This window comes from Gymnoscopelus microlampas (genome assembly GCF_963454915.1).
Source record: "Gymnoscopelus microlampas genome assembly, chromosome: 8".
In the NCBI taxonomy this organism is placed as follows: domain Eukaryota; kingdom Metazoa; phylum Chordata; class Actinopteri; order Myctophiformes; family Myctophidae; genus Gymnoscopelus; species Gymnoscopelus microlampas.
The window spans coordinates 46,445,321-46,517,409 of NC_139945.1; the positions used below are offsets into that span (position 1 = coordinate 46,445,321).

The window sequence follows — 72,089 nt, forward strand, 5'->3', positions numbered from 1 at the left end:
GTCACCTGTCAAAAGCAACATGCCTTTTGGTGCATATGATTTCGCATGTATTTTCTGTACCGGCAAGCATCCCTTACCTGAATGTCAGAAAATGAATGCACAGGCACATGAAGACAAAGTTCAGTTTCTCAGGGAAAAAGGACTATGCTTTGGATGTTCGAAAGTGGGACATTTGAGTAGAAATTGTAAACGGAGACTGACCTGCCAGAACTGCCAGGGCAGACATAGTTGGGGGCTGGTATACAACACTTACCACTTGCTGGAATAAAGTTGCACTTGGGGGAGAAAGGGGGGAAATAGTTGTGAATTTGATGACATTTAACTAATACTCTACTTAACGTTTAAAACAAATTAAGGCAAATACCTCTCCACTGTATATGATGCAGCCTAAGAAAAGAAAAGTGCAGATATTAGGATTTTGTTCATTTCTAAAACACCATGGAAAAGCAAAATAACCAATACAAATAAAATGTAAATGTAACGGCAATGTTTACGTCATGTAGATAGAAGATCTCACCTGGTGGAACGTGATGAGCTAAAGTTAGCTTCATGTATGCGATGGATGATGCTACACTCTGAGGAAGAGTAGGCATGGCCTGGTCCAGTCTGGTGAAACTGAGACCCAACAAGTCAGGGGTTAACATCAGCCAATAATAACGAATGAAATCACATCTACCTGTCTTCAAAAAACATAATACTATATATTGATGGATCTACTTACATTATTTGGTACGATGAGCAGGAAATGTTTCCCTGAAAAGTGGTAAAAATATGTTGTCATTTCAAACCTTAATGTGCATGGTTACATTTTCTATTATCGTTACTTTATGTGTTTTACCGTTCCAGAGAACATAACAAGGTGGGACACAAACTCAGCCAATCCAGTTGGAGATGCAGTCAGGGAGTCAAACACTGCGTTGATGACAACGTCTTTCTCAGCAGGAAGAGGCAACACCACAAGTTCTGCACTCTGCTTTGGAGACAGGAGCCTTACAGCCTCCAGCTGGACAGAAAGACAGTCAAGAAAAGATTATCACCACCACTGGATTTTATTTGATAATAATAAGGTAACTATTTGGTCTAATCATTCTTTAGAGTTTTTTTATGTGGCAGCGATGAAGTCTTACAGGGGAGAAGCCTGGGTTGAGATTCAGGAATTCTCTGACAGACACAAGGGCTGAGAATGGCCCAAAGTTGTTCTGCAGCCAGTAAGCACTGCTGTTGTATGGGACAGATCAGAACAAAGTATTAAGGCATTCAAACAGAAAATGCCTGCAAATACCAGTCAAAACATTTTCCAGTAAAGATATCCCATTCTAATTGAGAATAGAATGGGAATATATTTATTCAGCAAATACATTTGAAAATGAGAGCCAAACTGTTATTGAGATATTGCAGTTAGTCAGTACCTGGCTGTGGTCGGGAGAGGAAAGGGAGGATTAGTTCCTTCAGGCCCAAATGCTGCTGCTGTGAGGTCATGTTGTCAAACTGATGGCTAAACTCCTTCAAACTGGTGAATCAAACACAGAATGAGAAATACTTATTTCTTAGCTTATTGGTGAAGCTAGAGAAAAGGCAACGGAGTCATCAAAATCATCCCCCAGGAAGAATGAAGGTGCACAGAAATGTCTATGGAAATCCAGCAGTCAGAATTGCCACTCTCATCTCTCCAATCACATCCAGAACCACAGACGCTGATGGACCAGTCATGGTCATGGACTAGGGGAAGGATTACATGGATCAATATTTAATATTATTACATTTGCATTAATATTACGTGATGATATTTAGTGTATGGAATAGTAGATAAAGATTCTGGCTCTATAATAGAGATATTCTTTCAAATCTTGATAGACTGTTTGCCTGACAGTGAATAGGGAATTTTTATTAGCATTTTTTTTCATTAGCAAATCTTTTTAAGATTATTAAAAACATGAGCTTTAAATTTAAATAATTTCAGAATTCAGATGTGTTACTTTTAATTAGTTTTTAGAGATTGTTCATTCTGTCTTCACCATAAAAGTTGTTTTCAGTGTCTGGTTAGAGCTACTTTTTGTACCGTGTTGGCAAGAAGATCCAGAGCTGCGACCCCAGAGGTCTTAGAGAGGAACAGCTTCCAGACTGGTCTGGAACCAGTGGAGCTGGGGGGCTGGTTACACTTCATCACTGCTGCCAGATCCTGTGCTGTCAACATGGACACCTGGGTGGAGATAATGGACAAAGCAGAACAGAAAAAACAGGAAACCTTTAATGAAGTCAAAATTGAAAAATAATAACTGTTGCGTTCAATGTGAGAGACTAAGTGGCTTACTGAAGCACACGTGTATTCTTCAATGCCAAAGTCACAAAAACGTCCATTCATCTGTCCGTTGTTGAGGAGGAGCTGTAGTGCAGTGCTTTGGTAGCCGAAAAGGAAAACATTTGAGTTGCAAAACGAAAAGTTTGTTCATTAAATATATTTGAGATATTGTAGGCATTGCCTCAGAACACTCACCTGTTAATTCCAACACAAATGTCTGTTTCTGTGAAAACATTAATGAATTAATTCATTATGAAAATAAATCACAATAAAATTCATAACAATGAATCAAAACTACTATACACTTACCATTTGCTGAAGTAACATTGCACTTGGGAAAGAAAGAAAGAGTGAAATGTTTTTAATTTGGTGACATTTAGTCAATTAGACTTTAAAATGTGAATATCATTTCAGGTACCTACCTCTCCACTGTAGATGATGCAGCCTAAGTATAGACAGAAAAAGTTTTGTTGATTTTAGAAATGCAATGGGAAAAACATAACCACTGCCAATAACATGTGAACATAACAGCATAGTGATACATCACTTTTAACTCAGTCGAAGATCTCACCTGGTGGAATTTGATGAAGCAAAGTCAGCTTGTTGTATGTGATGGATGATGCTACACTCGGTGGAAGAGTAAACATGGCCAGGTCCAGTCTGGTGAAACTGAGACCCAACAAGTTGGGGTTAACATAGGCCAAAAATAATGATTTGAATTATTTCTACTTGGTCTTCAAAAAACTAAATATACTGATAGATAACTTACATTATTTTGTACGACAAGCAGGAAATTTCACCCTGAAAAATGACAAAAAGAGTTTGTGATTTCAAACCAAATGTGCATAGTTACAGTCTATATTACCATCATTACTTCACAGTTTTTACCTTTCCAGAGAACATAACAAGGTGGGACACAAACTCAGCCAATCCTCTCTCCTTTGGAGATTCGGTCAGATAGTCAAACACTGCGTGGATGACAACGTCTTTCTCAGGAAGAAGAGGCAACACCACAAGTTCTGCACTCTGCTTTGGAGACAGGAGCCTTACAGCCTCCAGCTAGATGGAAAGAAAGTCAAGAAAAACTTGATCACCACCACTGGACTTTATTTTATATTTAAAAAGTAATTATCTCTTGGAGTTAATAATTCATCATTGTTATGTAATGTAACAACTTTAAAGTCTTACAGGGGAGAAGCCTGGGTTTAGATTCAGGAATTCACTGACAGACACAAGACCTGAGAATGCACCAAAGTTGTTCTCCAACCATACCAGTAAACACTGCTGTTGGACACACGGCCTCGGTCTGAAGGGGACAGATCAGAATGAAACATTAAGGCATTGAAAGGTGTCTGGAAATACAGTCAATATATTTTCCTGTAAAAAATATATAACATTTTAATAGATTGTAAAAATAGATAGATAGATTGCAGTTAGTCAGTACCTGACTGTGGTCGGGACAGGAAAGGGATTATTAGTTCCGTCAGGACCACTTGCTGCTGATGTGAGGTCATGTTGTCGAACTGATGGCTAAACTCCTGCAATCAGTGGATCAAATCAAAATACAATGAAAAATACTTGTTTTCACTTCTTCGTTTTTCGGCCAATTCCCATCAGGGTGCGCCACATCATCCGTTTCCATCTGCTTCTGTTTTCGGCATCTTCCTTGGTCACTCTAGCCACCTGCATGTCGTCTCCCTCCGCATTCATAAACTTCATCTTTGGTCTACCTCTTCTCCTCTTGCCTGGCAGCTCCATCTTCAGCATCCTTCTCCCAATATACCTCTCATCCCTCCTCCGTATATATCCAAACAAACATCCAAACCTCGCCTCTCTTGCATTATCCCAAAACCTTCTAACCTGGGCTAATCCTCCAATGTAATCATTGGCATCCTCAATTTTGCCACCTCTAGTTCCGCCTCCTGTCTTTTCATCAGTGCCACCATTTCCAAGCCGTACACATCTTCCCTCTCACTCTAGCTGGAACCCTTCTCTCACAAATCACCCCTGACTCCATCAGTTCCACCCTACCTATCGCTTCTTCAGCTCTCTTCCACACTACCCATTACTTTGGACTCAATTCAACTTCACTATTATATGACTTTTTACTCACGAGAAAAAAGAAAAGAAATTCAAAACATTGTGACTTAGCTATGCTTTTCACCCAAACACCCCATTATGGGAGATGAAATGTGAAATACATCCACATAAAGATGATAGCCCCAGGTGGGAAAATTCAGTCAAAGGGTATACAGATGGAAGAAGTCTCCAGCTCAATACTTACACTTGCTGGTATGTGTTACAGCTGAGGTTCCTGCTGCTGAGGCAGTATAGAAACTCTCCTGATGCAGACGACAGGAACACCTCTCAAACGTCCAGAGAACCACTTCCCAATGACATCACTGTCCCTCAACTGTTCATCCGTCAGAATCGACACTCTCAGCTCTCCAATCACATCCAGAACCGCAGACGCCGATGGACCAGTCATCGTCATGGACTAGGGGAAGGATTACATGGGTCAATATTTCATTTAAATGTGCATTACGTGTGAGCTCATTTGGTGTAAAGAATAGTGGACAGGGCTTTTCGCTCTACAATAGAGAACTTTCATTCCAAACCTGGGTGGACTTTAAGTGGACAAATAACAGCTTCTGGCCAGAAATAATTGATTTTTTATTTTTATTTTGCATTGGTGCATTTTATAATTACTAATTATAAACATAGACTGTAATTATGTGTAGGTCTGAGATGTACTAACTCAGTCATCATTGTTCATTTTAATTAGTTTCAGTGATTGGTCATTCTATCTTTGCCATTACACTTAGCAGTTTAGTTTCAGTTTATTTCAGTGTCTGGTTAGATCTAGTTTTTGTACCGTGTTGGCAAGAAGATCCAGAGCTGCATCCAACACCCCAGAGGCCTTGGAGAGGAACAGCTTCCAGACTGGTCTGGAACCAGTGGAGCTGGGGCACCAGTAGTTCGGTAGGCTTGCGTGCCGCACGTCTGGGGGCCAACATCCTCCGAGACGAGGCAGTGGTACTATTTAACCCATGGTTGGGGGCTGGTTCGTGGGCACCAGTAGTTCGGTAAGCTTGCGTGCCGCACGTCTGGGGGCCAACCTCCTCCGAGACGAGGCAGTGGTACTATTTAACCCATAGTTGGGGGCTGGTTCGTGGGCACCAGTAGTTCGGTAAGCTTGCGTGCCGCACGTCTGGGGGCCAACCTCCTCCGAGACGAGGCAGTGGTACTATTTAACCCATAGTTGGGGGCTGGTTCGTGGGCACCAGTAGTTCGGTAGGCTTGCGTGCCGCACGTCTGGGGGCCAACCTCCTCCGAGACGAGGCAGTGGTACTATTTAACCCATAGTTGGGGGCTGGTTCGTGGGCACCAGTAGTTCGGTAAGCTTGCGTGCCGCACGTCTGGGGGCCAACCTCCTCCGAGACGAGGCAGTGGTACTATTTAACCCATAGTTGGGGGCTGGTTCGTGGGCACCAGTAGTTCGGTAGGCTTGCGTGCCGCACGTCTGGGGGCCAACCTCCTCCGAGACGAGGCAGTGGTACTATTTAACCCATAGTTGGGGGCTGGTTCGTGGGCACCAGTAGTTTGGTAAGCTTGCGTGCCGCACGTCTGGGGGCCAACCTCCTCCGAGACGAGGCAGTGGTACTATTTAACCCATAGTTGGGGGCTGGTTCGTGGGCACCAGTAGTTCGGTAGGCTTGCGTGCCGCACGTCTGGGGGCCAACCTCCTCCGAGACGAGGCAGTGGTACTATTTAACCCATAGTTGGGGGCTGGTTCGTGGGCACCAGTAGTTCGGTAAGCTTGCGTGCCGCACGTCTGGGGGCCAACCTCCTCCGAGACGAGGCAGTGGTACTATTTAACCCATAGTTGGGGGCTGGTTCGTGGGCACCAGTAGTTCGGTAGGCTTGCGTGCCGCACGTCTGGGGGCCAACCTCCTCCGAGACGAGGCAGTGGTACTATTTAACCCATAGTTGGGGGCTGGTTCGTGGGCACCAGTAGTTCGGTAGGCTTGCGTGCCGCACGTCTGGGGGCCAACCTCCTCCGAGACTAGGCAGTGGTACTATTTAACCCATAGTTGGGGGCTGGTTCGTGGGCACCAGTAGTTCGGTAGGCTTGCGTGCCGCACGTCTGGGGGCCAACCTCCTCCGAGACGAGGCAGTGGTACTATTTAACCCATAGTTGGGGGCTGGTTCGTGGGCACCAGTAGTTCGGTAGGCTTGCGTGCCGCACGTCTGGGGGCCAACCTCCTCCGAGACGAGGCAGTGGTACTATTTAACCCATAGTTGGGGGCTGGTTCGTGGGCACCAGTAGTTCGGTAAGCTTGCGTGCCGCACGTCTGGGGGCCAACCTCCTCCGAGACGAGGCAGTGGTACTATTTAACCCATAGTTGGGGGCTGGTTCGTGGGCACCAGTAGTTCGGTAGGCTTGCGTGCCGCACGTCTGGGGGCCAACCTCCTCCGAGACGAGGCAGTGGTACTATTTAACCCATAGTTGGGGGCTGGTTCGTGGGCACCAGTAGTTCGGTAGGCTTGCGTGCCGCACGTCTGGGGGCCAACCTCCTCCGAGACTAGGCAGTGGTACTATTTAACCCATAGTTGGGGGCTGGTTCGTGGGCACCAGTAGTTCGGTAGGCTTGCGTGCCGCACGTCTGGGGGCCAACCTCCTCCGAGCATTATAATTGCACAAATTTAATGACCAGAAGTCTAGCTTCACATTTGCGCTTTTTATAGAATTGTCACATCAGAAGACAGACCCTTGCAGCGTAGAGAATAGAGATAGTTATACCCTTCCAGACAAGAGCCATATCCCTGCAGACACGGCCGTCTTCAAGGCAAGAGTACAGTCAGAGTGCAACATATGCAACATTAAATAAATGCACTCATAAACCTTATAGACGCCGGTAGGGAGGGGCTTTATTATATTATTCGCTTATAGATTCCAACGAGTTGGAATCAACACTCGATTAATGTTAGGACGTATCAACAGATAAATCCTATTGACACACTTCCCTAAAGGCAAGGCTCCTTTCAGTCAGAGGAGGCATTTATCTGAGCTTCAGAGCTTGCTCTATCGGCCACGGCGATCGGATCCCTTCAAGACAGACTTCAAGACTGGAAGGGTAGAACTATTCTTTACACTGCGAGGCTCGGTCTTCTGATATGACATTCTATAAAAAGGTATTGAATTCATTGTTATATGGGTATTGAATTCATTGTTATATGGGTATTGAATTCATTGTTATATGGGTATTGAATTCCCATTATATGGGAGCGCCAATGGAGGGGGAAGGCTGCTTCTGTACACGCTCCTCAGCGTCGCAACGTTTTTCCTTCTTTTTAGTATTTTTAAGCCTTTATTATTTTACATGTACTTAAAAGACGTATGACAAAATTGCCTTTCCCTGTTCTCAAGTAAAATATTGATATGCGATTAAAATGTGATTAATTGTGATTAATTCATTACAAAGCCTCTAATTAATTTGATAAATGTTTTTAATCGAGTCCCAACCCTAGTTCTTATATATATTTATAATGTTCTTACCCTTCATCACAGACACCTGTAGCAGAGTCTCCAAACTTTGTAATCCAGTGTACACAAACTGACCGTTGGAGATTTCCCCAGCAGAGCCACATGACTTCCCTGTGGAAGAGAAAGAAATGTCCTTCAATACACTGGTATGAAATATCCAGTGGTGTAAAGTAACTAAGTACATTTACTAAAGTACTGTACTTAAGTACAATTAGAAGGTACATTTACTTTACTGGAGTATTTCCAATTGTCTATACTTTTACTTACATCTCAGAGGCAAATATTGTACTGTTACTCCACTACAATTATTTGAAAACTTTAGTTACTAGTTATTGTAGATATACATTATTATATTATAAAAACATACATTAACCACTTGCCTTTCACAACCACAAGGACGCACGTACGCACGCACACGCCACTAACCTGTACACACTCGGGTCCAGATTGACAAAGGTATCCAGGTCCATGTTGACATTGGAGCCAGCGGCACTTCTCACATAGGAAAGGGATGCACCACCTACAGGTCATAAAGAAAATACTGAATTTATCCATCTCTGAAGTGTGCGTGTGTGCGTGTGTGCGTGCGTGCGCAATAAAGGACAAGGATAGGATAGAACGCAATGGTATGAGCCAAAAGCGTCGTGTTTATTGAATTCCTAAAGGAAGCGGAAATATGGAAAAATGAACAAAACCAGTTGACTGTGCAGCCCCAGGACAGTATCTCCAATATTTCAAAACACTCAAAAGCGAAATCAACCAAATCAACCACTTCATCAGTTACCGCAGCCCGACTCTACTCTACAAGCTCACTTGGTGCTGTGCTATGAGCTTGTATATCTGCTATTTTTTTTAACACTGGCCCTGGAATGACCCAAAGACACTTAGGCACACAGAAGTGAGCATGTTTGTATGCCAGGTACTTATTAAAGCATACTTTCAAACGGAAACAAATATACTAAATAATACATTGCATCCACGACGTGAAAACACAGCAACTATACCAGTTAACTACACAACTGTACCAGTATGCAAACACATACTAGTACAGTTAAGTAAGGGTGCGACTGCTAGTATACTGCTTCTGGGTGAATACAGTAACTGCCTTTAAAACGAAATTGTGATTTTGAGAGACCAATTTCATCCAATCGGGAGAGAGAACTCATACAGGACACATCCTATACAATCAAGTTGTTGATTATGGTTGGATGAAATTGCCAACACACCCTTAATTTTCTGTTTAAAAAGGACCTGCAGAGACAGGCTGTTCCCTGTTACTAAACAAACACAAAGCAATGATGGCTATAAGCATATAGCTTTCTATAAACTGGACAATAGCAAAGAAACAGTGCCAAGATCGATCTTGAAAACTGTCATATTGTGCTGAAACATTGGCCACATATGGGTAAGACAGACACAGAGGATACACAATCAGAGCCTGTTAATGGGCATCAACAATGGATCATTTATTCAACCCCTAGCCACACCTCTAATCACCCCCCTATTATCACCTTTCAGTCAGCTGACAACTCTATAGAAAATTGAAGCAACACATACTTGTCACCTGAATACCAGTGGTTCTCAAACTATTGAATTGTCAAAGAGCTCTTTGACATTACAAAAGAGATTTGCATTAGACCACAAACCCCCATAACCTACTAGTATTTGACCTCCAGACAATGTCAATAAGCCAACATTAGATAGTTACACACCTTGCAGTAGGTCTGGGATGGTGTGTCTGTCACCTGGGTCCGCAGCCTGAGCTGTAAACAAATAAATACAATATTTTAGACACAAAGCTATGAAAGTACATGCATATCAATAGACAATAGCAGATCTACAAGCTCACAAGTGACCTACAAGCTGACAAGTGAGCTTGTAAGCCTACAAGCTCACAACATGTTGCATTGTGAGCTTGTAGATCTGCCATTTTCAAATAGCCAAAGTTTAAATGGGGCTGAAGTGGTTAATGTACCCTATGTTTTTTTAAACAATAACCCAAATCAAAAGTAACTAAAGTTTTCTAACAATTGTAGTGGATTAAAGGTACAATATTTGCCTCTGAGCTGTAGTGGATAGAAGTACAAGTACAGTATTTTTCTATGCAAACTGATACAGTAAAAATCACTGTTTTTGCTGGCAGCAGTGGCACACTATTACACTGTTGATATGGCAGTCAAAGAGTTAAGCTACAGAGTATATATATTGGCAATGCCTCCTTAAAAACGGACAATGGACTGACCCCAAGAAAATGTCCATATGCTAACATTAGATAGTTAGATCTAAACGGTTTTGATTTGCACATGTGTCATGTTATGTTAAACAAACCTTGCAGTAGTGCAGTCTGGGACGGTCCCCTCAGTCCACATCTGTGTTGGCCAAGATATCAGGTCCGATGTACAGCCACGCCACAGCTGAAAATGTCAAGCAAAAATACTGTATTTTAGACACAAATATATATTTGTCACCATATAAATATAGTGACAATAGCAGATCTACAAGCTCACAAGTTATCTACAAGCTAACAAGTGAGCGTGTCGATCGGCTATTTAAAATAAGGCAACAAGTTTACAGTGAGCTTGTAGATCTGCTATTTTCCAAACATTAAACTCACAGTGAGCTTGTAGATATGTCAGTGATGTTGCTAGGTTTTCAATGTAATGTGCCCCAGAAAAATGTTATGGGTCCAAAATAAAATCGTTTTTTTTTCTCTCGTTCTCTTTTATCTCCAAGTGTTATACTTATAGCTACATTCAAATTATCTGAACATTAAACAAAATGTGGCAAATTTTAAACTATTTGTTAAAAGAAAGTGTGTGTGAGTACATTATATCCTGATACACTGGTTCTCAACCTTTTCAGGCTGTGACCCCCCAAAATAATCATATTTTTACTGGGGGGCCGCCAAAATAATCATATTTGAACTGGGGATCCCCCAAAATAATCATATTTGAACTCCCCCCACCCCACCTGACAAGCACTTCAGGGGTTGTGGCATTACGTTTAGTTTGACTTGGTTCCACAGATAAATATTGTGAGGCGTTGTGAGCTTGTGGATCTGCTATTTTCTTAGATGATTTTAGATAAGAGCCTATCTAATGAATCATGCAGTGGCTATATTTTCAACATAAATGCATGCTGCTTCGATGCGAGAGTGTGTAGCGTGTAACCAGTGATGGAAAGTAACTAAGTACATCTACTTAAGTACTGTACTTAAGTACAATTTTGAGGTATTTGTACTTTACTTGAGTATTTCCAATTTCCAATACCTTTACTTCTACTCCACTACATCTCAGAGGCAAATATTGTATTTTTACTCCACTACATTTATTTGAAAACTTTAGTTACTAGTTACTTTTCAGATATAAATTATGATATTATGAAACATACATTAACCACTTTAGCCCTATTTTATACACAGGCTATTTGAAAATAGCCAATCTACAAGCTCACTTAACGTTGTGAGCTTGTAGATCTGCTATTTTAAAAAATGGTAGTACTTTTACTTTTGGTACTTTAAGTACATTTTGATGCCAATACTTTTGTACTTTTACTCAAGTACATTTTGAAATCCAGACTTCTACTTGTAACAGAGTACTTCTACATTGCAGTATTGGTACTTTTACTTAAGTAAAACATTTGAGTATTTTTTCCATCACTGCGTGTAACCACAGCACAGATTTGCATCGCATTGTAAACAGCTGTGCCTCTTTTACACACTTTGAGTTTCTAACTTGCGGTCACAGTCAGTGTGTGGTACTTTTAGGTGGATCTTACTGTAACAGATAGCCCCAGATGCGCAATTCAACATTTGACAGACCAGTAGGGCAATCAGTAATGTTATCTCTATGGGCGCAACTCTTGCGCAATGTCTTAAAACATGTAACCGGCGGAGGAGAGAGGCGAATAAAGTGTTTTTTTCAACTCGTTGGATAGATTTTATGGTGAGTTAAAATTTCAAACATCTGTGAGCATTTCAGAAAATATACAGCGGAGGGTGAGGTTCCGATTGGAGCTATGTAACAGACAGATCTATCCACCGTTCCAGCCAGGACTGTCGATAGCAGCCACAGAGCATGGATCACAGACTATATATTATAACTATGATCACAGAAACACGACGGAGCCGGCAGCTAGCCGCTAAACATTAGCGTAAGTCGGTGTTGCCAGATCTAGTGAAAGAAAGAAGCAGCAAGTCTATACAAATTTAGACTTGCTGCAAAATTTAGTACAAATTTAGACGCCCAAAATAAGCAAATAGGGGGCAGTCAGTCAAACTTTATTGTCTAATGTTGAGAGCAGTGATTTTAAAACATTTTCATGCCATGGACCCCCAATATTTACAAGCTACTTGTACTTTACAGGGGAAAAAATGAAGCCCAAAGTCGCTTATAATTACAGATTTGGCAACACTGGACCAGCCGCAAACACAATACACACACCACACACGTAACAGTAACAGTGACCTGAAACAAACGTAGCCTGGCGATTGTACTTAATTCATTTAAGGTCCGTACATGTACATAAACGTTCACATTTCAAATATAAAGTTCTTACCCCATGGCCACAGATGTGATAATTCTGTTCGAGCCCTCAGAAGTAACCGTATCTTCAGTATTGTTCAATAAAAAGCATTTTAATCCGATCGGTGGCCATTTTCTCAGCATGTCCGCCGTATGCTTTCAACTGCACGACCCATCGGTTGGTAGGTGTACTGCCCTCTGATACAGTGTGCCAACTATGAGAAAATGGCCACCGATCGGATTAAGATGCGTTTTTATTGAACAATACGGAAGATACGGCTACTTCTGAGGGCCCGTACATAATTACAACATCCGTGGCCATGGGATAAAAACTGGGTTTGAAATCTGAACGTTCATGTAGATGTAGGGTCCAAAAAAGGCGGGAAAAAAGGTAGATATAAAGTAATAAAGGCGGGAAAAAAGTAAATATAAAGTAATATTATTCACCTCAGACAAAAGACGACGAAATGAAAGTAGATCAGTGATATATGAACCGAAATCAAGTAGAACAGTTTCCAATAGTAATCTCTCATCGGACGGAGAGACCTAGCATCCGCAGGAAAATTTGAGTAATGAGGCGAGCTTGCCAGGAGCCGTGGATTTAAGGGGAGGGACAACATCAGCAATGGCTGTGATTGGTCTGACAAGCAGACATGCGTACATGCGTGTCTGTCTCTCTCCCGGCCGTTATATTATACCTCTATGCTCCCGGCCCGCTGCAGCCAGTGTTGCCAGACTGTGGGAGAGAATCGAGCGACCCGGTCTGGGAAAACAAAGCCCAAAAGAAGCGACTGTGTGGACTATATGGGCCACGCGAGCCCCAACGGATGGTCTCTTTGTGCTGGTTGGGACCCAATAACGTTTAGATTTGATGTTTTATGTGCTTTTGATGACACAAGCCGTGGATTTTTTACATCTCCGCCGCAGCCTTCCGTTACGACCAGCGTTGCCAGGTTTGGGAGTGAAACGAGCGGCTGGCCTTTTAAACAACCTAGGCAACAGTTATCTAAGGAGGGAACTGCATTTTTGACGAGACAAAATGTAGGCAATAGGCATACTTGGCAAGTTAACAGTGGTGGAAAAAGTACACAAATTACTTAGGTAAAAGTAATACTGCAATGCAGTAATACTGTTTCAAGTAAAAGTCCGGTAAGCACAATTTATTTGAGTAAAAGTAAAAATGTATTGGCATCAAATCAATCAGATCAATATACTTTATGTACCAAAAGTAAAACGTATGCAGAATGTCTAAAATGTGTAAAAATATTTTGAAAATGGCAGATCTAGCTTGTAGATCAGCTATTTTTGGCTGAAGTGGTTAATGTATGTCTTTTAATAATCAAAATCTATACAAATTAACTAGTATTCAAATAATTGTAGTGGAGTAGAAGTAAAGTGGAAATACTCAAGTATAAATACCTCAACATTTAGAGTAAAAATGTCCAATGATAAGTGGGGGGGAATCAGTTTGAGTTATGTAATAACGTAATAATAAGCGTAATTAACAAACTTTGTGATAGGTTGAGTCTAGAGCCCAGATAAACAATCGCGCTGTGATTGGCTAGGTTGTTGTCTGGCAACCGCTGATTTTAGCTGATCTAATGAGTTTGAGATAAATTAGTGTCAACGAAGAGTGAATACACAGTCTTTGTGTGTTTGTAAACTCAGACATCCAATTAGTTTTAGAGTTGTGGTGGTGGGTGTTAAAACCCTCCATCTGCTAGCCTAGACTAAGTTGTAAATAAATACGATGTTTATACATAACATAACAGAATCTCTACCGTGGACTGTTGCCCTGATGCTAACCAATCAGAGCACTGCTTTGACCCTGTCCTTACTAGTGTTGCCATGTCGGCTTATTATAAGCCACTTTGGGCTTCTTTTTCTGTAAAGTTGCTTGTAAATATTGGTTGTTATATATATATATATTTATATAAATATATATTATTTAAACCAGTGGTTCTCAAATATTTTCATGTCATGGTCATGGACCCCCAAATTAATTATGTTTTTAATTTGTGCTAGGGAGAGCCCCATACCATTTGTGGTGTTAGAATGTTTAAAACATATTCCAAATATTCCACATTGTATTTCAATAGCAGATCTACCGTTGTGAGCCAGTGTTAATTTTGACAGCACATTTTGATTTAGTCTTAGTCTTAGTCTTTTGCACCATTTAGTTTTAGTCCTATTTTAGTCTTCTGAAAATTGTTTAGTCTTAGTCTAGTCGACTAAATATCAAAACCTTAAGTCTTTTAGTATTTTAGTTAACACTGTTGTGTAGCCTCGCGTAGCCAGACAATATCACACGACACGCCGAGGGCTAAAGTGCATGCAATTTTGCAAAGGCAGATTCGTCTGGAACCAGGCTAACTGTTGTGAGCTTGTAAAAGTAATCATGTGTCTTGTTTTTCTAGACCTCTAGAGATGGTTGCTTATTTCTCTCGCAGAATCTGGCAAAAATGGTCCTTACCCACCCTTTTCTGGCAAGTGGCTCCACGCAGAGCCAATCACACGGCATCTGGGATGACGCTGTACCGAAGCGGCCACGTGATTGGTTCGATGCCCTCCTCCATGTAATCCCATGGTCAGTGTTGCCATGTCCATTTATTATAAGCGACCCTGGGCTTGTTTTTTCCTGCAAAGTTGCTTGTAAATATTGGTAGTTGCGGTTTGCGGTTTTCTGGCTCGTTTCTAAAGTGTAGTTGCTTATTTGGGCTTGCTTCCAAAGGTTTCTAATTATTATTTTAACCAGTGGTTCACAATTTTTTTCATGTCATGGTTTGCACCCCCAAATTAATATGATTTGTCCCCTAAACGCCCATCTGAAAACCGTATTTGTGTTGTTAGAATGTTTCAAGAATATTCCAAATATTCCACATTTTATTTCAAGATTTATTTTTTATTTTTGCAGATCTACAAGCTCACAACACAACACATCACATCGCTTCTTTTGGGCTTGCTTTCATAGACCTGGTCACTTATTCCTCTCGCAGGATCTGGCAACGCTGAGGAGTAGCTGCTGGGGTTTTGTTCACCATGTTGGATCAACCGCTTCAATCAGTTGCATTATTTGCGACCTGTAGTTTTTTATGGTCACCTCAACGGCGACATGTTCCTAAACGTCTAGGGGCCTAAACCCGAAATCAGACCCCTGGCCGCTGCCAGGTCGGAGCTGTCGCGGTCCTCGGGAGCATTAATACAAAGAGGATTCGGTCGGAGATAACAGGCTTCCATCACGAGTTGTGTACAGATTGGGTACCCTGCTGCTGGCTTCTTCCGCGGTCCTGCATGGCACCACCATCCCGGCAAGAGAGAGTACAGAAATAAACCAATCACATTAATCATTGTGTACATTATCAGATCATTCCGTTCGTGTGGATGTATGTCTTCTTGGCAGCGCAAAGTGGACGGGGTCTAACCGACGTTGGACATGCGGGACGAACAGATGAAAATGAGTTGACTGTCTCTGCCTGGAAGGAAGGAGGATTTGTTTTCGCGTTGGATTAAAAGCCAAAAGGCTTCGTCGTTTTGTCCAAAAATGATGTGGATTTGTTGTGTCCGCTCTGTGGCCGGCTGCAGCCTGGCTCTCTGACGAGGCCTGGAGTGGAAGCCACGCTGTGGTGGTTGAGCCTAGGCCAGGCTTCACCTCTGATTTATCTGGTCAGGAGCCACGGTCTTCTTGGGACATTGGCCACTGTTGAGGATATAACATAACAGGCCTATGTATAACATCTGTAATCTCCCTTTTTCAGCACAACACAAAGCTGACCGACAGTGGTGGGCACAGCGTCGGTGCTGGACAACAAGACCCCATGGCAAACTTATTGGCCGGATCTGAAAGATGAAGGCACTGTTTCCTCCCATTTGACATTGTTTAAGATAAAAGAAGGGAAAGTGAATATTTGTTTTTGTTTTGGTCGTAGGGGGGAGAGAGGGAGATGCCACTTTGAACATGAGGGAAATCTAGGGTGGCGTTGAGGGGGGTGAGGGTTGTTTTACTATATGCATATTTTGCTTTAAATCATATTTGACAGGTGCAGTCACTGTAAGGCCTATGTAGTCCAAGTCAGACTTGCATAGTGTTCCCCCTAAATGATCACGACATGCCTTCCGTTAGCAGTCAGGGCTGCAGAAGTCTAATGGTGTGCAAGCTGGGAAATTAATTTCCAGGAAGTGGGTCAAACCCTTGGAGGCTTAATGATAAGGTGGTGGATGAGAGAGGTTTTGTGTCTGGCAAAGATTTGAAATAACTGATAAGTTTGATCTTTTTTTTTTTTTTTGGCAAATCCATTTTACATCTCTTTTCAAATTTTGATGAATCGAGATACTGTAATCCATCTTGGGCAACGGTTTCCCTCTGGCCATTCATCTTCACTTTTGGAAGTGGTCTCTTTAAAGGCACACTTCCCCATCCTCTCCCTGCCTCGTCCTTATCCTGTCTGTTCATCCCCGTTGAGTGAATGGCTCTTTGTGGAACGACTGCCACAAACACAGCAAAGATGATGGCTGCTTACAACGGTGGCTCCTCGGCGGTCGCTGCCCACCATCCTCATCACCACCACCACCAGCTGCCACATCTCCCACCCCCACACATGCACCACCACCTCCACACGGGCCAGCACCACCTGCAGCAGCACCCTGGCTCTGCCGCTGCCGTCCATCCGGTTCAGCAGCACAATTCCACTGCCGCCGCTGCAGCGGCGGCGGCTGCGGCGGCGGTGATGCTGAACCCAAGTCAGCAGCAACCCTACTTCCCTTCTCCTGCTCCTGGACAAGCCCCCGGACCCACGGCAGCTGCAGCACCTGCCCAGGTTCAAGCCGCTACTGTCAAAGCCCACCACCACCATCACCACCATCATCATCAACAGCAACAACAACAGCAGCAGCAGCAGCAGCAGCAGCAACACTCTCATCACTTACAACCGCAGCTGGATATCGAGCCTGACAGACCCATTGGCTATGGAGCTTTTGGGGTTGTCTGGTAAGTGGCCTACATTATTCTTTCTGCTCGTTCAGTTGCAGCATCACCCTGTGGAGCAGACGGAGGAGAGTGACAAGGTGGTGTCACTGTCACTGGTATCTCAAAACCAAAGGTACACAAAGTCCAACCCCTGCAGTAGTCCTGTATCAACAGTTGTTCTGTTTCCTGTGGAAGTGGAAGTATGTCTTGTTAACACAAATCCTTAAGTCGCTCTCTCACTGTAAGTCACTTGTATTAAACTCCTGATGTCTTTATTTTGTCAAGCTGCCTAAGTTTGTCCCTGCACAATTCTTATAATAATATATTGATTTCAAAATTGATATCAGATGTATTCTCTTTGTTATAACTTTATTAATTATACCTTTTTATTATTATAGCAGCTTTCCAGCCAGCAGCACAAAGTATTTCACAACAATAAAGCAACAAGAAGAATCAGAGGAAGAAATAAAACAAGACTAGACAAACAATTATAATACAATTACAACTTAAATGGAATGCAATGAAACAGGCTTTTATTAAAAGGGCACCATCGTGGGAAAAGATAATATTTTCAGTATTAACTGGTAAACTGATATAATCTATAATGTCCATATGAATAATAACTGAAACATTTTCAGAGTTGCTGGAGGTGAAGAGCACTTCCATCTAGATCACTAGAATGATGTGTAGACCTGTATTAAAGGAAAAAAAAGAGCTAACAATACTTTTGAGACAGACAGTAGTCTAAGTCTATCGTTGTAGCTTATCGTTGTTGTTATTACCGGTAACTGATTTATTAGGCCTACCAACACTACACTAGATGAAAGCAGACACTTGTTAACATAGTTTCCAACTTCTTTTGCTTTTTAAAAAAGCTTATCCGGAAAACACAGATTGAATCCTCTCCCTTCAATCAGCACTAAATGATTTTACAGCTTTATATTCAAACATTAATATTACTGTGTGTGTGTGTGTGTGTGTGTGTGTGTGTGTGTGTGTGTGTGTGTGTGTGTGTGTGTGTGTGTGTGTGTGTGTGTGTGTGTGTGTGTGTGTGTGTGTGTGTGTGTGTGTGTGTGTATATATACACACGGGAGGATGTTTTGTATCTTTGTAATGGCTGTGTTATTACTACTGTGGTTAATTAGTTGATGAGCCTTTGTTTCAGCATTAGTCATACTGTTGGTGCACGTGTTGGGCTTTCTAGAACATCCCAGGTCGTTAGGCTGCTGCCATCTGGTTGTCTCCTCTGATCCTATTTGGAAGGTTTACTGAGGATCGTGCAGAGGAGTGGGACAGAATGCTCTCACTTGATGTGAAAGGAAATATCTCCCTTTAAAAATGCTCTTTTAAAGAGTGGACACCTGAGTCCCAATAAGGCACAAAGATCACCAGCACTCACTTCTCCTTTTAGGTTCTTTTTATTTTGTTTGGCACAGGCAGCATCATACAGACACGTTTTAGCAGAGCCTTCTTTTGGCAAAAGGTGTCACATTTTAAAGGGGGCCTGAGTGCTGGGTTTTGAAGTTCTATTGGATACTCACGTCCCTGCCGTTCAGTTAATTAGTTCTGAGAAGAAAGAAGACAGGAAAGTAAGGCATTGTCGGGATTTGATCCTAGAACAATGTAGAGTAGAGTTCTTAATCACCTTTACCCTTGAAGGGCACTTGAGCAACCTTTACCCTTGAGCAAAGGCAAAACAGAACTTCAGAATACAGTTCTGTTGAGAAATGAACTACTGATCAAAGAAGCTGAAACAAATATGTCCAAATTACTAATTAGTGGGGTTGTGCATCCTCTCCCTTATAAGGGGGTGGAGTGTCTCCAAATTAGATTAGCATTTTGAGGGGCCTTTAGACTAGAGCGCATCTCCAAAAGCTGCCCATAATGCCACAATTTACAAATGTGAAAAGTTGTATGTCGTCGTATAAACAATATTTTTCCCAGCGTCTTGCTGGCTCCAACCAATGACTGACAGACCTTTTGCATTGTTGTAGTTGCATTGTTCATGTTTAACCCATTTCTGATTCAGATCAGTTCTTTGTTTGCACCCCTACTAATATAAGAATTAAGAATTCCAATAAATGTTTTTACAATTGTGTGCTATGGAAATGTCATGTAAGATGGTGTGATTGTGGTTTGCATAATGTGTCAATTGTAGCATTGACTGAACAAAATTTGAAGAAGTTGTTGTTTTTTGGAGTTTTTTCCCCAATATAACACTTGCACATGGAGTCCCTGCTACACTTTGTTCAATTTAGTCATTTTTATAAGACACTCTTATCCAGAGTGACTTCCAAAGTGCAAGATAAGAGTAAATGGCATAAATAAACTAGTCAGCCAACAAACAACAGGCTTGGGTAAGCGGTCAAGAGTTCCAAACAATTAAGTGCTACAAAGTCACTAGTATAGCAGGTAAACATCAAACCTAGCATCTGTATATTAAATAACATACAAGCTAACCGCACAGGTCTTTTCTAAATAACATGCATACGTTTGTATAATGCCTACCATATCCTCCGGATAAAGGGATTCGTTGTTGGTTGAACATGAGGCAATGCCTTGCGAGAATATTAAAACGTTTGATTTGATCAGTCATTATTTTATTCCGACATTGGGAAATGTGTTTGCGGCAGTGAAATAATTTGTTGTCCAAGCTGGCATATCCTGGCTAGCATCTTCATTCATATTCACCGTTGATAGACACATTTTTCATATGTTCATTCATATATATTCATTGTTGATATACTGTACATGCATTCATATATTCATTGTCGATAGACTGTACATATAGTATATTCATTCATAGTCATTGTTGATAGACTACTAATTTATTCATGTATTCATTGTCAGACTCTAAAATGTATCCATTCAGAGTCACATTGCAGATATTGGTGCCAGAATCCTAAACTCAAGTTTAACTTAACTTATTTACTTTGTTGTTGTTGTTTCATATTTTCACTCTTACATCTGTGTCTCCTGTATTTCAACCTAGCTGTTGTTGCGATGACACCTGAAATTCCCTCAGTATTATTAGCTGGTTATCTATCCGTCTGTCTATCTAGCACTTATAGCTGGGATCCATTGTGGTGTGTTGTGCAGTGACAGTCAGTCCATAGCAAGTCATTATGTCGCAGAATTTCCGGGGGGGCTTCCGGTGTTTAGATACACCCACCATGCATTCCACAGGATGTTGCTGCACTCTGACAGCGTACATCTGTGCACGTGCATTATTGAGGGGCACTTGAGGTCATTGTGAGTTAGCCATCAGGTTCATCAACTCGTCACTGTCGGGTGGAAACCTTGTATGTCCAAACCCGTTCTCTTTTTTTTATCATAAAAAAAAAAAAAAGTTGTGAAAATAGGCGATCTACAAGTTCGGCTTGTAGATGGGCTATCTTCACTACTTTCAGATCAGCTCAACGAACTATGGATTCAGATGGTATTGGTAACCCATATCCTCTGATGAAGGAAGGGAACATGTAGAGCAAAAGAAAAAAGAAAAGCACACATCACATTTGTTGCTAGATTAATATCAAATGGCACGTAATGGCAATGTAATACTTGTTATAGACTGTCATTTCAAACATTTCTGTGTACTTGGAAGAACATTTGAAATGAAATGTACATTACGTACATTACACCAATGTATCTTTGGACAAATTTCCCTCATATCCAAAATTAAATATTGGTGTGAATTCATTTTCAATTTCCATGATGTTGATGAATAAATATAGCCGATATCTTTAAAATATATCAAGAGACAGATATGTGTGTAATTATGGTTCTGTATGGTTGTGACGGCAACAGCAGTGCTCACCCCTACTGTGCTGCTGGTCAGAGTAGCTTAAATAGCAATCCTCCTGGCCATGTCCTAGTAAGCCTCTCTCTCTCTCTCTCTCTCTGTGTCTGTCTGTCTGTCTGTCACTGGCCCAAAGAATTGTACTTTGTATTAAAGCACTTTGTATACTCTTCGTTTAATATGCTTGAGTATATTATCATTATTATATAAAGATAGGCTATATGAGATATTATATATTCAAGTAAAAGGGGGATTGGTTATAGTGGACACCTCATAACAAATGCTGGGTTGAATTAGACCAGTAAAAAAGTCAATTATGGTGTCCCAGAACCAACATGTTCAGGGCTTGGTGAGGTCTCACACTAAGCTACACCTGCTGCTGCTAATGGGACCTTTAACCGCTCACAAGCTGCAGAGTCTCATGGTCAAGTAAATGGTGGGCTAAAGGGATCAGACCTTTACAGTCCAGTGTTTAGGCTTTGGAATACCTGGGCTGAGGAGCGTAGAGTAGCAAATGTACAGTTGTTAAAGCACATTCAGGGCCTGAAAGTATTTTTTCTAAATGGGGGGAATTCCCCCTTAAATGCTTCCCATAGGGGGATTTATACACTTTGGGGGGGATACTGCTTGTGAGTTTAACTATAGGTCTTGCATAGTTCATCTCAGATTGCATTCTGTTGCTCTCCTCTGAACTATGGTGTAGTTGGCTGTCTCTATCTACTCTCAGTGCTGTATTCTTGCACTGTTGGACTCCATGTCTTTACACTTTACAACTTTGTAAAAAAAGATATGAAAAAACATACATACATAATGAGTTGCTTACTGTTACTTGTGTCTGTGGACTCGTGCAGTATTAAGGGAAATACAGGGTGTGTGTCAGTATAGTCAGTAGAACAAAGATGCAAAGTTCTCATTTTCAATATGAAGAGAATTTACACTTCACAGAAAATGAATGCAACATTAGCGCAATTACAGCAATACCTGCTCCAACATTCAGGCCATGACATTATTTAACCACTGAAGCCCTATACTTCATCGTATGACTAATATGCACCGTGTTATGAGCTTGTAGAATGGCTGTTTTCACTATCTAAGAAATGTCTGAAAGTCTTTGAGAATTATTTATTACTAGAGTTTCGGGGGGCTACGCCCCCCTCAACCCCAGCCGCGCACGGGGCTTTGCGTTTGTTGATCCCTCCGTGTCCCTGTGTCTGTATCCGTGTAGCTGCAGCACAGAGTGGGCAGTATAGATGGGGATTATGGCTGTTAGAGGCATGTACGCGCACGGGGCCCGCGTGGGCGTGTGTATATGGGGGTAGACAAATTGTCTAAGTAACATTTGCAAAAAGGGAAAAAAAAAACAAATTGTAAGAAAGTGTAATGTAAAAGTTACAAAATGATGAAAAATAAGTAGAAGAAATTATATTTTGTATGTTTCGCGGACCACCAGGGGGTCCGCGGACCCCCTGGTGGTCCGCGCGGAAATCGTGGGATGAAAATTTCCAAAAGGAAAAAAAAAAAAAAAAAAAAAAAAATATGAAGGTGGTTGCTTGTTTTTCTGAACGCTGGCGAATGGCAGCCCTTTCTGCAAGATGGCGGCCGCCTGGTGTTGTTGTGAGTACGTGTATTTGGGGGGGGGGCGGTCCTGCCATTACGTTAGTTACTGTAGTTGCTGTGGAGCTACATAGTTCTCCAGAAGACACACACAAACATACACCATCTACAATGGACGAACTGAGCAGCAATATAGACATTCACCACACGAACGTGCATTGTTGACAAAGTGATTGCACAGCCGCTGCAGGCATGACAACCAGGTTAGCGTTAGCGACATGGCAGCTATCACAGCGCCCTGTCCGTCGTGCTGCAACTGCCTGTGATGGCTACAGCAGTAACAGCAAGCTGTCTGCGATGCCATTGTCTGGAGACTGCTCTTAGCGTGACACGACCAATGAGAGTGAGCGCTGTAGTTGTTGCTAAGATACGGTGGCGTCTCTGCCCCATAGCTTGTAGATCTCTCACACATGATTGGCGTAGGCTGCGTTGCCAGGTCTGACTTTGTGTGTAAGCAATGGTCGGCTTATTTGTGCGCGCCTTTGGGCTCGTTTGCATTGTGCGCACGGCAGCGCTTGTTTAGCGTACGTCAGCGCGACGTGGCAACGGACGTGGCAACGTGAAAGGTGATTGGCTGGTGAAAAGAAACACCCGACGTTACACCAGAAATGGTGCCTGGAGAAAATGGTGACCAAAAAAAAAGTGTGGAAAAAAAGGAAAAAAACCCCGCAGCGGCTGCCTGCTGTTGTGGTGATGAGGTCGTGCGCACGGTAAACGGTACGAAGCTGCCTCCCCTTCCGTTTTGTCCGACATTTGGTGAGTAGAATTAATTATGTTGCGCGGTGGAAAAGGTGTAGTGAAGAGTGAGATGTCCCCTACGCGAGGCGTAAATTCAGTGCGGCCGGCGTGGCGAGTCAGTAGGCGACATGTGGTCTGGCGGTGCATTGTTTATCCGATAACAGAGCTGTGGGGTGTCACCACCGAGGGTGCGGAAGTTGCTCGCCATTTATATAGTTAGATGATTTTCTTATTGAAAATGTTCACAATTTCATTCCCACAAATAGGGATGTCAGGAAAGGTTGAAAGTGCTTAAAGACCAGGTTTAATATACATTGTTTCAATCTTCAGTAGGTCTGACATGTTGAATATGCAGTAATTAATAATAGGAATTGTTTGTGTGTGTGCACGTAACTCACTGCTTTCATAAATGTCAGTGAGTGTGGAAAGAAGAAGAAATAATACTAATACATTATTGGCCACATTTAGGAAGATGATGTACCTCCTGCCTTGTGTTGAATGTACTAATAGTGTTTCTCCAAAGTGGGACATGACATGTTATTTCAGTTTAGTTTGACTTGTTTACGGACGGTGCATCATCACCCCAAGGTGTCTCTGTAAACCTCACATTAGAAAATACACAAACAGGGATAAAAACACAGGCAGAAGATTGAAAAAAAAAATGCAAACATTTGTTCCTGTTTTAAGTGTGAGACCATTTGCACACCACTGGGTTAATGGGTTAATAACTTGGGATGTTAATAACTTCCTATCTCTCCTCTCACACAGGTCAGTTACAGACCCCAGAGATGGAAAGCGTGTTGCCCTCAAAAAGATGCCCAATGTCTTCCAAAACCTTGTTTCCTGTAAGAGGGTGTTCAGAGAGTTGAAGATGCTCTGCTTCTTCAAACATGATAATGTGAGTAGCACCTGACATTGTCCTGCACAGAAGCCTATATTATTTCCTCCTTCTGTAAAGTGTCTTCTTCATCTTCTTCGTCATTTAATCGTCCCTTACTTCAGATGCACTTGTTTCTCTGTTTATGTATTTTTCTCTTGTATGTTTCTCAAACACACTCTGACTCTGGATGCCTTCCCATCTGTCCTTCTGTGGTCTTTCACCCTCTCTAAAATAAGGTGTGTTACTTGATTGACACAGGTGCAACTGGTCTGATGTTTAACCTCATCTTTAGGGACAGGTGTGATCTTTTCATTCTCATGGGAGCATTTTTCTTGGGAATGCACTAAAGCAAAGACCACAATCATAATGGCCCTCTTTATCACACTTGCAGCGACTAAAGAAATAGACATAAGGACATTTCAATGCAATTTTCAGCATTTATCAATCTGTCGTCAATTTGATGCAAGCGTAGCCAAACGGTTATAAGTTATTTTAATTATTGGTATCGGTCAATAACAGCCATTTCTTTGGATACTTATTATTTGTCATATCTGCCCTGTGCAATTTTTGTTTACAAATTCTTGAGGCCAGATAGAAATGTAAGCTTTATGTTCCAATGTTCAATGGGAAAACATAGTTAAATTGTCAATCACAATTATTTGTATGACAATTAATCAAGCAAAATATGATCGCGGCAGCCCTAGCCCAAATTACGCATACAAAGCCTCCGGTGTCGGGGGAACACTACTCTGTTCACTAGAGGAAGTGTGCACAATTATTCTGCCGTGGGGTTCTCCATTCTAAACTACATTTTTGTTTAAATATTTGGTTTGAAAATAAGCTTCTACTAGTCTCTGTTCTCTAATGTTTCAGACACGAGAAGGTTATAATCAGTATTCTCTGCTCTGCATAACCTACGATCGTAGACTAGCGGTATTAGTACTGCAGGACAAGAGGTTAAGATGTCGGCCAGCAAGGGCTCATTAGCATCCACAACAGGCTCTGTTAGCACAGCTGAAGAGCTGAGAACAGTGGCATGAGTAAACCGAGGTTTAGACTCACTGAATGAGTCTGTGGAAAATCTGGGTGGATGTGTTGCAGAGGCAGAAACAAGAATCTCAGGCCCAGAGGACGATGCTAAAAATAAAGTGTTGTTGAAGGCTAGAAGTGACTGATTTATACTTCCACTGCTGTTGACCGCATCAGTGATTCTTTTTTTTTCCAGAACAAATTCTTCTGACATCCTTTAATGACACGACATTGGACTTCTGACGTTTATCTTCTTGGGCCCTCATGTCGTAAACTCGAGATAAACGAGAATATTTAAGGATGTGATATTTAAATGACGACCGTTTGCAGCCACCACATTTATACCCAACCATTCTTACACTGTGAGTGGTGTGATACATCGCACTGTCATGAGATTATTCCTGCGGTCGGATCTGCGCTGGTTTAGATTGATAAATGAGGGCCAACAATGAGTGTGACTTCTGCTATCAATGGCTAGTGATGCATGTAATGGCATAAATTTGGAATATCCTAATTATATATAGACACGTGTGCAAGCACAAGTTTGGCATCATTTGACCTCCCATGCGCAAAGTGTAGACTTCGTAACGCAAATCACATGTGCAGACGCAGAGAGTAGGTGATTTTGGACAGGCTCTTTCCACAGCGAAGAGGAGCCAAAAGTATATTTCATGCAGAAATTGCTATTTTGTTATTATTCTATTCTGCAAACAGAGTTGAATGGAAAACAGTAAGGAGGACAATGAAACATCATTCTAAACATTACACAATTTCTAACAACATTTCGGGGCAAGGACTCCAATTGTGTTAAGTCTCATTGTCAAGGATTGCTTCACACAGAAGAACATAATACAGTACATAACGTATATAAAAGAAAGAATATAATATACTGCTTAGAAACCACTCCATAAAGACAAGTGACGAACTGGGACGCAGATGTTTTGTTTTGATTTCGCCGTAAAAATGTTTAATCTTCATCCTACTGCATTACATTCACACACACACATGCACACACGCACACACACACACACACACACACACACACACACACACACACACACACACACACACACACATACACATACACATACACATACACATACACATACACACACACACACACACACATACACACGCACACTGAATTCGTAGGGGTTTAACTTGGCCTTGTTCTCTGTCCACAGGTATTGTCTGCTCTGGACATTCTACAGCCTCCACACATTGATTACTTTGAGGAGATGTATCCTTCACTATTGCATTTGGCCAAACTTGTGTTAAGTGTTAAGCCCAATTACATCTGCCTTTGTTCATGTCCTGTGACTTCTGTATGAACGTGATTCTCTCTCATTCTCATACTGCCACATACTCTACTCTATAAACTGATCTTTTTGTGATCATTTGTCTGAGCTGATTGGACCTATGGATCTGACATTTTTCAGCTGACCATTGGTAAGATTCTTGCAATGTTTGAAGTTGTAGGAAGGAATTGAAGCTTGCTCTGTGATAGAACTCTTAACCTGAGGGACACATAAACACCAAAAACACGTAACGGCAGACATGGTTTAACATGAGCAAAACCAACTGAGAGGCCATTCAAAGTTAAATGAAGCACAATCACATGTGATAGTGCTGTGGCGTTTGAACAATGGCAGGTAATTATGACTTTAATCCCTTCAATAGCTTCTATGTGAGATTCACTTTGTTCTTTTTGTAAACCCTTTTGCCTTAACTAGCCATTGTACAGCTATGTGGTGACTGAGTTGATGCAAAGTGACCTCCATAAGATCATTGTATCACCACAGCCTCTAAGCTCTGACCATGTCAAAGTCTTTCTTTATCAGATCCTCCGAGGTAAGTTCTCTTGTGCGCATTTGGGATTTAATATTTGACATTTGAAACATGATAGCCTAGATTAGAGAACTTCATTTTAATTGGTGTAAAAGGGAGGGTTACATACATACTATCGATAGAATAGACACCCATGCAGCACGGTTGCGTGCAAAGTCAGTGCAAAGACACAAATACATGTGAATTCATACCAGGCATGACCCACAAATGATGCGAAATCATGACCCTGCCATATAACGCAACATGATTGATGGCAGAACATATGCATTACCCGTTATCAGAGTATCTTACCCCATTAATTTCCTTTAACATTGCTACAAAATGCTATCAAGCTTCCAGTGGAGATTTCTGAGGAACTGACTTTTCAAGAACCTTGAGAGATGCAATACCAAACTCAAAATGTAAAACACTGTACTATCCCTTTAAGGAGTTGATCCAGGTCAACATAAACTGTGAGACACTGAGTATCTCTGATGGGTGTTCTTCACAGTGGTCGAGATATTTCTGGCCTCTTTTAATTCGTTGGCGATGGTAGTCCCCAGGAACTTAAATGGCTCGAAATAGGCATGTAGTGTAAAAATTCAGTATACATCGAATGTACATTGTTGCTCTGTATGTGGATACTAAAAAGTAGATTATACGCTGCAAAGGTAACAGAATAAAGGATACTAAGAAGTAAGAACTAAGTTATATGTTGCTGTTTCCCGCAGGACTTAAATACCTTCACTCAGCAGGCATTCTGCATCGAGACATCAAACCTGGAAACCTCCTTGTTAACAGCAATTGTGTGCTGAAGGTGCGTTTTTACATTGAACAGCTGTGATTATTGTAATATGACAGCAACATCTTAATGCAATTAAATGATTCTAGACAGCTACAGCTATAATATGCTATATTCCACAATATATTATATTCTTTTCAAATCAATTCCAAAACTTAAACTCTGAATGAAAGGTATGCTAGAACTACTCCCCTCAGTTGTCACATTCTGTGAACTATCGTCCTCCAGATCTGTGACTTTGGTCTTGCGCGGGTGGAGGAGACCGACGAGTCACGCCACATGACTCAGGAGGTGGTAACCCAGTACTACCGCGCCCCAGAGATCCTCATGGGGAGTCGCCACTATTCAAATGCCATTGACATCTGGTCAGTGGGTTGCATTTTTGCTGAGCTGCTCGGACGACGCATCCTCTTCCAGGCCCAAAGTCCCATTCAGCAGGTAACTGACCTGAACACACACAACCACCTATCCAGATGCATAGGCACACACAACTAACACCCTTCCCATTGTCTTTTGTCATTTAAAATCAGGTTTTTATTATCAACTTAATTATTTTATGCCCTTGCTGTGATGAAGAGTAATGCTGATGGTAGCCGGTAGAAACTGTTCAGAAATCAGGTGTTCTGGCACTTGATACTGCGGTAGCGCTTGCCTGACCATTGCCGCAGTAGCGGCATGAGTTGTGACTGTGTGTCGCTTCTTGTACAGTATATGTCATTCAGCTTTCTGTCATCCAGGAGAGAGAGGGTGGGCTGAGGGCCATGGCTATTTTGACAGTTTGTAAATTGCCACGGGTCCAGTGAGGCAGGTTGCGTGGAACAGTTGTAATCTCTCACAAGCTTCTCAAAGCATTTGCTGACTATTGGGGTGAGAGCGGCAGGTTTCCAGTAATTCAAGCATGTAACTTTGGAGTGCTTGGGGATGGGCACAATGGGATCCCGTCTGTGCCCACAGCCTTACGGGTGTTCATACACTTGAAGACTCTATGTACGTTGGTCTGCAAGATGGTTACTGGGCTGCCTTCCGCAGGTGTTGCTGCCACTGGCTGGTTGATGCTGTTTGTTTAAAATATGAAGAGATATATACAGAGAATGAATGCCATTTTGACAATTGCATTTAACTAACTCTGACTAACGCTACACGCCCTGCTAGCACGACATGTGTTGTTTGCCTGTGTTGTGAATGAGCTAATATCACATGAATTACATGGTATCAGATCAGTGCATACTAGACTTGCATACTTGCAAATCCAGCATTTTAGGCTGTATCAGGCATTTCCAATACTGGTATCGCTTAGGCTTGTGACTGTTGGTGAGAACTGTTTAAAAAAAATTGACTTTCATTCCAGCAATAAGGATGAGGCTCTGACAACTGAGCATTTAAATCAAAACATATTGAGCTCTAAAGGAAGAAATTGCATTTGGTGTGGCTTTTTTTTGTTGTTGCCTGTGTACACTAACTCACCATGTGCAATTAATTTATTATGTACTAGAGTTTCGGGGGGCTACGCCCCCCTCAACCCCAGCCGCGCACGGGGCTTTGCGTTTGTTGATCCCTCCGTGTCCCTGTGTCTGTATCCGTGTAGCTGCAGCACAGAGTGGGCAGTATAGATGGGGATTATGGCTGTTAGAGGCATGTACGCGCACGGGGCCCGCGTGGGCGTGTGTATATGGGGGTAGACAAATTGTCTAAGTAACATTTGCAAAAAGGGAAAAAAAAAACAAATTGTAAGAAAGTGTAATGTAAAAGTTACAAAATGATGAAAAATAAGTAGAAGAAATTATATTTTGTATGTTTCGCGGACCACCAGGGGGTCCGCGGACCCCCTGGTGGTCCGCGCGGAAATCGTGGGATGAAAATTTCCAAAAGGAAAAAAAAAAAAAAAAAAAAAAAAATATGAAGGTGGTTGCTTGTTTTTCTGAACGCTGGCGAATGGCAGCCCTTTCTGCAAGATGGCGGCCGCCTGGTGTTGTTGTGAGTACGTGTATTTGGGGGGGGGGCGGTCCTGCCATTACGTTAGTTACTGTAGTTGCTGTGGAGCTACATAGTTCTCCAGAAGACACACACAAACATACACCATCTACAATGGACGAACTGAGCAGCAATATAGACATTCACCACACGAACGTGCATTGTTGACAAAGTGATTGCACAGCCGCTGCAGGCATGACAACCAGGTTAGCGTTAGCGACATGGCAGCTATCACAGCGCCCTGTCCGTCGTGCTGCAACTGCCTGTGATGGCTACAGCAGTAACAGCAAGCTGTCTGCGATGCCATTGTCTGGAGACTGCTCTTAGCGTGACACGACCAATGAGAGTGAGCGCTGTAGTTGTTGCTAAGATACGGTGGCGTCTCTGCCCCATAGCTTGTAGATCTCTCACACATGATTGGCGTAGGCTGCGTTGCCAGGTCTGACTTTGTGTGTAAGCAATGGTCGGCTTATTTGTGCGCGCCTTTGGGCTCGTTTGCATTGTGCGCACGGCAGCGCTTGTTTAGCGTACGTCAGCGCGACGTGGCAACGGACGTGGCAACGTGAAAGGTGATTGGCTGGTGAAAAGAAACACCCGACGTTACACCAGAAATGGTGCCTGGAGAAAATGGTGACCAAAAAAAAAGTGTGGAAAAAAAGGAAAAAAACCCCGCAGCGGCTGCCTGCTGTTGTGGTGATGAGGTCGTGCGCACGGTAAACGGTACGAAGCTGCCTCCCCTTCCGTTTTGTCCGACATTTGGTGAGTAGAATTAATTATGTTGCGCGGTGGAAAAGGTGTAGTGAAGAGTGAGATGTCCCCTACGCGAGGCGTAAATTCAGTGCGGCCGGCGTGGCGAGTCAGTAGGCGACATGTGGTCTGGCGGTGCATTGTTTATCCGATAACAGAGCTGTGGGGTGTCACCACCGAGGGTGCGGAAGTTGCTCGCCATTTATATAGTTAGATAACGGCAATGTTATTCATGATTTTCCAGAAAAACAACCACAGGTTTTGCAATCATCTGCCAGTTATTGAACTGTTTACTGTAGACTATCCACAGATAATAACAGGTTCCATGATTCATAAGATGAATATAGACAACTGGCTCGAGCAGTAGGCGTAAGATAACAAAAAGCTTCACTGAGATTTTAATTACCAACATGCACGACCTCAACCACAGCAAAACAGGAAACACAAAAATGTGTGTGAGTTCACACTCTGAGAAACCCTTGTGTTCTTCCTGACAGAGACGACATAGTGAAATGGATTTGTGAGTGTGTGCCATGGTAATTCTGGGGGCATGCTCGTGCATTCAGAGTTCAGAGTATAATGCACATTTTGTTGTCCATGGCCTGTACATCAGAGTCCTACTTTTAGTCATAGGAATAGGAGCATGTTATCAATAAATATTCCTTTATCAGGAAAGGGCTCTTATCAACGCCGCAATTAAGGAGACCTCATTAGGAGTAGTTCTTAACAGATGTGCACATATTCTGGGGTAGGAGACATGTGTTACATGGGAACACTTGACAAGGGCAAGCTTATTAAAATATATAATTTAGATAGAAATATAATATTTTATGTGACAGACCTTGGTACGTCAGGGGGGATATTTCAAGTCAAGTGGAGATATTTCTTCAGTTTCAACACGCAGTCGTGATTACAAATTGCCTGTTTGTTGTCAACTCATTACCATAATAATATACGGTAAATGTCAGACGTAGTCCCCATGATATGCAATATTCATACTACCATAGTAATATTCATTCAAGGCCAGTTGAGTTTGTGTCCCACATCTGCTATTATTGCAGCACCAGTCGATATCTTCTCAGTATACCCAGGAGTGTGAATAAACTAAGTATATTATTGTAATGCAACTGAATATCATAATTCTGTGAACCTACTAGGCAAATTGTAAATCGATATCATTAACAGATGTTTTAGCCTATATCCTACTGCAACTGACATTGTTCATTCTTTTATGTGTGTATTTAACAAACTAAAGTCTAATTTATACTGTGTCCCAAGCCGTGGCTCCCGGCTCATAGCTCTAGTAGTATCTTCTAGTACAGAGCTTGGCTCACTGTATAAAGTAGGCTCAAGTAGCCTAGGCTGCAATTTGCATAGTAAGTTAATCAGCATTAGCCGTCTACTCATGATTCTTCAAACTCTCCAATAAACAAAGCAGTAGACCCAAGCCCCACGGAGAAGGATTGAAGCCTCAGAAGCCTGGTGGCTAAATCTGGTATTGCGGGACTTCCGCATTTGGGATGCTACTGCGCATTCTTCTATCATCTGAAATGCCAGTGCGCCTGCTCTATCCAGGGAGTAGAGGTACTTCCGGGTGCCTCATGCGCTTGTGAGCAACTTTCATTGAAATTAAATAGGTGGGGGCGGGGCAATCCGCTCTCTAGATATATTATAACTCCAACATCAAGGATCATAAGGTTTGCATTCATAACCTTTTTGTGGTATTGCTTTCCATTCCCATATGTGTCCTTATTGATTCCGCCAGGCTGAAGGCGTGGCCGAGACTTATGATTTTGCCCCTGTCCGTCTGTACGTGTGTCCGTCTGTCTGTGTACAGCTAATCTCCGGCAACGTTGGCCCTATCAACGTGAAACTGTGCACACACACTCCCTGGAGGCTAGAGCAGAACCTCTGCCCCAAATTCTGTTATAGTGCCACCAGGAGGCTGATTTTTGCAAAACATTTTTTTTAATATTTATATATTATATTGTGTTTTTCATATTCCATCCTGATTGGATAAGATTGGCTTCCAAAGTTTGCAGGAGAGGTCAGTTTTGAACAAAATGCCTCAAATCATGAACGAAGCGTCTGATTGCCGTGTGGCAGGGGTCAGCCTTGTAGAAGAATACATAATGTAAAAATTAAATAAAAACATCTATTGCACTTTTTTTTAGCACTTATACTTTTTGGGTGAATTAAAGAAATGACAAAGAAATTACTTTCCCTCTGTTCACATTATTATTTGAAATTCTATTGCAATACTTTATTCGCCCTCTTGTGTGTAATAACAATAGTAAACGTGTGTGTCTGTGTGTGTGATATCTGCTGCAATAATAGCGCAGAGAGATGTGAGAAACTGGCCTTAAGTGTAGTGTTTACTATGAATATTGCATAGCATGGTGATTGCTGTGTATTACGTACACTATGGATACATATTACATGTCAGTTATATCATTGCAGTGGGTCGTAAAGTCACAAATCCATATTGAAACCTATAATTTTGCTCCTGCTGTGCAAGGTCAGTTAAAAAAAATCTCATTCCCTGGATCTGTTGGGGGGGATCCAATGGATTAGGACTGCTCTCAAGCTCTGGTAAACCCTGCTGGAGAGGTTATGTTCCTAGATTAAGAAAGTTTGTTTTTTATTCTGCAGTATGCCTAAAAGTAGGACCAAATGTGAATCACTCCAAGACTTTTGAGCCAGTTAGGATTGATTATCTACTCTGAGAATGTAATGAGACAAATTCTAATCTTCTGCATTTATTTTAGCTGGATTTGATCACAGACCTTTTGGGGACTCCTTCTCTGGAAGCTATGAGGACAGCATGTGAAGGCGCACGTGCACACATCCTCAGGGGACCTCATAAACAGGTAAACGATGGCTGCATGATGCATCGCTATGCTGGCCACTTCTACCTAGAAGGAAAAATGCTGATGTTTGGTTAGGCAGAGAAGCTCCTTCTCCTTCTGAACACTGTTCATATTAAGAAAATCAGTCAGGACAAAGAACATGACTGTATTCTTCTTACAGATGATGCTTTTATACTTGTATCACATCATGACCTGTTGAATTCTTTCCCAGCCATCCCTTCCTGTTCTGTATACTCTGTCAAGTCAAGCCACACATGAAGCTGTGCACCTTCTTTGCAGGATGCTGGTGTTTGATCCTGTGAGTACGGTTATTACATTATTTTGACTAGAACTAAATGTTTATATACTGTACATTTATTTATCTAAATTAAAGGTAGGCTAAGTGTTTAAAACTTTATGGTTAAAACAAAATGTTTTTTTGTTGTTGAAAACTTAAAGCTTTAAATTCTGATAATAGTAATCATTGCTATAGACCATATTCACACGACGGCCATTTTGGAATTTTACATTGAAAGTGCCACCCTGTTGCCGTGGCAACCGGGGTAAATATTAAGTATATTTAACAACTTGAAAGCTTGCATTATCCAAATTGTTCTTAGTTACCATAAAAAGCAATTTATGTCACCATTGTGTTCATGGTTCATTAGCTAGTAATTAATATCTGACCAATAAAAATCCTATTAAACTCACCCAAGTTCCATATAAACAAATACAAGGATTCTTATATCAACATACATTTAATTTCACAGTTAACTGTACAGCGACATTACAGTGTAAATGTACAGGCAAATATTATACAGTATGTCCAGTATGTATAACTAGCAACTTACCAACATGGGATGGTATGATTCTTCATACCAGGCCTGCTGCTTTTTTCAATTATGGAGTAATTGTCCCCTTTTTTTCTTTTTTTCAAAGCAACTGATATTGTTGTCTAGATATGGACTAGTACGTAAATATCTGAAGTTGTCCCTTATCTGTTGAGGTAGGCTGTGGGAAACAGCTTCTTAGCACACATATTCAGGGTTATCCATTCTTAGAGCCCTGTTAGCTTTGTCACAGTCAGCTGTTAGATTATAATACACCCTTATGAAAGATAAGGAATTAATTCATCTTCATTTATGTGCCACGTTGCGGCAGGTATTATTGGCTGTGACGTTTTTATTTAATGTGTTATTCGTCTGATGTTACGCAAAGTTAGAGGCTCTGCCTTTCTCTTTTTTGTCTTCTTTCACTGTATAACAATAGTCCAAAGTTATCATGACTTAGTTTATGGAGGCCAGCTTCTACAGATATAGGATGTATTTAAGATTGTCTTTTAGGGCAACGGTTCTCAAAGTTGGGTCCGGGGACCCGCAGGTGTCCTTGAGGGGGTTCCAGGGGTCCCCAGCTAAATGAGGAACAGTTTACAGGGTCTACAAGGCCCTTTTTAAATGGGGGTCCGTGGCCAAATACATATCACTTTGAGCGTCCTTGACAAGACAATCTTTGAGAATCACTGTTTTAGGGAGTCTGACTTCTCTGTTCTGGTCTTCAGTCAAAGAGGATTTCAGCAAAGGACGCCCTTGCTCATCCTTACCTGGATGAGGGCCGACTGCGATACCACACCTGCATGTGCAAGTGCTGCTACACAACCTCCTCTGGTCGTGTTTACACCAGCGACTTTGAGCCAGTCACCAATCCCAAGTTTGACGATGGCTTTGAGAAGAATCTCAGCTCTGTGCGGCAGGTCAAGGGTGAGTTGGATTATGTCCCCTACTTAACCAGAGAAAATCACATTGATGATGATTTACATCTTGTGTGTGTGTGTGTGTGTGTGTGTGTGTGTGTGTGTGTGTGTGTGTGTGTGTGTGTGTCGATCAGTGGATAAAACTAAAGCACCTAAAAGAGCAGACTTCCTAATGACTAATAAATAAGGTGATCTTTTGCAGATTATTTAACGATGACGGAGCAACCGAGCTAAAAGCACTTTTACTAAACTAAACCAGTTTGGAATGTTATATAATTCTGAGATGGTAACCTGTAGTTTCCATGCCTTGTAAAGTAAGTAACATGTTTTGGAATGTTACTATCTAACCCAAGATAATCTACTACACAAACAAACAAAAAAAAATGTCTTGTGTTGGTTAGAGCTGCATGATATATTGTTTAGCTTAGCGTTTGTGCAGATATTTTAGGGTATGCATATACGTATACAGGAGGATATTACCATTTTATATAAAAATCTTAAATTCAAATTGGCTTAAGGGAGGGGCGGCGGGCGGGCGGACCATGTCGTAACACTCATGTCACTATGACTCAGCCATAAGGAGTTCCCAATGCAGTCTAACCTCAATGTGTCGTCATGGCATCAGGCGCAAACAAATCAGTCTTCTCCATATAAAGTATGTGCACAAAAGAGGGCATGCCCACATATATATATGACATCAGCTATCTCCATATATCGGCATAAAAGGGACAAGGACTGACAGATTCAGAGATCGTGTTGTCCAGAGCCACAGAGCCGACCGTTATGCCCATACATGGTCATCTGCATATATGGGATTGACCAACTTCAACATCTCCAGTCCATGTATGGGCACAAAAGGGACACAGACAGACGGGTACAACGGGTGCTCTGACAAATCCCCCGACACTATGACTCAGACATATTCGGTGCAACGTAGGTGTGAGGACGTTAAAAAAAAGGTTTAATGAAGATAAAACCCTAAACTATTTGTATTGATGACACAAAAAATGCCTGTTTTAAGAGATAGCATTCATACATATACATAATGTTTGAGGGTTACATAAAACTCATGACAAGGAATAAAATCAGTATATTATCTATCCCTGAACCTTTCTTACAAACAAGTCTTTCAGAAATTCTAAACTATGCCCCCCCGAGTACTGTTCAAGTACTATTCACTTAATAACATTTGGTCAGAGCAATGTCTTCAGTCATTTCTCCTTTTCCTGAAACCAGAACTACAGTATAGTGGAAGTGGAGTGCATGTCAACGTACGTACATACTGTATACCACTCTGCTGTTGTATTTCCTTTAGAATCAAAGCAGCTGGTCTTTATAACATATGCTGGTGTATAATACACTGACAGGGTGGACTTGGGTGATTGATAAATGTGCCATAGCTAAGATTTATACAGACTTCTGTTTTGATATGTTCACGTATAACAGTGTCTATAGCTCGTGATCACATTGTGCTGGGATGTGGAAAGTCGGTGGGTTTACCCTAGGTCTAGAGACATTGGCCCTCATTTATCAACGCGGTGCAGCCCAAATAATGGGCGTACGGCGAGATCACCGCACCTTTCGCCATTTATCAATATATCCTGACGTGGGCTTCATCCTAAGGTACGCTGAAATCTCACATCTGGTCGAGAGCAGTTGTTTACGTTGGCTGCACGCGTTTATTCTATCCTAGACCTGCGGAGCAACATTGTCTGACTGTCTGACAGGCATCTGGACACATATATCCACTCCAAAATGTATATCTACACTATAAAATAATCCCTGTGAAAATATAACATTTTATAAAGTAATTTAAACTAACTGCTTTAACAGTCATTCAGATAAGATTGCAGATCTGGCTGCATTGAAAATAGCGCTCGTATATTTTCAAAATATACGAGCGCTTTTGTGTCGGGAGTCCCGACCATCTTTTCATGGACAGTGAGGTCTACAAACTTAACAGTAGCTTGTCCTATGGTATGGAGTTATGTCATAGAGAGTTATATAGGCTACAACCTGGCTGGGGTTAAGGATATAAACCTGACGCTCCAATCTCTTATAACGTGGGTGGCGGCACGGGATCACTGCAGTCTGCAGACCGCCCGAGTCTCATGGGGAATATAGCCTACATGACTGCTTTAGTGTAACTCGAATGCGCACTGCTCGGTATGGGGTAAATAAATATACTAACGTATTCCATTCATGGCGATGTGATTGGTATCATAATATGTCATTCATGTAGGCTACAAGCCTACGTGACTGACAAAGATTGTACCGTAACGGATTATGAAAGACACAGTTGGGCGCGTGTGTGTGTGTGTGTGTGTGTGTGTGAGAGAGAGAGAGGCGTGTGCATGTGTGTGTGTGTGTGTGTGTGTGTGTGTGTGACTTGACAGGCGACGAGGCGAGCCGGCGAAACTCTTTCTTTGGTCGTCTTCTGGTTCATGTCATAAAATCGGGGTGTTTTGAGAATATTTAAGGGCGTGTTATTTAAATGACGCTCGTTTTCAGACGTGAGATTTTTCAAGGCTGGGACCAAATGTACGCTCGGATCGGCTGTGTAGGATTCGTTGATAAATGTGACTTCGACGTTGGCGTACGGCCGAATATATGGAAAAATATACGCCGGTTTAGACGCTCCGTTGATAAATGAGGGCCATTGTGCTGAATGTGATCATGACTATACATTAATGTGGCTGATGTCTCTTTCTGTTCTCAACAGACATCATCCATCAGTTCATCTTGGAACAGCAGAAAGGGAACAGAGTACCTCTCTGTATTAACCCACAATCAGCTGCTTTCAAAAGCTTTATTAGGTAAGAGGAATGCTCTGTTTGCTTTTAGCATAGTCATTCATAACCAGTGGAACGGGATCAAACTGGCTTTCTGGATGTTCTGACAAACACCTTTAACAAGGGGACAGTGTGTTATCTATTATTTGATTGTGACTTCATGGAGAAGTTAGAATTTGGAGGCCAAGGTAAACATTTCACACTTTTGATGAAGATCAAGAAAGTAACACAAGTGTTCCTCTATTAAAAGTGCTTTGTCCATGAAGGGGTCAGTTTTGGTTTGAAATGGGAGCCTGTTGTGATTCGTGATTTAGTAAACGCATAACAGAGAGTCTTGGATAACCTTAATACTTTTTTATTTAGCTGTTTCTAAAAGAGCACAATCAAGTCTAGACACAACTATGCAAGAAAATTGGAAATGGAATTACAAACTATAAAACCATTTGTCCATGTAAATGACAGTTGAAGATTATTCTGTAGGTGTAATACATACATTTATAGAAAATATATCTCATATTTATGTTTTAATCTGAAATTCATTGGATGGAAGGAAGGTTCAGAATGTTTTACATAAGTGAAAAACCTAGTTTGTGAGTAGATAAGTGGTTTAAATAAACATTGTATTTTTGTCCCTGTATAGTTCCACAGTGGCCCAGCCATCTGAAATGCCTCCATCTCCACTGGTGTGGGAATAGCTACTGTTGCAAATGTCTTCTCACTGCTACTGCAACTGACAAAGCTGCTGAACCGGGAACAAGAATGCACCTGACAGAACGAACCCAGTTTCCAACCACTCATCCAGGAAGGAGCGTGTACCAACCCTCTCGCACCGCATGCACGGTTCCCTTTTTTTTATTTGCACGCAAAGTTTGAATGAACATAGCTTTGTAGTCTTATTATACTTCTGTTCATAGGGGTTTGTGCTCATCGATCGATGCACATCCCCTCTCAGAAAGGAGGTGGGAAATGGGTACAGTTCTGTTATTCCCTTTTCCCAAAAACTGCGTAGCATTTCACTGGAGAGCAGGACTACAGTGTCCTACCTGTGTGTGTACATTCATAGTAATGAAGAAAAAAAAACGTATAAACCACTGATTGTTGGATATTAGACGGTTTTGTATGCAAGTGTATAAAAGCAATGCTTTATAGACCAAATCAGAATGTTTATATGTAAATAAATCCAACATTAGCACTTCCAGGTTGATAAGCCACCTGGGAGCTTACGTTAAATCTAGAAGGAGAGAACGCTATGAGGCATGGACAGGGATTCGATAGCTATTGTAACAAAGATTTGTCTTTCTTTTATGCGGTTACCCTATAAAAAAAATCTGTTTAGACTGTTATCTTTAATTGGAATCAATGTTTACTGCCCTACAAGATTAGACCACACTGAATTCAACCAGCCACATAAATGTTGACTATAATAGTCAGTCAAATATTATCTAAATCAAAGTTTACTTTCTATTCAGACAATCTATTTAGATTTAATATTCAAGCCTTTACAGTCTACTCTATTTTCTCCGCCAAGGCGAAGGCTGGGGCCGGAGATTATGTTTTACCCCCTGTCTCTGTGTCCGTGTCCGTCTGTGTATTTGGGGCTAATCTGAAACCGCTGGACTGATCGGCACCAAACCTTTGTGCATGCAGCCACAGACCAGGGAACTAGATCCACTCCAAAATGTTCAAATCGATCTCATGGTGACGCTACACCAGCCCGCTTTACGTTTTGTTCAATAACTCTTGAACCAGGTTGTTCAGTCAAAATGAAATTTCCCTGGATTCGTAGGACGATGATGCAACTCCCCATATAGGCCACGCCCATTTTCACCTAACTAAATATTCTGCTATTTTGCATTTTCATCAAAACACACTTTTTGCTACTCAATTTTGTCCAAAATTCACACAAATTGCTACACACTATATCTGGAGTCATGTGATGAACAGAGTTTTGATATGCCTTTCCGATTGGCTATATTTGCCTTCCAAAGTTTGCGGGAAGGCCCTATGTTACAAAAATGCCAAAAATCATGAACACGTTGGCCATTTTTGAATCACATATTTAGGGGCCTCTGCATAATGAAGCGCCTAAAGCAAGTTCACTTAGACCGATAGGGGGCGCCACAAATGCACCAATGTCACAGGTTGTTGCAGAAACATGTTTTTTTTTTTCTTCTTTTTTTTACCAAATTAGATGAGCGTCAAACAGCTTTTTGATATCCCATACTGTTTGCCTGTAATTGCTTGCATCCAAAATTTGTGAGAGGGGGCTATTAAAATGTAAGAACGCAATATCCAATCAACCCCAAATTGGAATCATATGTTGAGGGACCTCCAAAGGCGACTTCACTTCCGGCCCTAGGGGGTGGCACTAATGAAAAACGTTGCACCATACGAATATCGCAGAAACTCTATTTTCCCCCGCGGCTTCCTCGGGTCCTGTCGGCTCCAACGCATGACTTACACAGCCCTCGGTAGGCCACCTGGCCTGGTGGTAATATGCTCCCCGTGGAGCGCATATCGCCACCAGGCGTGGAGCGCCCCTTTCTACTACTAGGTTTTATTTTTACTCTAGTTGAGGACGTATTAGTTGCCAGTTCAGCTCATTATAACATACACCTACATGGTGTTTTTTAAAGAACACCCTGATCATGGTTTAACTTGATGCAAACTTAAAATGCAAACCTGAAGCTAAAAAAATGTGGAGAATATTTTTTTACCTGGTTTCGTGTGCCTAAACTGAATTCAATACATTCGTTCAGGTGCAGGCACAACTTATTTGAAGTCTTTACAGATACGTCTCAATTTTGGCGTGCTTGAAAATTAGGCCAACAATTTTGCTATGATGAATAAATGTTTTCTAGCCAAAGATTAGAGCAGTGGTTCTCAACTGGTTTTGCACTAGGACACAATTTTATGTTGACCATGAAGTCAGGACCCAATATATTATATATTTATTTTTTCTCTATTAAAGGTGTTCTTTGTCTGTGACCCTGTCCCTGTTTAGAACATCTTACAGTCCACTTTTTGTCCTGAACAACTGGTTCAGAAACACTGGATGAAGGGCCTCATATGTAAACGCGCATATGCTTATGAGTATATAAATGCTGTGCAAGTTTTCCACCCTTATGCTTGCATAGATTGTCAGTGGTAAATCTATGCAGGTTTTATACACAAGGCCCCACAAGTGTTTGCAACAACTTTGTCTTTTGTTGTGTAGATCATTTGCTGGCCCAGTAATTGCAGTTTTAACTTAAAATCACAATTTTAAGCAAACATTACTACAGCCAGCCCCATAAAACGACAACATAAGTTGATTGAGGGAGGGGGGAGGAGGGGGGGGGGGGGGGGGTGTAAAAATGTAACGGGAAATATTTTATATATATTTATAGTCTAGTTTTATTTGTTTGAAATGAGGACAATGAAACGTAACATTGATCAGACTTGAAGAATTTTACACTGAATCCACTTAGCCACAGCACAGTTATCTACCTGGAAGTTAGTATTTTATTGTTTGTTTTGTTTTGTACTTGCCTGTCAAAAGCTAGCCATTTTAAGAATGAAACATAAAGACATTCCCCATGCAGTGTTACATCATGAATGTGTCTTTCATTCTTAACCACTTAAACCCTATACTACCCTATAGTTGACCAGAGTCCCCCCTGGGCTCTATACTAGGTTTTTCACATCAACATCAAATCTCTTCGCTGAAAATAGCCAATCTACAAGCTTACCACGCTTTGCAATGTGTTGTGAGCTTGTAGATTTTTGGCAAATGTTTGCCCTAGAATAGGGATGCTAGGGTTCATGTGGTTAAAATCAGGCAAACAACTGAAGTCATTTGACCTCTAGTCTTTCCCTAACAATAAAATGCAGTTCATATCATTTCCATAGGCCCACATAGTTATCTAACTATATAAATGGCGAGCAACTTCCGCACCCTCGGTGGTGACACCCCACAGCTCTGTTATCGGATAAACAATGCACCGCCAGACCACATGTCGCCTACTGACTCGCCACGCCGGCCGCACTGAATTTACGCCTCGCGTAGGGGACATCTCACTCTTCACTACACCTTTTCCACCGCGCAACATAATTAATTCTACTCACCAAATGTCGGACAAAACGGAAGGGGAGGCAGCTTCGTACCGTTTACCGTGCGCACGACCTCATCACCACAACAGCAGGCAGCCGCTGCGGGGTTTTTTTCCTTTTTTTCCACACTTTTTTTTTGGTCACCATTTTCTCCAGGCACCATTTCTGGTGTAACGTCGGGTGTTTCTTTTCACCAGCCAATCACCTTTCACGTTGCCACGTCCGTTGCCACGTCGCGCTGACGTACGCTAAACAAGCGCTGCCGTGCGCACAATGCAAACGAGCCCAAAGGCGCGCACAAATAAGCCGACCATTGCTTACACACAAAGTCAGACCTGGCAACGCAGCCTACGCCAATCATGTGTGAGAGATCTACAAGCTATGGGGCAGAGACGCCACCGTATCTTAGCAACAACTACAGCGCTCACTCTCATTGGTCGTGTCACGCTAAGAGCAGTCTCCAGACAATGGCATCGCAGACAGCTTGCTGTTACTGCTGTAGCCATCACAGGCAGTTGCAGCACGACGGACAGGGCGCTGTGATAGCTGCCATGTCGCTAACGCTAACCTGGTTGTCATGCCTGCAGCGGCTGTGCAATCACTTTGTCAACAATGCACGTTCGTGTGGTGAATGTCTATATTGCTGCTCAGTTCGTCCATTGTAGATGGTGTATGTTTGTGTGTGTCTTCTGGAGAACTATGTAGCTCCACAGCAACTACAGTAACTAACGTAATGGCAGGACCGCCCCCCCCCCAAATACACGTACTCACAACAACACCAGGCGGCCGCCATCTTGCAGAAAGGGCTGCCATTCGCCAGCGTTCAGAAAAACAAGCAACCACCTTCATATTTTTTTTTTTTTTTTTTTTTTTTTCCTTTTGGAAATTTTCATCCCACGATTTCCGCGCGGACCACCAGGGGGTCCGCGGACCCCCTGGTGGTCCGCGAAACATACAAAATATAATTTCTTCTACTTATTTTTCATCATTTTGTAACTTTTACATTACACTTTCTTACAATTTGTTTTTTTTTTCCCTTTTTGCAAATGTTACTTAGACAATTTGTCTACCCCCATATACACACGCCCACGCGGGCCCCGTGCGCGTACATGCCTCTAACAGCCATAATCCCCATCTATACTGCCCACTCTGTGCTGCAGCTACACGGATACAGACACAGGGACACGGAGGGATCAACAAACGCAAAGCCCCGTGCGCGGCTGGGGTTGAGGGGGGCGTAGCCCCCCGAAACTCTAGTTTATTTATAAAGGGAGCAAGGAGAGGGGTAGTTTCCTGTAGAACAGGAAAACGTAATAATACAGCTGAAGGCACATGTGACCAATGAACTGCTGTTAATTTATATTTTATGTGATGTGTTGCTAAACAGTATGAGAAACACACTGTCACCCCAATCAGATTGTTAGTGGTTTTTCAGTGAAGGAGTGTACCGTATGTGTTCTCTTTCTGTGTGCCTGATTAGGACCTCACCAGATACAGTTAACCAACCTGCACAGCGCATAAAATGTCAACGCACCAATAAGTGCAAAAAATAGTCACTTCAGAGTGGTTTTGGAATCTAAAAAAAGATAAACATTCAAATATATTTTTAAAGTTAACAAATGTAAGAATTAAAAATATATATAAATATATATTGTGAATTGGAGCAGACAGTTTATCAGGGTATGGTGGTGTCAGTTGACACAGCGTTGAGCAGTAGCCCGTAATTTGCCCCCAGTCTCTAGAAAAGAAAATTGTAATTGCATGTCTGATCTGGTCATTCCTATTTGGACTAATAGGGCACACATGCCAGCAATATAATTTGTATGTGGTCTTGATTGTGTCAAATCATCAATGTTCATTCATGGATTGCATTAAATGACAGGGTCCTCACTGTATTACAGGAAGCAAGTAACATGTTAATGAAGCATCTGTTCTTGTGTATATGATTTTCATAATTGAAGCCTGATTTATACTGTCGTACGATGGTGTCGCTCGCCGAAAATAGCCAATCTACAAACTCTACGCGTCGCATCATCTGCCATACTGTCTTCATGAATACATGCCCTGCTTCCACACTCCCTCCAAAAAGCTTTGAAGTAAATTATTTAATATATTTAGACTTTTATTTTCTATTCCTTTTTTGGATAATTCTATGGCATGCATTCTCGCAATTCAAAGTTTCATATGTGTGTGTATATATGATTAAAAGGGGGGACATTTTAAGCAAATCAACAGAACACAAAAAAACCTTCCACAATACTGCTGTATAGAAAGGTTATTGCCATGCAAATTTCTAGGGTTGTAAAGTTTGTTATTTTCAAGACTTGCATAAATGTAAATATTTGATTCCTATGCTGTGACTAGGTTCTGTAGAGCAGCAAACGCAAACTAATAATGATTCACAATGTACAACAGTTATGTTAATTGTATGTTGTGTGGACAACAGAGTTGTGGGTGATACCTGAACTAGAAGTATTTAGTTTGTTCTCGTCATTTATTTGATTAGCAGAACACTACTGTGTGAATATGTATATAAAAAGGATTCACCATGTTGGTCTCTACCTCTTGAACTCAATAACTTGGTTTGTTTACCTACACAGGTTCATGTTTTCTCGTGGAGATTGGTTGTTAACCACATGAATGTCCATTCAGGCTTTTATATTGAAAATGATCAAATATTGTCCCTGTCCTTTTCCCTCACCATCCAGCCAATCTGACACTATCTAAATGAAAACCATTCACCTAAATTTTGTTATCAGACCTTTCTATTTATGAACCTAAGCAACAGCCAAGTTTCCTGACTGTTAGTCAACTTTGCATTATATTTGATAGGATAGGATACAGAGAGGAGGGGAAGTAATTCACATTAGGCTCTGATGGTTGCGTTCAAATCTCAGTGAGAAAAGGCTTGACTTTCCATAGGGAAGTTTATATAACATTACAGTTCCGAGTAAATAAAATTAACCTTGACAGGAATTCAACTTGTATAAAGAAAATAAATATTATCCTATTTGATGAGTTCTCACAGTGTTTTATTATAATTAACATTATTGTAGGCTATACTTTATCACCATGCAAAAATTACTCGATGCAGTTAATTGAGGCAATTCGCTTTTGTCAATGGGGAAATGGATGGGAGCTTTCTCAGGAATGAACACAACCGGCAGGGGTACAAGTTGTTACTTCCCCCCCTTTTCCTGTATGAGATATTTGTGTACATAAAGTAGTTTCTTATTACTTATTACTTTGTGTTGGAATGAAGTACTTGAATCCCCCGTGGCTCATTTTGGAAAAGTGAAAAAGGAATAACTGACAAGCTTTGTGTCACGTAAAAAGATGAACTGAAGCTGTTGTGACTATTTGGATCAAGAGAATATTGCTGTCAAACAAATTTTTATATATTTGAAATTTATACTCAGACGCAATGTAATTTGAATACAATTTACAGTATATACAGTACAAAGATGCATCTATTCTACTCTGCGCTCAAGAAATATAGGTGAAGGTAATGAGAAGGAACCCAATTGACACGTGTGCATTTGGGGAGGGGGGTCTCTATCAAAAAATGTGAGGTCTATAAAAAAAAGTGTAGATTTGGAAAATGGTGAAATCATTAAATGTGACATAAAGAATGCCAATGCTTCTTGATCATTACTTGCCTCCTTTATCACATATTCACTAAAACATCAAACAGATCAGCTGGGAAATCATTATGTGATAAGGAAGACACTTTTACATGTGTTTATCCAGAGATTTGATCATTATGTAATTTGAGATCAGTGAATGCATTCAAGTCTTTCAACATCAGACATCCTATAATTAGGGTAATTAGTGATGCACGATATTATTGGTATAGCACAGGGCTACTCAACTTAAGATGGCTCAGGGGCCACTCAGCAAAATACCAAAAGTCCAAGGGGCCGCAAGCTAAAAATGACGGTCCTATTTTTGATTTTCAAGGTTAGGGTTGCCAACTCCCAGAGATTGAAATAAGGGACACCTATCCTGGGCGCGCGGCAAAGCCGCGTGGCCGAAAAAAAATGGGGGTCAAACCCCCCCAAAAACCCGAAATGCATATAAAACTATGCATTATACCTGTAACAATTGATGTTTGTTTTTGAAAAAAAAAATAGCAACCCATATATTTGAACGGAAATGTATATTTTTTATCCTGTGCTTAAAAAAAAAATATATATATATATATATATATTTTTTTTTGGTTTGACCACAAGGGGCCGCCAAGACGCGGGCGGCGGGGCCGCATGCGGCCCGCGGGCCGTGGGTTGAGTAGCGCTGGATATAGCATATCGATATCGGACAATATTTCGTAAAAAAATGCAATATCGGTATCGAGCCAATGTCAAAAATAATTCCGATATTATTTCACTGATATTGGCCGATATTTTTTCACCAATATTGACTGATATTTCACCAATATTGACCGATATTTCAAAAATATTGAAGCAATAATAATGTGACCGTTAATGGCTATGAAAATGAAAAGTAAAAAAAATCAGCAATGACCTCAATATAAATATAATATATAATAATGTAATATATCGGTACCGGCTGATATGACCCTGAATATTATCGGATATCGGCCAAAATTTCTATATGGTGCATCTCTACATAATACATAGACTACTGTAATATGGCCAGCCTCAGCTGAGAGGATCAGTGGCTGTCAGTTGCAGTGGACCTTTTTCCACACATGGTTTAATGCAGCTGAAGATAATTCTAGTTGTTATAGAGCAAACACCTAAATTAAACATGCCCTGAATTCATCTTTCAGCCAGTGAAAATGGCCATTAACCAATTTCAACCTGGCATTTCTGATTTGGCCCTGTCTATAGGCAAAATATTTTGAATGTTTTTGTTCAGAATAAACAGATTCAGTACTTTCAATGTTGTTTACTATAGGAATGTAAACATGGATGTTTTATAGGTATTGACAACAGCTAATAATAGTTGCTTTAATGGATTATAGTCAACAAAGGTGGAGATGAAGACTTTGATCTTTAAAGACAGGGAAACAGATATTTGCCCTGTCCCTGAAATGCAAAACATGTGGAGAAACAGTACCTGTTATAATTCAGTATTTTCATATGGAATAAAAATATTATTTTTGGAAATCTGTGTTTGATCAGCTAAATCTGCCCTGCACCAACATCCAGAAATGATCTAAATAATATTTTGTCAGGAGTGTAAGACGTCCACCCTGATGAACTCACCCAAGCTCCATACAAACCAATACAAGGATACCTATATCATTAATATACTGTACATTTAATTTCAGTTAACAGTACAGAGGCTTAAAGAACATGGCAAGTATAGCTGGTTTTGAATGTGAGACATTAACAATGAAAAAGAAGAAGGAAGTCCGCACACTGTTCTCAAGCTCCAAGAAACTCACTTTATTTTTGCAACGTTTCGACCTTCTAGGTCTTCATCAGGCAAATATTATAATGACAGACAAAAGCATCATATATATACACAAACATTGACTAATGATGATGTACACCTGGGAGTCAGGTGTCCAGTACCTGGCCTAAATACAGGCATGGGATGTGCACACAACCTTCTCTTTGAGACATTAACAATGTACATTTATAGTTGTTGTTTTTTGCAGTTATGGAGAACATTTCAGATTTTCCATATATTATTATTTTTTTAAAGCAACGTACTAGTTGTCGAGATATGAACTAGTACAGTATGTAAATATCTGAAGTTGTCCATTATATGTTACCATACTTTTTATTGTAAAGTGTAAGGGGCTAACAAGGGGCTTTTTATCCATAGGAGATCATGTTTAAACTGTGTTTTAAAATACCATTGTAATAGGCTATACACTGTATGGTATACAGTATGTCTTGCACTGCAGTTACAGAACAGTCAGCTTAATATCCGCCCTATCCTTGTCAGAAGCATTGTTATTGACATTGTTATTAAGAAAAACAATTGTATTATCTTACATTTTTCTATTTATACTCTAATAGAAACTGTATGACATACCTCCTACCCATGGCCATGACCAATTTTGAACATTGCAAAAGTAATTTTAAAACTGAAAAATCATTATCAACCTCTGACACACTGCTGTCTTAGGTCACAACCCATTGTTCACAAACTCAAATCTCTCCAATCTGAAAAATGGTGCAAATATATGCTGTGGAGTCCAGCGTAGGTGGACTCCCAGAAATGAGGCGTTCTACCGTGTGACTGTCTAACTGCAGCCTTCCGTCCATCCTTGCCTCCACTAAGTCATTGTTCTTCCACTCACAGTCATCCCTGTAGCGACAACTTCCACATTTCCATGCATCCTCAATATCCACACCATGGGCTTCTCTCTGGCCCTTCCAATAGGCCAGGTATCCTGTCAGCTCTGCTCTCAGCTGAGTCTCTTTAAACTGGACCCGCATTGTCCCATCGGTGGCCTCAACCATGTAGATGACCTGCAACTTGTCAGCCCGTCTGATCTTTGAGGAGGCCATGGTGCTTAGTACATGCTCCAGGAGTTCTCCAAAGGTACTGCAAGACTGTGATAGACCACGGATCTCTGTCCCAAGACTCTGCTGAGGCTGCAGTTGGAGGTGTTGAATAAACTGCTTGCTCTCCACACCTCCACTCACCATACAGTCAAATAGGAGCTTATACATAGCTGCCTGTATAAGTTAAGATTGTTATTGTTTGCAATGTACTTAATCAGCTATAATTAGTTAAAATACAAGAGTGCATTAAATGTAAAGATATGGTTACCTGAAATTGATGCTCTCCAGAATCTGCAGTAAAAAGCTCAACATCTTTATTCAATCTCTTGACTTGGCTGAGCACCAGTTTCTTCTGCTTGTCGAAATGCAGCCTGTCAATTGTCCCTGTGAAGAATGTGTTGTCCAACACTCCAAACACGGGGAAGTCCTTCACCGTTTTCCCTGGAAAACCGAAACGGAAAACAACATGCATGTATGCACCAGCACAGACATACATTAGGCCAAAACTTGCACTTTTATGATGATAAGAAAGGGTTTGCCTTGCTGCTCTTAATGTTTTTCTACTGTCTGAGTACTATGTCTGTGAGTTGTTTTATCACTGACTGTTTTGTATTGCTGTTTTTTCTGACCTGTGAAGCACTTTGGTACAATGTGAGTTGTTTTTAAATGTGCTACATAAATACAATTGATTTGATTTGATTCATTGAGAACACATACTTTCACACACATTTTTCAGAATGGAGGCAGAATGATGCCAGTGCCACTACTAACCTGCTTCAAGTGCGGACATCTTCTCTACAATGCTGAGCAACTTTAAGGCCTCTTGGTCTTCCCTGGTCATTTGTACACCAACACGTTTTGCATGGCCCATCTGGTCAAACTCTGGGTTGCCACAGGTAACAAGTTGTTGTTTTTTTATTTCCATGAGCTTTACAGAATCAAACATTGCTGCTTGCCATGCTGTTGTATTAGCTGCAAAAATGTACACACAACAGGGGAGAGCAGAGGTAGTGTTCCGTCTGTCCAGACAGTCAGTGGCTCTCCCTGAGTGTGACTTCTCAGGTATCCACTCTCCTGGGTAGCAGACAGGTTATCTGACAAGTCAATCATGGAGTGATTCATTCTTGCACTTTGTAAGTCACTCTGGCTAAATAGTCAATTGTATGCGTGTCTGCCTTTACAATGACTGATGGTCTTTCTCAGGAGCAGCTCTGTTACCCATACTCAATCTCACCTTTTGCCTGCTTCACTCTGGCTTTGACTTTTTCCCTCACCTCTGTCTCTATCTTCCACCTGATCTGTATTGCTGTGGATAGACATGAGGCAATATGCAACCCTCTGCATTATTCCAGGACCATCACCATGTCTGGAGTGACTCTCACTCAATCCTTCCCAGATTGTGTGCTCTGTATGGCCCTGCTTACCGTTTGCTCAAAACTGCACTGATGTCTGAACTCACCATGATTGGGTACATGTCTCCTTGGCTCAAAAGACTTCTGCTTCTCTTTGAGCATGTTAATCATCTTCATCTCGCATGACCTCTGCTCACACAGCTGGCTAACGCTCAGATTCTTTAACTTGAATCGTTCCATAGGAGTTGGTTTGGGAATGTAAACAATCTGTCTACTGCGCTTCTTTGGCCTGCAATAAGATACGGTACGATTCAGCACAGTACCAAAATGAAGGAGGAGTATGTAGGCCTATGTACAAATGCAAATCCACCAGTCAGAGAAAAACCTTAATAAAATTAACACAATTTCAATAACCAAGAATAGGGTCGGTTTGATTAACATGGGTCACATCCAGTGGTGGAAAAAGTATCAATACTGCAATGTAGAAATACTCTGCTACAAGTAGAAGTCTGGTGTTCAAGATTTACTAAAAAAGTACAAAAGTATTGGTATCAAAATGTACTTAAAGTACCAAAAGTAGAAACTACTCATTATGCAGAATGTCCCATTTCACAAGTTTTCAAATGTATAAAACTCTTTTGAAAATAGCAGATCTACAAGCTCACAATGCGTTGCATCAAGTACAGTACTTGAGTAAATGTACTTAGTTACTTTACACCACTGGTCACATCACATGCACATACTACATTATGTACATGGGTACAGGAAATCCCCACATGGTATGCACAGCTTGGATAAGAAGAAGTTGGTTACCTGGGATCTTTGCTGTCCCCTGGTGTCCCACAAATAACATGGTCAGCAGAATGTCCTTCAGGTGGAACTAAATTATAATTAAAGTAGAATATTTACATACATAAGATAATGGTACGGTTTAATCTACAGAGTATGAAAACGTTTGCTAGCTTTAGTTTTCCAGTGCAGTCAGGCCTCTCACCCCAACCTGACACACTATAACCAAGTAACCAAGGCTACTTTGCAATACAGTGAGTGACCATGTTTAAATACATAAATACATCTGAGAAGATATCCTCACATTTAGGCCTACCTGATTTGGTTACAGCTGTGCTGTGTGTTGACCACACTCCAAACATGAATGAAACTTTTAACCTAAAAATCAAGCATAAAATGTGAACTATGAAGATACACACTGGAGTCCCTCTTCCAAGGATATACTGAGAGTCACCAATGTACACACCAGTGTTTAAGGTTGATCAGAATAATGTGCTCAGGCGACAGTTCATTGTTTTGTTAATCAGGTTAGAGCACCGACACCCAGATACTGCTTTCACAGAGACCATTGGTCAAAACACTTGAAAGATTCTCCTGCATTTGAATTGGTTTGGTTTGCTGCTTTGCATAAAGGATTTGGGGGGTCATCTACTTAAAATGGTTTCTTCTGTTTTTGAGTTGAGCTTGAGCAGGCTTTGATTGATTGATTGAATACTTTATTAACAGTTTCCAAAGACGAGCACAGGGAAGTACAGTTCAATACAAGGTCTGTTAAGAGGATTTTAAACCCAAGAAAGCACTATGGCTTGTTTCCATTGGGGTCCTTTTTACTCAATTCATCGAAAGACACACTGTAAAGGCCTGTTTGTATATAGCAGAGTCAGCTGCCCCATTAGCCTGCTGATATCGGTTTTAATATTATTATAAGTTACTACAAGTACACATGGAGCTGTGGTACTGCAGCATTGAGATGATTCAGGGGGGGGGAATTTCTGCTCCGCTGTTATTTAGTTTGACCACTGGAGAGCGCCAGAACTCTGTCGTAGCCATGGTCGTAGCTAGTTCAACATTTTGAAACGCTTCATACCATAGTTATAGCTTCATACCTACTGATTCGCCATTTTAATTAACAATCATTATCTGTTTAATTACACCTTCATGATAAAGTTTAGTACATAGTTCTTACGCAGCCAACCTGCTGCCAGTCTGCCACTTATTCTTCTTCCTAACTTTATTAATATATTAGCCAGCCTACGATATTAGGTTGTGAAGTTACAGGTTTTAGTATAACAATGTGCACAAACCATTCCAATATGTTTTTACATGGATAGTGCACTGCACATTAATAGGCTACTACACTTTTATGTAAATGTTGAAATTTCACGTGAACCCTAAGATCAGCTATTTTCGGCGAAGATATTTGGTGTAGCGAGAAATGATAGCAGACATTAGCATAGAACCCTGAGGCACCCCAGCCAACTACAGTAAGTAGGCTTTAAGTTGTTAAAGGAATTTTTCACTTTCAAGCATGTTTGGGGTCATTTTAACGTCTACTCAGGCTTTTGTTTCACCCCAGACAGTTTTTAAGTTGCTTGATTCAGTGTTTAGATATTTGATATTAATTTAATCAGACACGCCTCCTTCCTATACAAACCCATTGTAACTTCCAACTCCATTTTAACCATGTTAGATTCATTGAAAACATGTGTCTCTGCTTGTCTCTGTCTGTAGGTTTATAATCTTGGAAAGCAACACAGAGGGACTGTGTTTCTTTCAATTATGTCTTCAGAAACAGTCTGAACTCACAGAAGAAACGTTTGCGTTTTAAAAGAGGATAAATAAAAACAGCCGATGAAGGCCTGAGGAGACATTTATTTTGTGAGTGCAAACCGTTTCTTAAGACTGCACACTTAGCTTGGGACTTAAGTCCTATAGTATTTACATTTTTCAATTACGTGACATACTTCTTGTTACACTTTGAATATGTCCAGTACTCACCAGTGTAGTCTTTTGACTTTCGCCCACCTGAACACCCTTATTAGGCCTACTTATAATTACGTACCTTGATGAAACTATCTATGTAGGTAGGCCTACAAACCATGTGTAATTGTTCTCATCTTTGACTGAGGAAAAAAACACCGGTTTCGAATGTTATCAAAAAACTACCAGACTGTCATCTGAGTTTCAATGTTGGATACATTAACAGGCATGATATGAGGCCCAATTTTCTGATGCGACACGTAAAAAATAAACATTAAAAAACACGATTAATGTGTTGCTGTATGGTTATATAGTGAATGGTATCCTCCTTAGAATATAGGTTCCAGTTGTTGAACATGGTGGTGGAATGTGTCTGCTGAACACGTTGAAACAGACAATGTACAAACCAAAATGTACGTAAATTAAATTAAACATTTTAGTTGAATGTCATTGTGTTTTGTTTAATAAGTGAATAACAGGCAGGCATAGCAGATTTGTTATAAAAGTTATTTTTAATAATGATTTGTAAATTTGTGGTGGGGAAGTCTGAGACGGTCAGGGTCCATGGAAAGTCATCAGTGAGCGGTGTGTCTGTCGTTTGGAAATGTGTGCGAGTGTGTGGTGTGTTTAGAGGCCAATAGAAACCAGGATCACAGTGACGTTGTCGGCACAGCCCCGCCTCACCGCCTCGCTGGCCAGTCGCTGACTAGCCGCTTCATATCTGGCTGCCTCCTCTGTTAGCCCCTCCTTCTTCTCAACTGGCTCCTCCTTAAAAGAGAGACTGATTAGTACCGAGCTGAGTTTACACACACACACACACACACACGCACACGCAGTGTTTATCATCCATACCTGGAGGACACTGAGGACATATTTCACAGCCTCGTCTGCAGAGAACACTTTAAACAGGCCATCACATGCCAAGATTATAAACCTACAGACAGAGACAAGGAGAGACAGAAAGACAGAGAGAGGGGTGGAACCCAGTGATGTAGTGGGGATTTTTTAACTGGGGGGATGCTATTTTAATGACATCACGTGCACGCACGCGAATGCGCACTGACACGCTCCGACCAGCAATAAACTATTAAATATTCCTTTTAGTTTGAGGCTTATGTGTGCAGAAGTAGTTTTAGTTAGACATTTGCTATTTTTTGTTTGTTTTTTATTTAGTCTTAGTTTTCTTTGTAACTCTTCCAAGGAATGCCTTGATTTATAGAACCTATTAAACTGTGATGGTGGAAAAACAAAAACGAAGATGGACGCTGATAAGATTAGGCTATCCTTACTATGGCTTGTGAAACGAGTTTGATCTTTCACACCACTGCCCTGGACCAGCGCATTTGAATGGAGAGACCAGACGGGGGTTGCGTTGCGCATCTGATGGGGCGTGAAGTGCCGGAGTACAGGTGTGACAAACGCACAGACACAGAGCCTCATTGCAATAGCTTCAAGCAACTCAATTAAGAAATACTACAGGTAATAGGAGGGTCACTACCAATTGTTATGAGGTAACTATAGTATCATTCTCATCACTTCAAGCAATAGTACCATAACCACTTAACATTCTATTGTACCTGAGTTGTAACTGCACTTGGACCGCTTTTTTCTGTCTACACAAAATCTCTTTGTCAAAAATAGCTGATCTACAAGCTTAGCAAGTAGTTGTAGTATTAACAGTATCAGAATTAATAGTAGTAGTATGAAAAGTAGTACCTGTCGTTGGGTGTGAGTTGACATCTTCTGATGTCAGGAGTTGATATTACACCACAGCGTTTGTACTGACCATCTCCTATGGAGCGAGACACCTCCAGAACCCCCAATACCCTGCCATCTCTACACAGCACACATGGACAGAAGACTCAGCCATTAATTAAGTCCTGTGATTCTTCACTGCGATTAACTGACTGAGCACTACTATTACAAATACATGCACAGATGTGATGCGTAACCATCTGTTACGTTATTTAGTGGGGGGAGCACCCTTAAGCAAGCCACTCAAACTTTCCAGTGAATCTTGTCATTGGTCAATGGGTTGTATTGGACAGCTCCCTTTGACCAACAGTAGACTGTGGTTGTACTGGGAAGCTTCCAGTATCCAACACTAATAGTGGTGGGAAAAAAACGTTCATTTCAGTGAACGAACGATTTCGCTCACGTTCATAGCAATGATTCGTTCAAATGATTTGTTCACGTTCTCGTTCAGTAGCACTATATTCTAGTGAAAAACACCATCGCGGGAGCGTTATTATTACGTCGCGCCCTCCCGTCCTGTGTACTGGGGGGGTGGGGGATGGGGGGCATGAACGATAGCGTGAACCTAACAGTTTCAGGAAGTGAACGAGCTTGTTCACGTTCACGGCAATGAACACGTTCTTTTGAACAAATCGATCATGAACGACACATCACTACAACACTAGAAGACTGTAGTTGTACTGGGGCAGCTCCCAGTGACCAACAGTAGAGGACAGTGGATGACAGCTTCCAGTGGCCAAGAATACTGTGGTTGTACTGGGCAGCTCCCACTAGTGGCCAACAATAGAGCAACTGGTCAGCTCAAAGTGTTAATGCGTGAACTAATAGGGAGCTTCAGTCAACTTCTCTGTTCAAAATATATTAATGTAATTTTAATTTCTGTCCATTACGTATATCTCATGTCTTTGTACTCATTTGTTGCTGACTGTTTGGTTAATGCTTCATGTCATATCATGCAAATAATTTGTAAATCTTGCAGGTCAGTTGTAGTGAGTCACCTGACTGTTCCTCCAGCTCTCTGGATCCTCATGCGTTCTTCATAGATGGTTGGATTGTGTTCCTTACTGAGGGCCAGAGTCAGTGACCTCCTTTCTCCATCTCCTCCGCAAAGCTCCATCCGACACAACACAGCCTGGTGAGGAGAGGAAATGAAAATGTGATGATCATCACAGAAACCAACATACGTGTACATTTTGAGGAGTGATATTTAAACAATGGCACCTTATTAATCATCTGTATTTATATAGCACCTTTAATACATAAAACCCAACTCAAAGTGCTTTAAACAAAAAAAGAACATTAAAAAAAAAACATAAAACATCACAGAAGCAGATATGATAAAACAAATATATACATAAAACAAAACAGAAATAAAGTGTAAAAACAAGAGACAAATTAGAATAATTACTTAATCACTAAGACAAGCAAGACTAAATAGAGAGAATAAATATGTCTTAAGATGACGCTTAAGTGTCAAGAGTTTCAGCCATTTTTTTAAAATTATTTTTTTAATACATTTTTATCCCACAATTTTGTAACCCCATTTTTTACACCCAGAGCCAATTGTCTATGTAATCCTGGGCACTACCTTCCCTCTGCCAACCTAGGGAGGCCAGGGCCGAGCTCATGCCTCCTTCAATGCATGAGAGCCAACTGACCTTCTTATCACCTGACAGGGGAGAGTTTACCTGGTAGGACGTAGCGCGTGCCGTGGAAGGCACGTTATTCCAACCAGTTCCTTTCCCCTCCATCAGGCGCCCCGGCTGTCATGGGGGAGGCAGTATAGTGACCAGGATTACTGCATGTTTTTGTGAGGGTACCTACCCTAGGGAGTTTCAGCCATTTTTATATTCTGTGGGAGGGTAATCGAGAGGCTGGAGGCATAACCACTAAAAGCTGCCTTTCCATGTCTCTTGGTCCAAACCTTTGGAACTGTTAAGCGTTCAGTACATGAGGACCTCAGAGATCTACTTGGTGTACATATTGTGAGCATGCCCGAAATGTACTCAGGTGCATGATTATGGTGTGATTTATAGACTAGTAGAAGAATCAAAATCTATTCACTTCAATCAAGTCAATGTAATTGATTAAACTGGATCCTCTGTAATCTGTAGGCAATTACACGCAAAATAATGTCTTGTGGTATATTTCTTCAATTTCTACATTCTGCTTTCACTCAGAGACATTTCTTTAATCTCTTCCCAGTGGTGTGAGAGTGAGCCAGCCCCTACCCTGCTGTCACCCAGGTTGGCCACATACACCATGTCATCCACAGCCAACAGACAGGTAGCAGTCGTACCATCCTTCCATGCCGGCTTTCTGTCAGAAGAGGAAACACAGTCAGCCATGAGAAACTGGAAGCCACTGGTACCTAGGATACCTTGTTAAACGTAAACTACTGGAGCTTGCTGTCTAGAGCCAATTACACAGTCAAAGCCTCAGTGTAATTTATTCATGTATAACACCGAGTCAAATTTATAGTGAGGATTCTACTGTGTAACTTGCCACTACTGTTCATTGCTTCTTTTGGCCTGTTTTAAAGTCTGGACAACAAATGTATCAGTGAATGATCTTACTGGCTGGAGGCCTTTTTCAGGAAGTCTTCGTCTGTTTGTCGGAAAGCATCCAGGAGACACTTCTTTGTCAGTTTGTCCAGATTCCTTGTCTCGCCTAAAATTCAAGGTCAACATTTTATTTGTCCCTGCTGGGAAAATGGTTCCTGAGACAAACATGTCTAATAATGTTGTTTTTTCAGTAAGCCTAGACAAGTGACAATATGCTGTGTTTTAAAGGTAACGAACCAGTGGGGAACTTCTGGGCCAGTGTGTGGTGCAGATGCTCAGCAGCGAAACACGAGGCCCGCGCACCTCCATGGCCGTCAAACACAGCAAAGTACGACATGCAAGATCTGAGGTGTGACATTAAAAAGGGCGCTTTTGTCAAACCTGAATTGCTCCATTTTACTCTGAGGTAACCTCAGACATTATCCCCCAAATTATAAACCTGTCTAGGACTAACCTATTGTCTTGAACGTTATACGTATTTGTTTTAAATTGGGATGTCATCATTGTTTCTGAGCACAATCCATACAAGACAATATCATGGATTTGTTTCACTTGGTGAATTGTAACTATCGGCAAATGTAATGCTTTGATGAAGCAGCAAATGTTGTCAGCAAAGAAAACTAATTATATCAGCAGCTGTTGTTGTCTTTTGTTTATGTGTCATTCTAGTTTTCAAGATTTTATCATTCACGTAGCAGTGAAATGCTTGGACTTCAAGCTTTCTTCAACCATGTAAAGTAAAACAGTCTAGATCAAAGACATGCAAGGTGAAATATAAAATAAGTAATACGGAGTGTAGCAGAAACGGCCGCAAGGACAAATTACAACACCATTGTCACAGTCAAACTATACCAGAACCACAGAGGAGAGAGAGAGAGAGAGAGAGAGAGAGAGAGAGAGAGAGAGAGAGAGAGAGAGAGAGAGAGAGAGAGAGAGAGAGAGAGAGAGAGAGAGAGAGAGAGAGAGAGAGAGGAGAGAGAGAGATAGAGAGAGAGAGAGAGAGAGAGAGAGAGAGGAGAGAGAGAGAGAGAGAGAGAGAGAGAGAGAGAGAGAGAGAGAGAGAGAGAAGAGAGAGAGAGAGAGAGAGAGACATTAGGCTCACTTCAGGGCTGTCTGTTCAGGCACACAGTTTCAGGCACACTCAAGATGTGCCAAGGATACCTTAAAAAGCCCATAATATTAGGACAACCATTAATGTTAATATGTCACAATTTAACCTTTTTAATTCAGTAAAAATAGACGATCTGCTACTTTTGTCAAAGAGATGGAAAAAGCGGTCCAAATACAGTTGTAACTCAGGTCTGTTTTACTGATAATAGAGGGTTTGGTAACACTTTACTTAAGGTCGGGTCCATAATGCATTATAATCGCATTTTATAATGCATTATAATGTGCTTATAAGGCATTCTACTCGTTATAAATATTTATAATCATGTATGACAACTTATTACAACGTTTGAAACGTATCATACAGTAAGTGCTGGTCATAATGCATTAAGAGCTCAGTGGAACAGCACATTGTAACTACCTAAATTAGATAGTAATAGTGTCGTTATTGTAAGTTGTTACGCACAATTATAAACATGTGACTACAATGCATTATAGATCTTACCGAGGGGGTAAGTGGCTAACTACATTAATACACATTATGGATCACTTTAAATCACGATTGTAGGAATGAGCTTACACTTGGGATGACAGAGCAGTGGTTAGACAGGTGGTCATGTCTGGCATCAGGACGTGAGCATCCTGCATCTCTTCTCTCTCTCACCTCGCCTTGACGCAACATAGCCTTTTAACACAGGAAGACCTGGGGGGGGGGGGGGGGGGGGGGGGGGGAAGAGAGAGAGAGAGAGAGAGAGAGAGAGAGAGAGAGAGAGAGAGAGAGAGAGAGAGAGAGAGAAGAGAGAGAGGAGAGAGAGAGACGAGAGAGAGAGAGATGCAGGCTGTTAAGTGAGCATCAGCAGACCATAGCCTAACAGATAGATCTAGTATCATCTGACTGAATGAACTAATCACCAGTATTGTTTATTATGCCATAGTAAATGAGCCAATGTTTAGCAATTATTTAGTTATGATTGTGATATGCGGTATTGATGAAACACATGGACTGTTGGGCCAATTACACATCTATGGATAAAGTAACCGGTCACTCACACTCACAGCGAGTCGCGCACGCACGCACGCACGCACGCACGCACGCACGCACGCACGCACGCACACACACACACACACACACACACACACACACACACACACACACACACAACACACACACCACACACACACACACACACACACACACACACACACACACACAATATAGCCTGGTAAACCCTCCCTCCGGAAATCTCATTTCCATTTGATTTCAGAAAGGAGTCTGGTCTGAAACGCCTTTCTGCAATAATCGCTGTGGGCTGGAGTTGGGCGGGAGTAATACCGTTGACTGACAACCCCTTCAACCAATGATCGTTTTTCCCCTTCAGCCAATGAGCAGTTCATTTTGACGAGCTCCAGACTATGTGACGCAACGGGACTTTTGGGACGGCCATGCCGAAAATAGGTTGCCTTATTGGGATACATGCGTGTCACTCCCCGCCCCTGCCGGTTCTCTAAATTTATATTTTAATAGGCTCTGTCATGATTAATTGACCACATATATGAAGTTAACAACTAAATTCTATCCAAACGATATCTTATAAGTAAATTCCGTGCCTCAAAAAAGAAGTTTGAAAGCGTTATAAAACTGAAAGTAAGAAGTGAAGGCACTCGCACAAACAACAATGGCTGCCGTTCGTCTTTTGTCGGCAGCTCTCAGGCTGCATTCGGGTTCATTCGGCTCACTCGAACTCGCCACCTGATTGGCCAACTGTCGCTGTCAATCACAGAACAATGAGCGACGACGCTGATAGGCTCGTCGGCTCGGCGAGCAGAGCGATTATTGGAGAAAGGCGTTTCAGACCAGACTCCTTTCTGAAATCAAATGGAAATGAGATTTCCGGAGGGAGGGTTTACCAGGCTACACACAATATGGATAACTGACACATTGTGTCTCTCCACCTAAAGTCACATATTATGAGTCTTCCTCAATGAATGTTTTTGGGTCCTATAGATATAGAGTACAGAAGTCCCACTCGTTCATCCCCTGGGTCGTAAAGTAACTTCTCTATGGAGAATAACATTGGGTCATCTTATCGTCTCATCTCAGATCGTCTCATATAAGAATTGTGGTCCAAAAATAAACAAACTGTCTCGCCGATATTGTCAGGGAGTGGCTTTGTATTGTTTATGATAGTCAAATTTGATACAGTCTGTTTCTGGCGAAATTTTACTAAGTCGGCGGCGGTAACATTAGCGTTTTCTCACTGTCAGTTGATACTTCATATCCATAAGAGTCAAACCGCCGGGGTCATTTGTTTATTTTTGGAACACAGTTCTTATTTGACGCGATATTAAACACGTCTATGGGAATTCAGAACGGGGGAAAAAAACGCGACCCAGGTAGGATGTGTAAATTACGTCAGACTTCGGTGCTCTATTACTATTGATGAAAGTGGTTTTGATTCTGACGTGAAGGAAGGAAACAAACAAACATTGTTGTGGAACTGTTGAAAACCTTCTCTACAAACTTTCTTGATTTCCCCCGCTCCCCTGGCCTCCAATGGTCCATGGTCCGAATCTGCTCTTTTCCTTTTTAAATTATTGTCTTCTTTTTCTTCTGTAGACTTGGACGCTGCTGGGGAAACAGCTCCTACAAAATGCACGCACGCACACACACACACACACACACACACACACACACACACACACACACACACACACACACACACACACACACACACACACACACACACACACACACACACACACACACACACACACACACACAGGAAAAATATTCACATTTGTTACTTAATCATAGAAAGTATTGATATTGGATTGTAGAAATGCTCTGTTACAAGTAAAAGTCCGGTAATCAAAATTGACTAGAGTAAAAGTGCAAAAGTATTGGCATCAACATGTACTTAAAGTACCAAAAATTGAAAGTTACTCATTATGTATTATGTCCCAAAATCCCAAATGTATAAAAGTCTTTTGAAAAAGCAGATCTACAAGCTCACAATCGCAAGGCATTATGCGCTTGTAGATCTGCTCTTTTCAAATGAGGCTCAGGTGGTTGAGTGGGATGAGTGCAGGACTGTATATATGTAAACTTCCTTTAGGACGCACAAATGTTTGGGACACACAATTGGCAGATGGAGTGATTCATTACCCCGCACCAATCACAAGCACCTGTCAATTGTGTTCCCCGTTCGTTTGTGCTTCCCTGTGTCAATTTGTTATGACGTTTTAAATGTGGTCCTTCACTCAAGTCCGTGTCCCTCGCCCGTCCAGAAAGTCGTCCGTGTGCAGCTCGTGGAAAAGTGGAGATATTTGACTAAACACACGTTTTCTGGCAGAACTTTCAAATGGATATGAAACTAGAGGACAAAATATGACTCCAAGTCTTAGGAATTAATTATTGGGTGAGTACAGACGGAGTTTAGAGCACTTTTATGGCCGCGCAGATCGTCACTACACAGCGCGTCGACGAGGGTGATCTATGACTGTGTATTTGGAATACATGAAATGTATGTAAGATCACAGACATTCTAGGGCTAGTTTTGTAATAATAATAAAAATCTACAAAGTATCTAACTAAAGCTTTCAAATCATTGTAGTGGAGCACAAGCACAATATTTGCCTCTGCGATGTAGTGGAGTAGAAGTAAAAGTACTGAATATTGGAAAAACTCCAGACAGTAAAGTAAAAAATACCTCAAAATTGTACTCAAGTACAGTACTTGAGTAGATGTACTTAGTTACTTTACACCAATACGCGCGCGCGCGCACACACACACACACACACACACACACACACACACACACACACACACACACACACACACACACACACAGGTATTTTAATTTAACAACACAGGGTGACATAATGTCAGAGGTTCATGATGAATGATCCGCCGTCCAAAAATGCACCTTGAAATTCAGACAAAATGAAAAAGAAATGGATACTTTGGAGCAATAGTATAAACGATAATTGTTTCTTTCGTGTTACTTACCGGCGCTTTGGGTCGGTTCTGGTAGATCACCAAATAGATCCATAATAACGCAGAGCAGAACGTTAGCTCTTAGGCTAACTGTGTGTGTGTGTGTGTGTGTGTGTGTGTGTGTGTGTGTGTGTGTGTTAGTGGCGTTAGTACCAAGCCCCTGGAACCGCGGACTAGAATGGTTGATGCCTCAGAAGTCTGGTGGCTAAATCTGGTATTGCAGGGCTTCTGCATTTTAAAAGCTACTCCGCGTGCGTCCAGCGTCTAAAACGCCAGTGCGCCTGCTCTATTGGCTCCAACGTTGGAGCCGATCCAGAAATTAGAGGTACTTCCGGGTGCTTCATGCGCGGGGGCGTGCAGTCCGCCCTCTAGATATATTATAACTCTGTGATTAGTACACTTGGTAGCTTTTGCCTTTATTTCACATGCAAGACACACAGCCCTTCCAGAAATGGCACGATACAATATTCCAGTTTAATGTAATGTTTGTCTTTAGTTTTTCGGTTCTTCGTACTCGTACATGCTTCAGAATCTAACAGAATCTACTGAAAATAGGCTACTAGTTATTTTTTCAGTTGTGGTCTCGTCTTAGTTCTTCTTGTCCAAACGAAACGCTCAAACGAAACCAGTAGCTGTCATGTCCACTATAGACCAGGGGTCTTCAACAGGGGGTCCGGGACCCCTAGGGGGTCCTCAGAGTTACTACAGGGGGTCCGCCAAATCTTTGTGATATGATTTTTTTTAATTTTTTTTACATTAACCACTTGAACCCTATAGGCCCCTAGCACCCCTTTTCTGAGGAAAACTTTAGCCAAGGCCTAGGCGTTGTGAGCTTGTAAATCGGCTATTTTTGGCAAAGAGTTATAGGTGTAGAGGAAAAAAAGCAGCAAACGTTTAACTGAAACACAATTTTATAAAATATAGAGGGGGTCCCTGCTTTATCTCTCGAGTCTCTCTCAGCTATAGGGGGTCCTTGGCCTGAAAACGCTGAAGACCCCTGCACTAGACCGGAGGGGTGTAAGGTCAAATGATAATTGAATGACGCAATGAAATGCATCGTTCGGTGGTCAGCTGGTTTATTTGCCTTTAATAAAGGAAAGCAGGCTATCTCAGAGCTAATGACATTGACTGCTACATGCAACCTATAGTCTAGCTAGAGTTAATTTTAACAAACAGATCAAAACTATTTTACAACTAATGATCCCTAACCAGTGGTGGAAAAAGTACTCACATTTTTTAATTAAGTAAAAGTACTGCCATGTAGAAATACTCTGTTATAAGCCTACAAGTCTGGAATTAAAAATGTACTTGAGTAAAAGAACAAAAGTATTGGTATCAAAATGTACTTAAAGTACCAAAAGTAGAAGTAGGCTACTCATTATGTAGAATGTCCCATTTCACAAGTTTTCAAATGTATAAAATGTTTACAAATCTTTTGAAAATAACAGATCTACAAGCTCACAGTGTCGCATTGCGAGCATTGTGAGCTTGTAGATCAGCTATTTTCAAATGGCCAAAATGTATGTAGGATGAAGTGGTTATGTATGTTTTGTAATAATAATCAAAATCTACGAAGTATATAAACTTTGCATATAATTGTAGTGGAATAAAAAGTACAATATTTAGTGGAGAGAAGAAGTAAACGTACTGAAAATTGGAAATACTCCAGTAAAGTAAAAAATACCTCAAAATTGTATGTATAAGTACAGTACTTTACTACTAAATGACTTAGTTAAATGACTTGACTTAGTTACTTTACACCTTTTCCCTGACGTACCGTCTCGAAAGGCCTGACGGTAAGCAGTAGATTCTTTGCCAGCTTCCACAGAGGTAACACAACACTAGGTTTAATGGACAGACTGCCACCAGATCACCATGGACACTGGACACTAAAGAGGTCAGAAGGGCACTGCAGTGTCAATGCACAAAAAAGCAGCTGGACCTGGCGGTGTCCCAGGGCGAGTGCTTTGGACATGTACTGACCAGCACCAAGTTAGCAGAGGTCTTCTTCAACCTCTGGCTGACCTACGACGTTGTCCCGACGTGCCTCTAATCGGTGGTGGAAAGTAACTAAGTACATTTACTAAAGCACTGTACTTAAGTACAATTGTTAGGTATTTTTTTTACTTTACTGGAGTATTTCCAATGTTCAATACTTTTACTTCTACTCCACTACTAGTCACTTTGAAGATTTTGAATATTGTTATAAAACATACAGTACATTAACCACTTCAGTATGTATTCTTTGGCTATTTGAAAATAGCCGATGTACAAGCTCACAACGCGCCGCTTTGCGACACGTTTTGAGCTTGTAGATCTGCAATTTATACATTACTTTTTATACATTACGAACTTGTGAAATGGGACTGCATAATGAGTACTTTTACTTTAGGTGCTCTAAGTATATTTTGATGGCAATAAAATCTCTGCATAAGGTCATCAAGACCAGTAGTTCTCAACCTTTTCAGGCCGTGACCCCCCCCCCCCCAAATAATCATATTTGAACTGGGTTCCCCCCATCCTGACAAGCACATGGAATTGTAGAGTCACTCGGTTCCACAGATAAATATTTTATTTAGATATAAATATAGCCGATCTACAAGCTCACGTTGCGAGGCATTGTTGTGAGCTTGTAGATCTGCTATTTTCAAATTTTTTGCCTCTTATATTATTTGACAATTTGACCAGTTTGTATATAGTATAGTTTGTTGATTACTTTTGATCTTTTCTTTCTTTCTTGCTGTTTTTTCTTTTTGAGGTCTTGAAAAGGCCTTAAAAGTCCTTAATTGTCACTTCACTGTCATCTGGGGACCCCCCCAAATCATGTGGGGACCCCCCTGTGGATACCGACGCACATGCTGAGAACCACTGATCAAGATGGTCTAAAATCATGACTGGGACCCAGCTGCTGGATGTAGAGGACATCTACCAGGACCACCTGGCAGGCCAGGGCCTCCACATCTGTGACCCACTCCACCCTGCCCTGCCCTAACTACTCAGAGATACAGGACAGGACATGCACCACAAGAATGGAAAAACAAATTTTCCCCCTGAACCCTCCTTTTTATTGTATTGTTATATTGTTTAAAAAAGGAAATGTATGGCAATAATGTTTTATTTTCTTACGTGAATGTGTTTAGTACACCATCGGTTCTCAAAGTGGGGTCCGGGAACCCCCAGGGGTACTTGAGGGGATACCAGGGGGTCCCCAGCTAAATGATTTACAGGAACCAAATGGATCCTTATGGGTCTGTAACTCTGAGAGTGTACAAATGGAACCAAATGGACCCTAACGGTCCATTTGGTTCCATTTGTACACTCTCAGAGTTAAATTAACATTGATTTTACAATATGAATTGGGGTCCCAGAGATAGAAATGCCATTAAATGGGGGTCCGTAGCCTAATGCATGTCAAACTGGGGGGGTCCTTTAATTACAATGATTGAGAATCACTGCTAGAGCCGTAAGAATCTTCTCTTATGGGGGTCCCTGGCATATCTTTTCAAATGGGGGTCCGCGGGCTAATACGTGTCAATTGACATGAAAAAGTTTGAGAACCACTGTAGTACACAGAACATTGTGTTTAGTATACACAGTTCACAACATACTGAATAGTAGTTGTTACATCACTCATCATTAGATGAGTTCTGCCTACTATCAAATCATTTTAGGGCAAAAATTACCATTGTCTACTAGAGCGGCGCAATCAGGCGCTCTAGCCATACCATAGCCCAGAGGGACAACCGCGGTGTCATTATCGAATCGGTTCCGACGTCACCTTCATCTTCAGTTTCATTAAAAATCAAATTTAGATCATGTGTGTGACTATTTGTGGATATCCACTTATATGTTTAAATTGATTTAGATCTCATGTTTACTTTATCCTCGAGTGTCGTAAATGTAATACAGTGATCATCCCTCCGGTCAATGGGATCTAGACTGGATGCAGAAACTCGTTTCTGATTGATTGGCTGCTCTTGTTCGTCTTTATGGCAGCGGTCAGTTTTGCAATTCGGTTCTTAAGTCTGACGTAATTTTGTAGTCCGACGTCCCGTCCGGGTCCAAAAGGCACCAGCGCCGTCCACTCTTCATTGTAAACAACATGTTGGAACCCGTAAATCTTTTTACAATAACCTCCTTTTTCAGAAATGAAACATTGAGGGTTAATAAGGGTCTTAATGCTAATATCATAGAAGTACTAAGTATTTATTTATTATTATGATTTAACATTATTATTATTAACATTAAAACACTTGGACCCGGAAGTTATTCTAGCGGGGCGCAACGTCACGTCTGAACAATCGAATAGTGCCATGATCTACCGATCAGAAGTAGGCTATAGCTGGTTCCTGACCTGAAGTAAAAGTATCAATACTGCAATGTGGAAATACTCTGTTACAAGTAAAAGTCCGGAATTCAAAATTTACCTGAGTAAAAGTACAAAAGTTTTGGTATCAAAATATACTTAAAGTGCAATGGTAAAAGTACTCCTTATGGATGTCCCATTTTACAAGTTTTCAAATGTATAAAAATATGTTATTAAATATTTTGTTGTACCTAAGTACAGTACTGTAGGCTACTGAGTAAATGTACAACTTTCCACCACTGCTGACCCAAAACTAATGAAAGCCTTGACTAGAACAGTGACAGGCAGACCTGGCCCCAAAGAGAAGACTGTGCTGCACACAACATGTGGTGGAAACAGCTTAGAGCTACACTTTCTAACCACCTGAGACACACACATAATTCCCACAGATTACAAACACCCATAGAGAGTGACCAATGTTACTAATGTTAATAATCCAGTATTTCCAAGTTGCAATGTGACATAGCTCTTTTTACACAATGAATGCTATATTCCCTTCAATTGTACATACATTTCTTAGTTAAAAACTGTTTTTATTTATGTGTTTGACACTTGCTTTGGCAATGTAAAAGTATTATGTTCCTTTGAAGTGAACTGAATTGAATTGAACTAAATTACATACCAGTACACAAGCCTACAATACAAGCCCTACATTACAGCTGTGTAGTGTGTACTCAGTGGAATTCTTAGAGGCTCCTCAACAATGTGGAAACATAATAACAATACAAATGCATGAAGAAGGTCAAAAGGTCATAATGAAAGCAAAATAAAGACAAAAAATAAACAGTGCAAAACAAATAGCTTGTGGTTGCAATAGAATAAAATAAAGTAAAAAGATATACAAAATATAACGACAATATAGCTTAGATATAAATAGCAGACAGCTGTCGATTGTTAAGATATACACTGGAATGATTGATAAGCTCACATCATATACTCACACATGGGCATTTTATTATTATTCTGTAATTAAGGAAAGAACAACATCCAGGAATGATGAAGTACGTGGGGAAGAAGACTATACTAGAAGGGCTTTTAATACCAGGCCAGTGGTGTAAAGTAACTAAGTGCATTTACTCAAGTACTGTACATTCAGTACACTTTTGAGTAATTTTTAATTTACTGGAGTCTATCCACTACATCTCAGAGGCAAATATTATCCTTTTACTCAATTACAACTATTTGAAAACTTTAGTTACTATTTACTTTGTAGATTTTGTTTATATTACAAAACATAAATTAACCACTTCAACCTGTAGCTGACATTTTGAAAAATTGAAAAAAATTGAAAATAGCCTATCTACAAGCTCACAATAAGTCAAGAGGCATTGTGAGCTTGTAGATCTGCTATTTCAAAAGATGTTTTATAAATTTCATACATTTGAAAACTTGTGGAGCTTTTACTCAAAGAAAATTCTGAATACCAGACTTGTACTTGTAACCCTTCTGCATCAACCCAGCGGCCAACCATTGGCCGCTGGGCGCTGACGTCACCGAGCTCCAATCCCATTGGACCCCGGGGCCGGGGGTCTCCTCCTGGTCTCCTCTCCTCCATGGTCTCCCCCAGCCTATCCTAGAGCTAGTGTTGCCATGTCCGCTTATTATAAGCGACTTTGGGCTTCTTTTTCTGTAAAGTCGCTTGTAAATATTGGTAGTTACGGGTTGCGTTTTTTTTTGCTTCTTTCTATAGTGTAGTAGTTGCTTATTTAGGCTTGCTTCCCCACAAAACATTTTTTAAACCAGAGGTTCTCAAATATTTTCATGAAAATGTTTTGTGCCAGGGAGCATTTGTGTTGTTAGAAACTTAGAATGCTTAAAAAAAAGGATTCCAAATATTCTACATTTTATTGCAAGAGTTTCTTTTTTTTTAATTGTCGTTGTTTAAAGTGCTCATGTGGACTATAGATGTTGATTTTGGGCTTGTTGTTTTCTTAGACCCGGTGGCTTATTTCTCTCACAGAATATGGCAACACTGCTTCATCCACTTCAACCTGCAGACTGAACTCCACAAAGTGTCAATTATGCCTCAGTCCAGTCAAGAGACTTTCAGCAAGAGTGAAGACGTTTCGTAACATTTTACACAAGGTCCCACTGTTTGACCGGTGAGTTAACAACACATACTGTAATAAGATGTTTAAATATTTTTGAAACGTACCTCCCCAAGAAGTAGCCTAAGCTACAGCTGTTAATTATCAGCCTATTCTATAATTATTCTTTTTTTTTTTTTGGCTGGAGGAACTGAGGAACTTTTTTTTCTTCAAATATGCTCCTTCATGGGTTGAATATTGGCTTCTTCTGCGTTTGGACGACGTGCGTTGTGTTGTTTTCTGCAACCTGTGCTGGGACCTTCATGCATCACAGAGTGGACACCGCTGCTGGACAGACTGGACACCACCACAACCAGCCAGTGGTGGAAAAAGTACTTCTTTTTTTTAACTTAAGTAAAAGTATCAATACTGCAATTTAGAAATACTCTGTTACAAGTACAAGTCCGGAATTAAAATGTGTATTGAGTATACGTACAGAAGTATTGGTATCAAAATGTACTTAAAGTATCAAAAGTAAAAGTACTCATTATGCAGAATATCCCATTTCACAAGTTTTCAAATGTATAAAATGTATACAAATCTTTTGAAAATAGCAGATCTACAAGCTCACAATGCGCATCACAACGTATTGTGAGCTTGTAGATCGGCTATTTTCAAATGGCCGAAATACTACAGGAGTTGAGTTTTCAAATAATTGCTGTGGAGTAAAAGTATAATATTTGCCTTTGAGATGTACTGGATTAGAACATTGGAAATACTCCAGTAAAGTAAAACATTTTTTAAGTATAGTACTTGAGTAAATGTACTTAGTTACTTTACACCTCTGCAACCAGCTGTACGTCCAGCAACATGACCGCGGCGGCCGGACCACAGGGACCAGGGAGACTGGGATGTATCATCATCATGCCACGGTCAAACCGGCTCTCACAAAACAAGGCAAAACACACACGGTCTTTGTCACGCCTCGACTGAACGGGTGAGTTGGTGGAGGTGCTTGTCGTGTGACACACACGCACACGACACACACACGCACACGACACACACACACACACACACACACACACACACACACACACACACACACACACACACACACACACACACACACACACACACACACACACACACACGCGCGTGAGTTTGATAGAGATGGAGAGGGAGATGCTGCACACAGCCAGCCTATAATATAATCTGTACTGGTGAGAGGATCGTGGAGAATGAGGACACTGCCTTGCTAGTTGTCACTCTCCCAGAGAGAGGCAGAGTGAGATGAAGTGAAGGAGGGAGATTCCTGCAGTGGTAGGAAGCTTGCACACAATAATCTAACCCAGTCGTTTCTTCTACATGGTGTGTAAACCTGGGTTGTGACAATAAAGTGTTTATTTGTCATCTAAAAGAATGCCACAGCCTCACTCAGCTTTAGCCTGTTTGTGTAACCCTTATTTAGTTTTTTGTAAGTTGAGGTTAAGATTTTGACCCCAAAGGCTTCGTCTTTAGTACAACGGCATTCATGAAACTGTCAGGTGTGCTTGTATAGTCTCCTCTGGAATGTGTGAAATTCTAAGGGTTGTAGCCGTGTGTGTGCGTGCGTGCGTGCGTGCGTGCGTGCAATGCATGTGTGTATGTGGTGTTGACTCTGCATCTAGTCTCAAGAGCAAGGCTGAATGACAATCAAGAGATTGATGGATCCAATTTCAAGACAGATAGAGAGACAGACAGACAGACAGACAGACAGACAGACAGACAGACAGACAGACAGACAAACTCTCACAAACACACACACACACACACACACACACACACACACACACACACACACACACACACACACACACACACACACACACACACACACACACACACACACACACACACACAGTAGACGTTCTACAAGGCTGTGGTTCACAGAGTTTAACACCTACAGTAGTGAACTCTGGAAGGGATGGATTAGAAACTAGACACATTTCACACCTAGATCTATATGTGTGAGAGAGAGAGAGAGAGAGAGAGAGAGAGAGAGAGAGAGAGAGAGAGAGAGAGAGAGAGAGAGAGAGAGAGAGAGAGAGAGAGAGAGAGAGAGAGAGAGAGAGAGAGAGAGAGAGAGAGAGAGAGAGAGAGAGAGAGAGAGAGAGAGAGAGAGAGAGAGAGAGAGAGAGAGAGAGAGAGAGAGCGAGAGCGAGAGCGTGCATGTGTGTAAACAGAGGGAGAGGTTGTTTGTTTGTGTTGAACTCAGAGTCAGCAATGCATGGTATGGTCTCAGATCAGTGGAACATCCTTTCCAACAGACAGTTCTCTATGGCCTAATCTGGTTTGGTCTATATCTGCTGGTCTGCCTGGGGTCAGCTAGAAAGGATGATGTAGGAATGATGATCTAGGAGAGGTCTAATGATGATCTTGAAAATGAAAGGCGAGGGTGGAGAGAGAGGACAGGAGATTAAGAATGATATGAAGGAGACATTGGGAGTGCAGAGTTGGAAGAGAGGAGTGTTTGCCCAAGACTGCACGCTAGCCTGAAGAGACGAACCGAGAGAATGAGACTAGGCTTGTGTGTGTGTGCGTGTGTGCGTGTGTGTGTGCGCGTGTGTGTGTGTGTTGAGGCTGTGGTTAAATTTGATGAAGGCCTTTTCTTTTCTGAAATACTGAGAGTAAACAAAAAGTCAAACTAGAAAATGTGCTCCTCGGAGCACAAGTCTCCGCCAGCAGACTTGTGTTGGGAATGTTCTAATTCTTATGTTCTAATTCTTACTAAAAATAGAACATGTTACTGTGTCATAGTAACATGACACACTGTCTGTATAAGTGTCCTATCCGTCCTGTCTGTATAAGTGTCCTATCCGTCCTGTCTGTATAAGTGTCCTATCCGTCCTGTCTGTATAAGTGTCCTATCCGTCCTGTCTGTATAAGTGTCCTATCCGTCCTGTCCGTATAAGTGTCCTATCCGTCCTGTCTGTATAAGTGTCCTATCCGTCCTGTCTGTATAAGTGTCCTATCCGTCCTGTCTGTATAAGTGTCCTATCCGTCCTGTCTGTATAAGTGTCCTATCCGTCCTGTCTGTATAAGTGTCCTATCCGTCCTGTCTGTATAAGTGTCCTATCCGTCCTGTCTGTGTAAGTGTCCTATCCGTCCTGTCTGTGTAAGTGTCCTATCCGTCCTGTCTGTGTAAGTGTCCTAATGTCTGTGTAAGTGTCCTATCCGTCCTGTCTGTGTAAGTGTCCTATCCGTCCTGTCTGTGTAAGTGTCCTATCCGTCCTGTCTGTGTAAGTGTCCTATCCGTCCTGTCTGTGTAAGTGTCCTATCCGTCCTGTCTGTGTAAGTGTCCTATCCGTCTGTCGGAAAGGCGACATGTAACCACTTGGCTAGCTTGGCTGATGGCACTGATGTCACTTCGGAACGCGCACCGCAGCGCTCCGAAGTGACATA

The 72,089-nt window shown here is 41.4% G+C and overlaps 2 protein-coding genes across 2 annotated transcripts; one reads left to right on the forward strand and one right to left on the reverse strand.

Moving 5' to 3' along the window:
• The first annotated feature begins 15,414 nt into the window (after positions 1-15,414).
• nlk2 (nemo-like kinase, type 2) lies at positions 15,415-42,756 on the forward strand. The gene is made up of 11 exons (XM_084065364.1): positions 15,415-17,354; positions 24,253-24,382; positions 26,578-26,633; positions 27,138-27,244; positions 27,952-28,037; positions 28,251-28,460; positions 33,509-33,610; positions 33,822-33,908; positions 35,148-35,346; positions 38,062-38,155; positions 38,772-42,756. The coding sequence occupies exons 1-11, from the start codon at positions 16,834-16,836 to the stop codon at positions 38,824-38,826; spliced, it is 1,647 nt and encodes a 548-aa protein (XP_083921490.1). The 5' UTR covers positions 15,415-16,833; the 3' UTR covers positions 38,827-42,756.
• A 10,592-nt stretch (positions 42,757-53,348) lies between these two features.
• On the reverse strand, positions 53,349-62,354 carry ilkap (integrin-linked kinase-associated serine/threonine phosphatase). Its single transcript, XM_084064970.1, is given in 11 exon segments — positions 53,349-53,600; positions 53,685-53,766; positions 54,549-54,668; positions 55,586-55,719; positions 56,819-56,906; positions 57,164-57,257; positions 57,389-57,495; positions 58,839-58,918; positions 58,921-58,961; positions 60,768-60,902; positions 62,268-62,354. Coding segments are annotated over 11 exon segments (1,065 nt in total). The 5' UTR covers positions 62,311-62,354; the 3' UTR covers positions 53,349-53,459.
• Positions 62,355-72,089: the final 9,735 nt, after the last annotated feature.

Coding starts and splice junctions, on each gene's coding strand:
- nlk2 (XM_084065364.1), top strand. CDS start 16,834: ATGGCTCTTTGTGGAACGACTGCCACAAACACAGCAAAGATGATGGCT. Junction 27,245..27,951: donor TCTTTATCAGATCCTCCGAG/GTAAGTTCTCTT, acceptor TGTTTCCCGCAG/GACTTAAATACCTTCACTCA. Junction 33,909..35,147: donor GGATGCTGGTGTTTGATCCT/GTGAGTACGGTT, acceptor TCTGGTCTTCAG/TCAAAGAGGATTTCAGCAAA.